General features: G+C 35.6%; 3 protein-coding genes across 3 annotated transcripts; 2 read left to right on the forward strand and 1 right to left on the reverse strand.

The window, feature by feature from the left end:
• The first annotated feature begins 15,751 nt into the window (after nt 1-15,751).
• On the forward strand, nt 15,752-19,841 carry LOC139902602 (type I inositol polyphosphate 5-phosphatase 4-like). The gene is made up of 10 exons (XM_071885208.1): nt 15,752-15,781; nt 15,878-15,962; nt 16,957-17,028; nt 17,323-17,410; nt 17,488-17,592; nt 17,836-18,445; nt 18,542-18,735; nt 19,159-19,267; nt 19,375-19,523; nt 19,601-19,841. Exons 1-10 carry the CDS (start codon nt 15,752-15,754, stop codon nt 19,839-19,841), a joined length of 1,683 nt encoding a protein of 560 aa, XP_071741309.1.
• Nucleotides 19,842-20,500: 659 nt separating this feature from the next.
• Nucleotides 20,501-27,246, reverse strand: LOC139899304 (vicilin Cor a 11.0101). Its single transcript, XM_071882131.1, has 6 exons — nt 26,923-27,246; nt 23,788-24,142; nt 22,449-22,624; nt 21,904-21,987; nt 21,540-21,812; nt 20,501-21,085 (listed from the first exon to the last, which is right to left on the reverse strand). The coding sequence occupies exons 1-6, from the start codon at nt 27,244-27,246 to the stop codon at nt 20,648-20,650; spliced, it is 1,650 nt and encodes a 549-aa protein (XP_071738232.1). The 3' UTR covers nt 20,501-20,647.
• Nucleotides 27,247-33,599: 6,353 nt separating this feature from the next.
• On the forward strand, nt 33,600-34,685 carry LOC139902603 (uncharacterized mitochondrial protein AtMg00810-like). The gene has a single exon (XM_071885209.1). It carries the CDS (start codon nt 33,600-33,602, stop codon nt 34,683-34,685), a length of 1,086 nt encoding a protein of 361 aa, XP_071741310.1.
• The last annotated feature ends 37,404 nt before the right edge of the window (nt 34,686-72,089 follow it).

The raw sequence follows: 72,089 nt of genomic DNA on the forward strand, positions 1-72,089 counted from the left end.
AGTGAATTCTACTTTGATTTTATGTTTGTTTTTGTCTGTCAATATGATTGTTGGCTAGGCTTTTTAATGTTCCACTAGACTAATAACCAAAGTATTGGATGTATTTTATTGATTAATATTCTTTGCATGATAGTACTTGAAGTTTGAATAAAAGAACCAATCTTACTGATGTTTAATCACTTGTGTTCAATTGGTTGATGTATTTGTTTAATTTAAAGAACTCTCGTTAATTTAATTCATTGATTTACAATTAGTTTGTCTTAATTTATTGTGTGCTAAACCGGATCAAAGGGTAAATTGAACTCAATATTTAGATGATATAGGCGTAAATAATTTGCGAACGCTTGCACGATAGTTATTTGAACTTTAATCTAGTTAAATTACTTGGACACGAACGAAAAGGTCTTAGGTGAAAGGGAACCCTACACCATGTAATTTTGTTTGATTGTTAGCTAAAGAGAACTCTTGGTGAACCGTTTGAGTGATTTACAATCTTAGTCATTTAGTTAGGTCTTAACTACAAAACATCTGACACAGAGGGTGAAAGGTATAGATGAGCATTCTTGTTTGAATTTGATTCAAAGGTCTAGATGAACATTCTTGTTTGAATTTGATTCACACCCTATCTTATTTGTTTTCTTTTGTTTAATTTTCATAAAACTAAAAAGCTAAAAATATTGTTTTTTAATTTAAGTCTCTCCATGATTATCATTAAATAACAAAAAATACTTATATGTTATTTCCTTTATTTCATTTTAATTGTTTAGTTAATTATAAATAGTTTATAATCTTGATTTGCTGATACCTGTCCTTGGAACAATACTTGGAATTACCAAATTCTATATTGCTGTACGATCGGGTACACTACCCGTTAGTGTGTAATAGTCAATTAAATGGGTACTTTTCCAATTATAAATTATATACACGATTTGACACATCAAGTTTTTGGCGCCACTGCTGGAAAAAATTGTGTGCCAAATTAAGATTGTTAGTTATTTGTAATTTATTTGAGTCTTTTGTTTTAGGTAGTTTTTGTTATTAGTTTTTAATCTGTTTTGTGTCGGTGCTTTTAACTGTTTTGTTAAATGTGTTTTTACATGATTACATATATTGTATGCCACATACTCGTTCTTCTTATTCTCCGACTGTCACACCGTATTCAGAGCCAGAAAGACAGTTTCGAAATGTGAACACCGAACAATTAGTCACAGTGGATACTTCTTCATCTAGTAGTACGGCTAATCCATTGGATGGTTCATCTGAGATTATTGTACCACCTACTCCTTTGGATAGTTCTTCTGAGCCTGTTGTAGAACCTACTCCTGAAATCGCTGAACAACAACCTACTATGGTTGCCAAGATGAAGTCCACTCGAACGGGCTAAGGCAATGTCATCACTCAACAGAGTTTGAGATTAATGAGCCTATTCTCCAAGTGATAAGCAGTAAGTGTCAGTTTGATGGAGATCCGGGTAAGGATGATAACGAGCAAATTCACATCTTTCAGGAAATATGTGGTTTGTTCAATTTGAAGGATGTTCATGAATAGGTTGTGTACCAAATTCTATAATGTTGCACGACTGGGTACACTGCCCGTTAGTGTGTAATAGTCCATTAAATTGGTACTTTTTCAATTATAAATTATAAATAGAAAAATGCAATTATTGAACGAAAGGCCCAATGTGAAATGTTCTCGGTCGTCCTCGGATTGTGTGTCCAGCTCCGAGAATAATAAGGCTTAATCTTGGCGGAAGTAACATCATGGAAAGGAAGGCGCCGGATAATGCGGTGAAGTTCTTAGGCACCTACCACCGCTCGATTAACACTACTTTACTTATCATCAGTTAATTTTATATTGTGACTCTATTCGGTGGGTTTTGGACGATTTAATTTGTAAAAGATCTGAAAAAATTAAAAATCACGTGTGATATCTTAATAATTACGGTTATCATCGCAACCTTCACAAATTAGGGTTTCTCTCGATTGTTTCACACATCAGCATGAGTAGAAGTTCAAACTTATTTAGTTATGCTAATGTGTGAAACAATTGAGAGAAACCCTAATTTGTGAAGGTTGTGATGATAACTAAATGGGAAAAAGGGAGTAGATGGGTCAAGGATAATTTGATAAATGTAGACGCTTTCTTTGCATCCGATTGGCTATCAGTTAAAAAATTAGAAAACTATTAAAAAAATTGGTAAAAAGATGAATTCATTAGTAACCATTTATTGGGTTTAGAATATAGAGTTGTAATCTCTTGAATCCAATAATTTGCTTGAAATCCAACAGACCAATCAGAGCGCGACATGTGGCGCGACAATCACATGTGATTGAAAAAAAAAATTAAAAAAAAATAAATTTTATTTTTTTTGAATATTTTGAAAAAAAAAATTTGAAATTTTTTTTTTTTTAAATTTAGCATTTCAAATCCAATCACATGTGATTGTAAAACCCAATCACATGTGATTGTAAAACACAATCACATGTGATTCTGCATGTCAAATCCAATCACATGTGATTGAAAAAAAGATTCAATTTTTTTTTTAAAAAAAAATTTCAACCGAAAATAGACATTAATTCAGTGATTTGATCAAATTTGTTAGCATTTCATGATCATATCTTCAAAATTTCAGACTTTAATTCAGTGATTTGATCAAGTTTTGATCAAAAACTTGGTGTTTCAAGGTTTTAGCACAAACTTACTGAAATTCGTCATTTTACTAAAAAAAAAAAAAATTCAATCACATGTGATTGGATTTGACATGCAGAATCACATGTGATTAGGTTTTACAATCACATGTGAATGGCATGCAGAATCACATGTGATTTACTGCATGTCAAATCAAATGATTTACAGCATGTCAAATCAAATCACATGTGATTGAAAAACAAAGACTTTTTTGTGCCGTTGGTCCCTCCATTATACACCAAATAGTGAATAGCGTCCCTTTCGTTTTTTTTCTGCTTACAGCATGTAACAGACTGAAACCCGGGCTAGTTGTAAGTGGACTATTTTGCTCCTAGGGTTTGTGCTTAGTCTTAAATGCTTTTATTTTAATTATTTTATTAGTATTTTATTAGTATTTTATTATATTTGTGTTGTGTCCAGTTTGTGACAAGGGTCCCAGAACAGGTTTGTTTATTTTATTTGGACCTCATTTGGGTTACCAAATCCTGTGCAAATGATATCAGATAACTGGTAAATACCCGTGTGTGATGGAGTATTGTGTTTAACACAAATATATAAACTTTGACCTGCTCATTTTGTGATGTTTCCAGAAAATTCATTCTTCACTCCCGTACCTAACTTCAACCTCTTCAAAAACCCTAATCCTTAAACATTGATCTTGAGCTCAAATTGGTGTTAGAATCATGTTTGTTATCGTTTACTGAGTCTATCAAGGTAAGTAACAGGTGTTTTTATGTTTAATTCATTGTTAAATTCATGGTTTTGTATGAGTTTTGTAAAAAGCTTGAATTTGTATCAAAACAAGTGATTTAAGTGTTGTTATGGTCAAATTGTTGTGGGTTTTGAGTCTATAACAAGTAGTGAACAAGTTGTGGTAGATTTTGGTGTTTATTTGAGGATTTCATCGTGAAGTCCGTAGCCTTTGTTTAGTTTCTGAGGAAGATGAAAACAGTCGGCCGACAGTCGACCGACTGAGGGTGAACCGACCGATTGTTGAGTGAACCGACGACTGAGATTTACCTTCGGCCTATTGATGTAATACCAAGTGAATCGACCAACTGGTAATGTCAGTCGACCGGTTGTGTCGACAGTCGACCAACTGTGTGTCCAGGGCAGAATGTTTTATCAAAGTGCCTTTTTCTAGCCGTTATGCTGCCCATTTATATTTTGGTGTTCAGGATGTAAATTTTGAAAGTGCATAAGTTTTAAGCATGAAAATTTTAGCGGACGCATCTTTTTACTAATTTGCTATAATTCGCTGTCAGTGTGTCTAATCTTGATGGGAACACTATTCTAACTTGGTTTTTGCTGTTCTCAGGAGATAAGGACAAGGAGGAAGCTCAGAAATAATAACTGAGCAGTTGCTGGTAATTGGTGAGTGGGTCTATCTACGGATAGAGTTTAAGTAGCATATCATGCTACTGTGGTTGACTCTTTTACCATGCATAGTGTAGGAATTGCTATGATAGAATAATATCGTTTGCCTGATGTTGCATGTGAATTGTGTGTACACTGTGTGAATGGCACCAGTCGGGCCTAGGGAGACTGGGGACTCGAGATCGTGCCTAGGAGAGGTTAGAGTCCGTATGAGGTCAACCGTGCCTAGGGGAGGTTGGGTCCATAGGCTACTAATTGTGGAGTATAGTGTGAACGATGCACCCCCTGCATCTGGATAACTATACTGTGAATTGAGTAGCAGGGACTATCGGTAGACTCAGGCCCGATCAGCTAAGAGTCGTGTGCTCGTACAAGCCGTCGATCCTCGTATTGTCTTATTATATGCTAGTTGGTAGTTAGCAAGTGTTGTTGTTAGTATATAGCTTGTGTGTGGCTTAAGCTATATCTGTTAGATAGATTCCATTCACTTAGCGGTGCGCTAATCCCCCACATGTTTCCCCCTTTGCAGGTTTAGGTATTGCTAGTCGGGATGGGTATTGATGCAGAAGACATGTTTGACAACCCTACTCTGATGTGGACTTTTGTTTAAATAATGTTTTGTAATAACGTAACACTGTTGTGTAAGCTTAAACTTAATTATACGGTTTAATGTAATGACGTGACTTATATTGTGTTTATTATTAAAGTCTTTCGCTGTGTATTAAAAAATGGCCGGTGTTACAAGTTGGTATCAGAGCATAGTTTGGCAGCAAATACGTGCGCGTACTTTGTTCCCAAGCCCTGAGGCAAGTCAAACATGTATGTGGGAGTGGGGGCTAAGTGAAAATAGGATATACGTGTGTTAGTTGTGATTGAATTAACTCTTATCCACTAAGCTTTTGTGTGAGCTGTTTTGTAGCACAGGTATGGCTGATAGAAACGCAACTGGCCCATCCAACCCCGGAACATTTAGAGCACCAGAAGAGGGTGTTGAGTCAGATGATGATCAGAATAGTTACATCCTTCAGTTAGAAAGTAAGCTAAAAAAGGCTGAAGACAAAAATAATGAGCTTGAATTAGCGAGGCATTCTGGAAATGATGATACACCACCTGGATTCCCAACTGCGCAATCCCAAACGATACCTAATGTGCACCAGAACCAGTATCAGAATCAAATACCTAACCAATACTATATGCCACCGCAAAACACTTTTACTTACCAAAATCCCATGATGATGAACCCATACCAAATGCAAATGTTCCAACAACCTTACATGCAACCACCCAAAAGATGTACTTATAAGAACTTCCGTGATTGCAAACCCTCTGAGTTTTCTGGAAGTACTGATCCGACTGTAACTCTTAATTGGTTGCGAGAAATTGAAAGGGTATTTGAAGCGTGTCAGTGTGAACCTGAGCTGAAAGTAACATATGCTAGTCGACTGTTGAAAGGTAGGGCTATGATTTGGTGGGATTCCTTGATTTCCAGTATACCGAAAGAACAAGTGAGTATGATCACATGGGAGCAGTTTCATGGGAAGGTGTGTGAACAGTATTGTAATCCGTTTGATATGAACCGAATCAAGACTGAGTTTCTTGAAATGAAGATGACACCTCAAATGACGATCGACGAGGTAGTAGAAAAGTATATGGATAAACTGAGGTTTGTACAACAGTGGGTGCCAGACGAAGCGTCTCGTATACAGCATTTTGTTAATATCATTTTGCCAGAGTACCGAACTTTTGTTAGAACAGCTACGTCGTTGTCTCAAGCTGTTGTGATGGCTAAGATGGTAGAAAGTGATGTTCAGTCCGCCAGAAACAGAATGTTTGGTAATGTGCTACAACAAGGTGGGCAAGTATCTGGTCAATCAGGATCTAAATCCAAGAAGTCTAGTGGGTTTAAATCGAAGGGTAAAAGTGGTCAGAGTAGTTCTGGGTCTGGATCAGGTAAAGGGAATTGGTGTCACACGTGTCGATCTTCTCATAGTGGTCAGTGTTCTGAGGCTACAAGAAGATGCTTAAAGTGTGGTGTTGTTGGGCATGAGTTTTCAGCATGCCCGTATCCAAACAGTGTGTGTTGGAGTTATCACAAACCAGGGCATCGTATGGTTAGTTGTTCGTCGAAGAGTGGTAGTTCCGGGGCAGGGTCAGGGGCGCGTTCGGCATCAGCAGGAGGGTCAACTGCTCGAGTGGGCAGAAGAGGAAGAACCCTCCAACAGCAGAGGCTAGAGCTTTTCAGATGTTGGTTGAGAATGCCGTGGCAACTGACAAAGTGATCACCGATATGTTTTTAATCAACTCAATACCTGCTCGCGTATTGTTTGATTGTGGTGCCAATAGGTGTTTTATCCCTAGATTTCTGTGCTAAGTTGAAATTACCAGTTACTGTGTTACCCAAGCCGGTTAGTGTAGAAGTAGCCGATGGTAAGACCACACCCGTCACAACATATGTGTCTGGGGTTTGTATAGAGATCGAAGGGAAGTCTTTTCCGGTGACTTGTTTAGTGTTACCTATTCCTAGCTTTGATGTAGTATTAGAAATGGATTGGCTGAGCTCACTTAGGGCTAATATTAAGTGCGATAGAAAAATGATTACCTTTCATTCGACCGATGGAACCCGTGTTGTGGCCCGGGGGGAGCGGGGCGGGTATAATTTTTCGTTGATAACCATGATGAAAGCGAAAAAGTCGATGGCAAAGGGTTGTGATTCGTTTCTTGCATATGTCACTGATGTGAAGAAAGAAAAGAGAACAGTGGGCGATATTTCAGTAGTATCAGAATTTCCCGAAGTGTTCCCAGATGAGTTACCAGGTCTGCCGCCGGTAAGGAAAATCGAATATAAGATTGAGTTGGTTCCTGGAACAACTCCAGTTGAAAAAGCTCCATACCGATTAGCGCCGTCTGAAATTCGTGAAATGATGTCACAAATTCAAGAGTTATTAGATCGTGGGTTTATCCGACCGAGTTCTTCACCGTGGGGTGCTCCGGTATTGTTTGTTAAAAAGAAAGATGGGTCAATGCGTATGTGTATTGATTATCGTGAATTGAACAAAAGAACAGTGAAAAATAAGTATCCATTACCTCGAATAGACGATTTGTTCGATCAGTTACAGGGTGCTTCATTCTTTTCCAAGATAGATTTACGATCCGGGTATCATCAGGTTCGTGTTGCTGAATCAGATATACCAAAAACAGCGTTCAGAACTAGGTATGGTCATTATGAATTTCTTGTCATGCCGTTTGGGTTGACGAATGCGCCAGCAGTCTTCATGGATTTAATGAATAGAGTGTGTCGTCCGTTCTTAGATAAGTTTGTGATTGTATTCATAGATGATATACTTGTGTATTCAAAGACAGAGAGTGAACATGCTAAACACCTGAGATAGGTTTTGAACTTGTTGAAACGTGAGCAACTATATGCAAAATTTTCAAAGTGTGAATTTTAGTTACGTGAAGTGCAGTTTTTGGGTCATGTGATTTGTGCTGAAGGTATAAAAGTTGATCCGACAAAGATAGAAGCGGTAATGAATTGGAATTCTCCGAAGACTCCAACTGAGATTAAGAGTGTTCTGGGATTGGCTGGTTATTATCGCAGGTTTATCAAAGATTTTTCTAAAATAGCAGGTCCGTTAACTAAGTTGACTCGTAAAGATGTAGCTTTTCGATGGACTGATGAACAGGAAAAAGCTTTTCAGATTTTGAAATAGTTATTGTGTCATGCGCCAGTGTTAGCTTTACCAGAAGGTTCAGACGACTTCGTGGTATACTGTGATGCATCATTTACTGGGTTGGGTTGTGTGTTAATGCAGAGAGATAAAGTAATCGCCTACGCCTCGTGACAGTTGAAAGTTCATGAGAAGAATTATCCAGTGCATGATCTTGAAATGGCTGCAGTAGTGTTTGCTTTGAAACTGTGGAGACACTATTTGTATGGAACCCATTGTGTTATTTGTACAGATCATAAGAGTTTGCAATATATCTTCTCACAGAAAGAATTGAATATGAGTCAGAGACGGTGGCAAGAGTTGATCAAAGATTATGATTGTGAAATTAAATATCATCCGGGTAAGGCAAATGTTGTTGCAGATGCGCTAAGTCGTAAAAGATTAAGTGAAAATGTGAAATTCCTTCGTTTGAATATAACTTCAGATCTGATCAACAGCTTAAGAACCGTTCAGGCCTGTGCTTTGGAGGACGAACATATTAAATCTGAACAAATGATCAAACGAAAAGTGGACTTAATTGATGACTCACGTGGACTAAAGACTTTAAACAATCGTGTTTGGGTGCCTAATCTTGGAGATTTAAGGGATTTAATTATGACAGAAGCTCACAAATCCAGATTGACAGTACATCCGGGTAGTAATAAGATGTATCATGTGTATTGGTGGCCTACAATGAAAATAGATATCGCTCTATATGTCGAAAAGTGTCATATTTGTGCTCAAGTGAAGGCAGAACATCAGAAACCTTATGGTTCATTACGTCAGTTACAGATTCCAGAGTGGAAGTGGGAACATATAACGATGGATTTTGTAACAAAATTACCTCGAACTCAGAAAAGACATTATATGATTTGGGTAATAGTGGATCATCTAACTAAAAGTGCTCATTTTCTTGCTACTCGTGAAATAGCTTCATTAAGTGAGTTAGCTGAATTGTATGTGAAAGAAATAGTTAGTCGACATGGTGTGCCGTTATCGATTGTTTCAGACAGGGATTCTAGATTTGTGTCGAAGTTCTAGAATAGTCTTCAACAGAATCTGGGTACACGTGTGAATTTAAGTACAGCTTATCATCCTCAGACAGACGGTCAGAGTGAAAGAACGATACAGAATTTAGAGGATATGTTAAGGGCTTGTGTGTTAGAATACGGTGGTTCGTGGGATAAACATTTGCCGTTGGTCGAATTCGCGTATAATAATTCATATCATTCGAGTATAGGAATGCCGCCCTATGAAATGTTGTACGGTCATCATTGCAGAACTCTGACTTGTTGGTTAGAAGCCGAGGAGAAACAGTTTGCAGGTCCCGAAATTGTTCAAATGATAGCCGAAAAAGTTGCAATTGCGCGAGAAAAGTTGAAAGCCGCTAGAGATAGACAGAAAATGTATGCTGATCCGCGTAGACGTCCGGTAACCTTTAGTGTGGGTGAACGAGTGTCTTTAAAAGTTTCACCGTGGAAAGGGGTTATCAGGTTCGGTAAACGTGGTAAGTTAGCACCGAGATTTATTGGTCCGTTTCCGATCAGTGAAGTGTTAAATGATCAGACTGTGGTGTTAGATCTTCTGCCAGAATTAGCCGGTATTCATAATACATTCAACGTATGTTATCTTCGTAAGTGTAAAGTCGACGATGAAACACAACTTCTTCCTATAGAAGATTTAAGGGTCGATTTGAATAAGAAATTGGTGGAAGAGTCGGTCCGTGTAGTGGACCGAAAGGTGACTAAGTTGAGAAATAAAGAGATACCGATGGTGTTGATCGAGTGGAAACACAGTTTGGGTTCTAATCTTACGTGGGAAACGAAAGAGTTGATGAGAAACCGCTACCCTCATTTGTTTGACCAAGACCAGATTTCGAGGACGGAATCTCCTTAAGGGGGGGTGGATTTGTAACAGACTGAAACCCGAGCTAGTTGTAAGTTGACTATTTTACCCCTAGGGTTTGTGCTTAGTCTTAAGTGCTTTTATTTTAATTATTTTATTAGTATTTTATTATATTTGTGTTGTGTCCAGTTTGTGACAAGGGTCCCAGAACAGGTTTGTTTATTTTATTTGGACCTCGTTTGGGTTACCAAATCCTGTGCAAAAGATATCAGATAATCGGTAAATACCCGTGTGTGATGGGGTATTGTGTTTAACACAAATATATAAGCTTTGACCTGCTCATTTTGTGATGTTTCCAGAAAATTCATTCTTCACTCCCGTACCTAACTTCCACCTCTTCAAAAACCCTAATCCTTAAATATTGATCTTGAGCTCAAATTGGTGTTAGAATCGTGTTTGTTATCGTTTACTGAGTCTATCAAGGTAAGTAACACGTGTTTTTGTGTTTAATTCATTGTTAAATTCATGGTTTTGTGTGAGTTTTGTAAAAAGCTTGAATTTGTGTCAAAACAAGTGATTTAAGTGTTGTTATGGTCAAATTGTTGTGGGTTTTGAGTCTATAACAAGTACTGAATAAGTTGTGGTCGATTTTGGTGTTTAAAACGAGCTCTAGATCGAGATTTGAGGATTTCATCGTGAAGTCCGTAGCCTTTGTTCAGTTTCTGAGGAAGATGAACACAGTCGGCCGACTGTCGGTCGACAGTCGACCGACTGAGATTTACCTTCGGCCGATTGATGTAATACCAAGTGAATCGACCTACTGGTAATGTCAGTCGACCGGTTGTGTCGACAGTCGACCGGTTGTGTCGACAGTCGACCGACTGTCAGTGTCAGTCGACCGACTGTGTGTCCAGGGAATAATGTTTTACCAAAGTGCCTTTTTCTAGCCGTTATGCTGCCCATTTATATTTTGGTGTTCAGGATGTAAATTTTGTTTGAAAGTGCATAAGTGTTAAGCATGAAAATTTTAGCGGACGCATCTTTTTACTAATTTGCTATAATTCGCTGTCAGTGTGTCTAATCTTGATGGGAACACTATTCTAACTTGGTTTTTGCTGTTCTCAGGAGATAAGGACAAGGAGGAAGCTCAGAAATAATAACTGAGCAGTTGCTGGTAATTGGTGAGTGGGTCTATCTACGGATAGAGTTTAAGTAGCATATCATGCTACTGTGGTTGACTCTTTTACCATGCATAGTGTATGAATTGCTATGATAGAATAATATCGTTTGCCTGATATTGTATGTGAATTGTGTGTACACTGTGTGAATGGCACCAGTCGGGCCTAGGGAGACTGGGGACTCGAGATCGTGCCTAGGAGAGGTTAGAGTCTGTATGTGGTCAACCGTGGCTAGGGGAGGTTGGGTCCATAGGCTACTAATTGTGGAGTATAGTGTGAACGATGCACCCCCTGCATCTGGATAACTATACTGTGAACTGAGTAGCAGGGACTATTGGTAGACTCAGGCCCGATCAACTGAGAGTCGTGTGCTCGTACAAGCCGCCGATCCTCGTATTATTTTATTGTATGCTAGTTGGTAGTTAGCAAGTGTTGTTGTTAGTATATAGCTTGTGTGTGGCTTAAGCTATATCTGTTAGATAGATTCCATTCACTTATTGGTGCGCTAATCCCCCACATGTTTCCCCCTTTGCAGGTCTAGGTATTGCTAGTCGGGATGGGTATTGATGCAGAAGACATGTTTGACAACCCTACTCTGATGTGGACTTTTGTTTAAATAATGTTTTGTAATAACGTAACACTGTTGTGTAAGCTTAAACTTAATTATACGGTTTAATGTAATGACGTGACTTATATTGTGTTTATTATTAAAGTCTTCCGCTGTGTATTAAAAAAAAAAAAAAAATTGGCCGGTGTTACACAGCATCCCTCCATTATCACATTTAAGCATACCGAGTCCCTCCGTCAACTTTCCGTTAAAAAAGTTCGTTAAGTCTTGACATGCGCATTGCATGTGAGGGTAAATTCGTCTTTTAATATTCATCATTAAAAAAATATCATGTACAGATTCACATTTCATAATCATTTCCCATCACCTTCAAACTTCATCTTTTTTTTTCTATAAAAAATCCCCATAATTTCCAGCACCCAATTTTATCAAAGCCAAAACCAAAAAAAAAAAAAAAAAATAACAAAAAACATAGCATTTAGATTAATCCTTAATTTCATCGAAACTTTTTTAAATCATCAGAAATCATCCTCATCAAAAAAGTATTTCTTCAAATACCTTTGTTTTACAACTTCATAAAATCAACTATATGCTCATCTTCATCATCATCATCTAAACATCAACTATACCGAATACCTTTGATTTACATATTCAGAACTTATCTTCATCATCGTTCTTCATCCTCATCTACAAGCTCAAATTAGGGGTTTTCTATTCTGAAGATTAAACTTCAAACTAAACTTAGATTCGTGTTCCTGATTGAAAACCTAACCTTCTTCAACAAACCAATTCCGTCAAATCAAGTCTAGATTTGCTGTTCTTCATTCTGTCAACAAAAGTCAACAGGATGAGTCCTTAGATCATTTCAGCGGTTTTCAGATCAAACAACTTCCAGATTCGTATTCCTTATCACCCGTTTGAACTATTTGACTCTTAAAACTGAATTAAAAACATTTTTTAGTTGGTGAATTTTGATATCTAAAGTTTTTGAGCTAGAAGTTGATTTTTAAATTCGGATCATATAGTTGTTTTTAAGTTCTGAAATCGATCAAAGAGTGTTAAGCTATTAATTTTAAACATCTTTCATGTAGAAATTATCAACTAAAAACATCTAGATCTTGAGTTTAAATTTTTGTGCTCCTAAACTTTGTAACTACTGTTCGTCATATTCTGAATATGAATTAGAAATCTAGTTGTTAAAAAGAAAATTAGCATTCACTGGATAGGTTTAAGTATTATAATTCAGTTGTGTGCTTCGGTATAAAAGTCAAGAAAACGCAAAACTTTGAATTTTTACTTTTGAGGTTAGTGGTAACTGTGAATAAATCTGTGCTTCAATTCAAATTGAGTGTTCATATAAAAGTCGACTTAAAATGTTGGGTTGTTTTTCTGTTTAGATTTGAAATTAAATGATGGTTTTTTTTTTTTTTTTTTTTTTTTTTGAAATGGAATGATGGGTTGATTAATTTAGATTTATGATATTTTAGTAAAAAAATGAATCTGCAAAGGTGTTCATTTTTAGCAAAGAAGATGAAGATGAGGGACGAAAAGACGAATTTGCCCTCACATGTAAGTCAAATGACAAGGGATAACGGACTTTTTAACGGAAAGTTGACGGAGGGACTCGGTATGCTTAAATGTGATAATGGAGGGATGATGTAAGCAGAAAAAAACCGAAAGGGACGCTGTTCACTATTTGGTGTATAATGGAGGGACCAACGGCACAAAAAAATCAAAAAAAAAATTTAAAATTTTTTTTTTTTCAAAAAAAATAATTTTCGGAAAAATATAATTCGAAAAAAAATTAAATTTTTTTTCAATCACATGTGATTATCGTACCACGTGTCGCACTCTGATTGGTCCCTTTGATCTAAACTTAAAAGTTAGTTTCATTTAAATATTCCTCTATATATGGGAAATTTGTTACATCTAAAAACTAATTTTATGATAAGTGAAAGTATTGAATATTGCACATGCTAATCCTAAATGTTATACAAAAAAGGAATCTGTGCCACATTAGTTGATGATTGCATAAAATAATAATAAATATAAATAATAAAATACATTTAAAGTACAATTGTCTAAATGCCAAATTGGAAATCAAAAAATGATTTTAATAGTGGTTTTGTTATCCTGAGACAACTAAGATATAATAGAACATGCATTATTGCATTAACTTCAATATAATGCTAGTGTAACCTTCACTTGGGTAGTAGAGGAGTAGTGGGTTGCATGAGAGTTTATGTTGTAGGATTCCCATTTCTTTAGAGCTTATAAAAAAGCAACATGCATTTGAAAAAGCAGAGAGAATCAATAAGCATAATAGAATACTTAGTTTATGTATTTTAGACAGATTTTAGGCAACTTTGTACTTTAAAAGATATACTTCGAAGAGTTGGAAGCATTTTTAGGGGGACAAAACACATTCTGCCACATATACCATGATTACACTTTCAAAACTATCCATTAGCTTAATCCAAAATTCAACTTTGATCTTACCTAGCTAGCTTAGATAAAACAAAAGGATAGTACATCACAAACATTGATCAACAACACAAACTTCTAAGAGATTTTGGTGCTTGTGGCTCGACTAGGAGCAGTGGCGAATGTACATACAGACTAGTTTTTATTTTTACAAAATGCAACTTAAATTGTACAAAACACCACTAAATTTAAAGATATAACCCTATATGTTTTTGTAGTGAATATTTTTCTGAAAGTCAAACAGCCATTAATTTGGAAAAAAATTACAAATTACAACTCAAATTGTATATGATCCATTTGAATTTTAATTCTAGAATTACCACTGACTAGGTGCCCCGTAGTGAGTCCCGATAGTCGTAACAAGTCATTAAGTTAACGTTATAAGACTCTAACCAAGTCTGTAAGTTAATCCAAAAAGACTCTTTCAACAGCCAAGAAATTTGAAATCTAGCCTAGTATAATATTCGGTATTATTCACAAAATGTATTGTTTTCACTAATAATGGGATACGGATTATTTATTATGTTAAGTTTGACTACTTTAACCATTAAAAGGAAGCAAGAACTTCCATGTACTGCATTGAACACAAGTTATCATGTTGGGTTGGGACCATTATATATGCATTGGTTTTGGTTCTATATAGACAAGTTTCTTGAACAAATGGTGAGTGGTATGCAAATGCATTAACTATTGCACTCTTTAATTAGAAGGTGAGCTTTAAGGAAATAGTACCCTGAAATTTCTCAAAACATTAACACTCATTCTTCTTGCATAAACTTTAGAAAGAAATCAAGTTTCTATAAATTGGACCCTTTAAGATTGGCATGCAATGCTCACAACCCAATAGAATCCACTTGATGTTGCAAACTTAACTTCCCAATAACCATTGCAAGTCCTAATACATCCATCTCAAAAGCATAATCTTGAAATCGTGAATCTATTAAATCGCTCATTTAATTTAATAACTCTTTAAACAAAGAACATGTTATGTATTTGGAAACCAATATTATATAGTCCAAATTTTATGCCATACCACTAAAGCCTTTACATATGTAGTTGGGAACCAAGCTAAATATAGTATAAGTACTTTTCTAACATATACCGAGTACAAGTTTTAACTTTACCCTTTTCAAAATTTATACGGTTATACTTACTGTTATAGTTTTATAACTAATCAGTGGTCCAAAAGATCCAAACCAATCTAATATAGTAGTAAAAACAACTCATATGATTCTTTTTTAAAGGCAAACGTACAAGCTCAACACGATTTTCTAAATGAATATATACATAATGTCAACATCATGACTTGAACCGGTATGAATTAGGTGATAAAATCTTATTTCTATAATATCAAGAAGAAAAAAAAACAAAAAGTTAATAAAATCTCTCTCTACATTGTCCATGTTGCCCTTACAAAATTCTCTGTTCCCTTTTGTAGCTGCCCATGATTATATAACATTCACTTGAACTTTCTCTTTAGTTTTTGCCACCATTTTTCCTCTGTTCCCTGCAACAAAACTAATAGGTGTAAAAAACAAAAATTACATAAAAAGAGGCTGCAACACTCAAGAAAACCCAATTGGCTTCTCTATGATTTGACTCTCTGTTTGCATTTTACCAACCAAAATGCAGAAAAACTGCCACTTTCTTCTGCTATTTATAACTTCAACTCAACACAAAACTATACTTTCATATTCCATTTGTGGGCATTCATAAAAATCCAATCTTTTTAGTCTCCTTCATCTTTTCAGTTCAGTACATTTGAGATTATTAGTACCCAATTAATAAAATTTACAAAGATCCATTTTTTATGGAATGTTTAACTTTTACACTTTAACAGTTTAACCCATTGTTTATTTTGTAATCTAACTAGTGGGTTTTTATGTTTATGAGATTTTGGTACAATGAGAGATGAAATCTGCAAGAAAAGCAAGGTTCTTGTTATTAGTCTTTTTTTCATCAAGATTGTATTTTTATTAATTAAATGTATGAAAATCAAAGAGTTTGACTTTATGTTGATGATGGTGAAGGTTTTATGGCCTAAAACACTGAAGAAATGGTTTAATGTTAAGAACAAAGCTCAAGACTTTCATGCAGATGATTTCAGTTATGGAGGTAAGTTTCTTTAAAATGTCTAAAGATGGGTTCCAATCATTTGTAAAATTCTATGTATGTTTTTTGTTTTATAAAATCATGTGGGAATCAATGACTTGCTATTTGCTTTAATTTTGCATCAATCACTGTAGCCCTCTGAATATTGGAATCTCAATGGCATTATTCACTTTACCTTTATGTTGCTCAAAATCTGCTCTTTATCTTCTGGTTTTTATTTTTATTTTTTTTATTTTTTGCAGCTTAAGGTTTAATCATTGTAAATTTGTAGTTATTACTATTGTTATTATTTACGTAGTATTAATTATTAATTGTTATTATTATTATTATTATCATTATTACTATTATTATTATTATTATTATTATTATTATTATTATTATTATTATTATTATTATTATTATTATTATTATTATTATTATTATTATTATTATTATTATTATATTATTTTTATTATTATTATTATTATTATTATTATTATTATTATTATTATTATTATTATATTATTATTATTATTATTATTATTATTATTATTATTATTATTATTATTATTATTATTATTATTATTATTATTATTATTATTATTATTATTATTATTATTATTATTATTATTATTATTATTATTATTATTATTATCACCACCACCATTACAAAGTACTATTATTATTATTATTATTATTATTATTATTATTATTATTATTATTATTATTATTATTATTATTATTATTATTATTACTATTATATACTTATATAATAATATAATTATTACTATTAAATAATTAAATAAATTATTATAGATTATTATTGATATATTATGATTATTATTCTATAAAAAAATTCTTTCACTCATTAATTCTTTTGTTGGGGTTGTTGAAAACTTGAAGTTGTGGTGAAATTAAGGGTTTTTTTTTTTTTTTTTTATAAGACAGTAAAACTAAATGTACAATGACAACTCCCATAACATAATAATAACCATCTGTCTGATAATTTTGTTTTTAGGAAGTTATGAAGGATGGTGGAGCAAATTATCAGATAAAGAAAGATGCAATATCAAGAAAAGCAGAAAAAAAGGTGCAGTTTCACTATTTTAGGCAATATAAGTATTTATTGCTTTTGTACGATTGGACCACTGATCAACATAAAACCGTTTCAGTTTTTACATGATTGATATTGAAAATGATGTCAATGAAAGAACATGAAGGAGAAACACAAGTTTTAAGGCCAAATATTACTTACATTTTAGACTCTTTTTCAAGCATACAGAACAAATTTGTGACAATATTGACCCATTTAGTTATGGCTCAACGCGACCCATTTTGATCCGTACAAATATTATCATGCTTAATCCTCTTGTGGGTTACACAGAAAGTTTAAGCAAGAGGACAATGGATTCTGTTTGGACAAAAAAGATAGATCCTGATCTTGCCCAAGTTAAGGACGTAAATAATTACAGGTTTGATCGAACCTAATTTGATTCCGAGACTATTTATGGTTCAATATATGCATCATTGCTTTAAAAATTGAATATAGGATATTTGTAGCTACATGGAATGTTGGTGGAAAATCTCCAACAAAAGAATTGAATCTACTAGATTGGTTACACACTTCACCTGCTGCTGACATTTATGTTCTTGGGTGAGTATCCTTAATAATTTGAAAACATATAAAGTAGAAGTTTTACTTATCGTTGACTATTTGGCTGGATATGGGTTGCGTTTTTCTCAAACGGGTCAAATAAAAAATGTAACTTTATTGTGTTTCCAGGTCGACCCAACCCAACCTGACCCGTTTTGACCCATAAACGTACCTAAATAGTTATTTGTAAAACAAGATTCAGGATCTTGATTTTTGATTTTCTGATCCCTTCTTGAGACATAGGTTCCAAGAAATTGTCCCATTAAATGCCGGAAATGTACTTGGAACAGAAGATAATGGCCCAGCTAAAAAGTGGTTAGCTCTCATTCGAGAAGCACTAAATAGTCTACCGGGAACACATGAGGGTTTCCAAGATCCATCACACATTGAACCCGATCCACTCGTCGAATTGGAACAAGATTCTGAAAAATCAACAAATCGAAAATTGTCATCTTTTTTCCAAGGTGGTCCCTTCAAATCACTAAGTCAAAGCATGAGGTTGACCAAGAGTGATCTGAAATTACCACATCCTGAACTCGGTTATAGATACAGTGTATGTGATCGGGCAATGTATGGGACCCGACCCAGCGACTTTGATCAGGGTCTCGGGTCATCTGATGAAGAAAACGGGCCAGATGATTCTCCAAACTTTCATCAAATACCGTATTCTGCATTTATATCAACTGAAGAAATGGATAAGCACGTTGAGAATTCAAAGTATTGTTTGGTTGCTAGCAAGCAAATGGTGGGAATATATATTACGATTTGGGTGAAAAGCGATCTTAGAGACAACGTTCGTAACATGAAAGTGTCGTGTGTGGGTCGAGGATTAATGGGTTATCTTGGAAACAAGGTAAAGTTAATTACTGCTTCCAGTTTGGTAAATTTTGTTCGGGTTTCAAATTTTAACAGTTGCAGATTGACCCGTTTATTATTGAACCTTTAACAGGGTTCAATATCGATTAGCATATCGTTGCACCAAACGAGCTTTTGCTTTATATGTAGTCACTTGACGTCGGGACAAAAGGAAGGGGACGAGATTAGAAGAAACTGCGACGTGATGGAAATTATGAGAAAAACTCGGTTTCCACGGGCTCGAAAAGCAGGAGATGAAAACTCGCCTCAAACGATACTTGACCATGAGTAAGACACTCAAAGTTCTGACCTTTTTGACATACTTTTAAACGGGTCGATTTTGTTTATTTTAATCCTCAAACGGGTCAAATTGGAAATAATGTATTCTATCCCAAATCTATGATGGTTAACGTATTATGTTTCTAACTTGACCCGTTTTGACTGGTTTTGACCATCAGTAAGACAATCAAGTTCAGACCTTTTTGACATATACTTATAAATGGGTGGATTTGGTTTATTTTATCTCAAATGGGTCAGATTGGAAATAGTGTATTGTATGCCAAATCTATAATGGTTAACATATTATGGTTCTATCTTGACCCGTTTTGACTTGTTACAACTCGCCCATCTTGCCACTTCCACTGCTCATTACCGAAATTATTTTTCACAATTTCTTGTTATCTTAAGTTTTTTCCTTTTGCATGATTGTAGTCGAATTATATGGCTTGGTGACTTAAACTACCGAATTTCCCTTTCGTATCGATCTGCCAAGGCCTTAGTTGAGATGCGTAACTGGAGAGCTTTGTTGGAAAATGACCAGGCAAGTCTTGATATCTCAACTTACATTACCCAATTTATACAAATTTCGTTAAAAATTCAAACTTTAACATCTATTTGCGTTTAACGTTTAATCTTTTATGATTACAGCTTCGAATAGAGTATACGCAGGGACGAGTTTTCGAAGGATGGAATGAAGGAAACATTTATTTCCCTCCAACTTATAAATATTCGAATAATTCAGATGAATATGCAGGATATGATATGCATCCTAGAGAAAAACGAAGAACGCCGGCATGGTAAGTTTTAAAATTCGACCATTTTGAGATTGATTTACATTTTTTCATATCTTTTATATGATAAGTTTGTTATGAAGGTGCGATCGGATCTTGTGGTATGGTAACGGACTTCATCAAATGTCATATGTTCGAGGAGAGTCTAGATTTTCAGATCATAGACCCGTGTACAGCGTATTTTTAGCAGAAGTTGAGTCTATAACGCGTATAAGTTTCAAGAAAAACATAAGTTATTCATCTAGGATCGAGGTCGAAGAATTGTTGCCATTTTCGCGTAGATACAGAAGTCTTGATTTTAACAGATTACACTATTTTGATTGATGCTCACAGCTCCATAGTTGTCTTCTTGTGTATTTATAGTATACAAGAAAATATAAAATAATTTAATTTTCTTCATGGGTTTTTGCAGAAGAAAGAACATAATTACTAATTAAACGTGAATCTGAAAACTGAAACGCGAATCTGAAAACTGAAACGCGAATTTGAAAAGCTAACACGAATCTGAAAACTGAAACACGAACTGAGAACTACAAACTGAAACGTGAAACTAAGAACTGGAAACTGAAAATTAGTCTCGACCCAACCCGTTCGACATAATTAAATGTGAATCTAAAAATCAAAATGTGAATCTTAAAAGTTAAACGCGAATCTGAAAACTGAAAATGAGTCTAGACCCAACCCTCAAAATTTAAGATGGAAAGTGTCTCGCCCCAATTAGACCTGATCATAACCAACCCGAACAGGGTATTAACCCAACTCGTACGACCTATTTAAGCTAACCCATTTCGACTCATGACTATTTTCGATCCAAACTCATTTGATCATCGACCCCACCCAACTCAACCCGACCCGTTAACCAGGTGTAACAAATTGTTATGAAACAAGTTAACAAACATCTTTATACCTTCGCTTTATCCATAACAATGCATTGCATAACGTAATAAACTGTTTCACAAAGCATACTACATGAAAATTTTGAAAAACAGAGCAACTTACATTGCAAACATGATGCATAACAAATCAAACCCAAGGTAAACAGCCGTTTTATTTATTTAACCATTGTTAGCATCCGTAATTACAACGTTAACCCTCTTATAACAAACATCTCATACTGATCCACCTTTCAGTTAAGCGGAAGCTCGGCCGCTACTCATCGGACCCTTAAAGAAAAACCTCTGGTTCTGCCTCTGGATCACCCGTTGCACTTCCCTAGCCGGAAGACCAAAAGTCAACTCAATCGCCTCGTCTTCCCATTGACTTATCACGTTATCCCTTCCCGCAAGTGGGAACCACTCATTTTCATTCGTATTTAGCCCGAAACCGATTACCTCCAAATCTTGGTTGTTGGAGGCTTCAATTACAATTGGATGACCCGCCGGGATTACAACCACGGTCCCACGTCGTAGATCCGAGGTTACTTGTGTGTATCCTTGAGTAAAACCGCTATCACTACTGCTAGTTTGTTCCGTTAAGTGAGGACATGCCATTTCGAACTGGCCTTCACCGTTCACCACCACTAGAGCCACGGTTGCCTTAGTGTTGTAAATCGGCCCCGCCATTGATCCCTATAAATCGATAATGAAATAAACGGGTAAACAGATAAGGAATTTTCTGTTTAGGCTAAAACGAAGATATGTAAATAAGTAAACGGGTAAACATATAAGGTTTTCTCTATTCAAGCTAAAACAGATTTAAGTAAATAAGTAAACGGGTAAATGAATAAGGTTTTTTCAGGCTAAGAAAAAGATAAGTAAATAAGTAAACGGGTAAACAGATAAAGTTTTCTCTAGATTAAAACACGAACTAGTAAAACACGCTACCCTAAAACATGATAATCAAATAATCGATATGCAAATGCAATAACAATTTCAACGCCCAAAATACAATTAAAGACGAAAGAATACAATACCTGAGTTATGTTAAAATGAGAAATAAAACATGATAATCAAATAATCGATATGCAAATGCAATAACAATTTCAACGCCCAAAATACAATTAAAGACGAAAGAATACAATACCTGAGTTATGTTAAAATGAGAAAAGCCAACATTCATCTCTCGAAGCTCGGGTAAATCATTGGAATCAACCTCGTGGAGCACTCCGTTTTCGTTCGCAACAGAAGGTCTATTCCTGTAGATGTTGAACGGACCCTGTTTACGTTCTCCAAAAGGCCAAATTCGACCTTCATCTCTACCACTCATTGATCTAATCTGCTCTTCAGTAGCTTTCTTAAATATACCTTGTTCTTGTTGTTGTCCACTGAACAACCTCTCCAGTGATTCCTGATCAACCTACAACAATTCAACTTCCATTTAACACACATGTGTATGGTATATATATATATTCACAGTTATAGTGTGAGAATATAAAATCGAGACTTACATTAAACGCGGCCTCAAGAACCTCAGTACTAAACGCGTCGAAGAACGATGTTTCTATGTTGTCAACTCCAACACTGTAAAATTTCTGAAACCATAGACAATTTAGCTAACTATCACATCATCTATTCTCTAAAATTTGCGATAATGGACATAAATACAGGGGCGAAATATTTGAGGGCGGGGGCACCCGCCCCCGTCGATTTTCAATTTTTAGTGTAAAAATTTTGAATTTTTCAATTTTGCTCCTAATGAATTTTTTTTTTTTTTTCCAAAGTCTACATATTTTGCTCCTAAACCTTCATATTTTGCTGAAAAACCTCCCCATTTTTCCGAAAGCACCATATATTTGCCCCAAAACTTCAATATTTTGCCCAAAAAAAGTGGCTACGCTTTTAAAAAAAAATTTCGCCCCAGTAAAAAAAAAAAAATTCTGCTTCGGCCACTACATAAAAACCACCATTTTTCTGTTTTATGTAACTACTTAATTGTTCTATCCTAGGAATTAAATTAAACTTGTAATAAATTGTAGGCTACTTAGTATTTTACTTGAAGATCGCCGGGAACAGAGACCGAATGTAGAATCTCAGTCAAAACAAGTCTTTCAGTGTTGTGTCTGTTGATCAGATACGCCATGAAACCTGCTGGAATTCGTAAAATATCTCCACGTCTTATGTTATGGCTTTCTCTTGAATTCAAGTTCACAAAAGTTAGAGTTCCCTCTCCTGTTAAAATCAACCCAAAAAAATCATTACTTGATATGAAAAAAGTTAATATTACTGTTATAAAATAAATATACACGGTGGCGAAGCTTGAACGGAATTTTTAAGGTGTCAAAATTGTCTAATCTAAAAAATGTACTTAGCTTTATACTGATATCGTCTGTAAAACATATTTTCGATGATGATATTGATCCTAATACATCATCTTAGTTGATCATCTAACTTGATTTCATGAACTTATAATACTTAATTTAAAAAATAATAATAAGTGAAAATGCTCGAGACAAAATAGATAAAGTTTCATCATTACAGTCATATTTCTTATATACGAACTTCAATTTGATTAATTCAAAAACCTAAGCGTATGTAAGTAAAAGGACTACAAATTCACTATCAAAAGAAATTTTAAGGTGACCCTACCCTCTATCAAAACCCGCGCTTTTTTCGAACGGAAGTATCAGCATCACTCAGAGGGGACTTAACCACCTTCGAGATCATATTTCACCAACATACACGTCAGGAGAAAACCTAATTCACTACGATGTTGGTGATACCATCGAAGGTTCGGAACCCCCATACCTTTCCAAATCGTAATGATGTTGACGGTACCATCAAGGGTTGAAAACTCCCTACTTGGAGTAAGAATCGAACTTGAGCTAGCAGTACTCCAAATTGGACCCCCACTCAATACCTCTCAAGCCAAAACTTTCGGTGGTTATCAAAACCCGCTCTTGCATACACAAATTTTTGGTACAGGCAACAATTGTGCAATTTGAGTTATCGGATAAGTATCCTCTCCGGTAATTTTTTTTTTAATTGGTCATGTTATAGAGTTTGTGAGTTAGAAAATAGGGGTTATATTTATTTATTTATTTAGTTCTTAAAATTATCTACTCATAAAAAGTAACTTTATCAATCAAACTTACAGGGGAGAATCTTAACCTTGATTTATCATGGAAACTAGATACATATAACATCATTTGGGCAATTTCATTTATATAAATTTCACATTTTCATGGAAACTAGCAAAGAAAGACTGACCTTTGTAATCTTTTCTGTTTCCTGTTCTAACTTCTTGCTAGAGAGGTTTTTTAATAAAATAACTGATGTTCCAACAAAAAAAAAAAAAAAAAAAAAAAAAAAAATGAAAGAAAGAAAATGGGTACCATTTACGACGAAGATAAGCGCGTCAGCATCATAATGATGGGGTACAACGAACGTTTGAGGTTCGGCTTCAAGGAACACTACACGGTATTTTTCGATACCTTTGAAAAGGTCTTTTGATCGATCAGTGAACTTTTGAAGAATCCTAACGTTACCAAGTTCGGTTTCTAGTCGAGTCGTGAAATGTTGTTCTTGGAAAACGTACGGATTGTTTGATCCTTGATCCGATTTTTTGGATTTCTGTTTATGGTGCTTGTTGTGGCTGCCACTACCTTTACGTTGTTGTCCTTGTTCTTGAAGTTTCTTTTCCATGCATTGCTGGAAACATTCTGGACGCCGTTGTTCTCCTTCACTACCCTGTTTATTTGAATTTTATAAAAGACAAACGTATTATTATCACATTTATAGATAGATCAACTTAATTATAGATAGATCAAACTTAATTAGTACACCATACCAAACACATAGTTAACACATATAATGTTCCTAAAGAGGGCTTATAGTCTAGTTGTAAATTTAAATGAAAAGCCCTTACAATACTCGAGATTCAAGTCTCCCAGTTTGATATCACCCAGAGAACTAAATCACACACGCAGGGGACGCAGGAGCGGAACATTTAAGGGACCAAAGGGGGTATCCGGCCCCCTCGATTTCGGGAAAAAAAAATTACACTAAAAAAAAAAAAAAAAAACGAAAAAATAAGGTTTTTTTTAGTGTTTACCCCCCTTCGATTAGTTTCGCCCCCTCCCGAGTCGGGGTCAAGTTCCGCCACTGCACACACGCAATCTCAAATTCAAAGGAATATCATTGTGTGCAATGTTGCCATCCCAGAATCGAACTCCCAACATTTAATAAAGAGGTATGGACCATTACTACTGGACCAACAACACAAGAATCGCATAAATTCAATTTTAATTTTAAATTAAGTTTCAATAATGTTTTGAAATTTTAATTTGATTTCGGTTCGATTTCCACTCTCAGATTTCTAAATCAAACAAACAAATATCACAAGCTAATATCAAAACTTATAGTCAAATTCAGTTTTTAGAATAATATTGATTAAAATTTTGTTAACAACTGTCGTTAACGGCCTTTATATTATATTATTGTACAATTTTATAACCAATTATTAAAAAGTAATTGAAAACCATTATGTACAATGATTTAATTGATTTAATGCATGTTAACACATTTTTAAGGCTATCCTCAACAAAGTTCTTTTGATTAATATATAAAAAAAAAAAAAAAATTAGTTTTCAGTTTTAAGTTTAACCCATAACAAATCAAATCCAAATTAAGATTTCATATTGATTTCGATTTTTGTTTTAGATTGATTTTTGAATTGCTCCATGTATTTTAAAACTGACTTGAATTGTTAGTGCATAAACGTAAGGTCGTCGTTCATTTGCACTTAGTACGAAATCGAAGTTATCATATCATAGTCCATTCGTACGGATATGAGTTATATCCATACGGATAGAGTGCTGCTGCAGGTAGGGATGGCAATGGCCACCTGATCCGATGAATATCCACCCGATCCACCCGCTTCATGATGGATATGGATGAACCTAAATAGATATGGATACGGATATGGATGAACCTAAATGGAAATGGATATGGACATGGATGAAAAGTTTCATCCATGGATATATCCAAGGTTGCAGAAATCGGTTCTCGGGGAGTTCTCGGCAGGGTCTCCAAAACGAGAACTCGGGGAGAACTCGGGGAGTTATCGGCGGTTGACTTTCGTTCACTTTTGAGATTTTATCGAGTTTTTCCGAGATTTGACCGATTTTACCGAGATTTGACCGATTCTATCGAGATTTGACCCATTTTTTCGAGATTTGACCGATTTTTCCGAGATTTGACCGATTTTTGGTCTTTGACCGATTTCAAAACGAGTTCTCGCCAGGAATGAAATTCCGAGTTCTCGCCGAGTTTTCCCCATTTTTGCAACTATGGATATATCCATTACCACCCGAAATACATATACAAATATATAAATATAGATATATGCTTACATATTTACTATTACAAATTCATTTATCATTAGATTTACATTTTGATTTCAACCCTATAATGAAATAACTGTAATATATTACAATAAAACACGTATATCGAACAAAATAAACTTACAATTTCATATTTAATTTTTCATAATCTACGTTTTATAGTAAATTTAACAAATTTTGTTATATCTTCGACAAATATTACATATTTTTATGTATAGATTTTAATTATGTCATTTAATATTTATATTTGCTATAGTACGTTTATATTAAAATCGCATACTAGAAAATATTATAACATGTTGTTAATATCCATTGGATATCCATTAACCCGCTTAATCCACTGAATATGGATATGGATGTGGATGGATGATCTGAAACTAAATGGATATGGATATGGATATGGATATGGATAAGAAAAACTAAATGGATATGGATGTGGATACGGCATAACCCGATCCATATCCGATCCATTGCCATCCCTAGCTGCAGGGATAAGTTATATTCGTACGGATGAAGGACGCATACGTACGGATACAGATAAGTTATATCCGTATGATTGAAGGACGCATACGTACGGATACATATGTAGACTCTATAAATAGGTGATTTCAGGTTCATTGTCAAGGTTACGAACCCTAACACCCCTTAGCCGATTCCAGTCGTTCATTAGCAAACCCTAATCGATTCTTAATCGTTCCAAGTCAGTTCTTAAGGTAAATCGATCAATTAATCAAGTGTTTTGGACTTAAAAACACTATATCGAAGATTCCGCATTCGATAGAGTGCTGTTGCAGGAATAAGTTATATTTGTACGGATGAAGGACACATACGTACGGATACATCTACAGACTTTATAAATAGGTGATTTTTGGTTCATTGTCAAAGTTACGAACCCTAACACCTCTTAACCGATTACAGTCGTTCATTAGCAAACCCTAATCATTTCCTGATCGTTCCAAGTCAGTTCTTAAGGTACAACGATCAATTAATCAAGTGTTTTGGACTAAAAACACTATATCGAGGATTTCGCACTAGATATAGCACCATACGATTGTTTTTAAACGATCCTACACGAATAAATCGAAAAAACTAGAAACGTAATACTTGTAAACTAGTTCACATTACCTGACAGCTTTGGTGGCAGTCTTGCACCATCTTTTGCAATTCTTGTTCTTGTTCAGCAAAGACGATGTTATATCCACCTCCACTGCCACGTGGTTCTTGACCACCTTGTCTCTCCTTTCTTTGCTTTTCTTGAAAATACTTTTCGCATTTTTGCCTACACCCTTGTTTCTCTGCTTCTTCTACACTTCCAATATCCTCACACTTGGTCCTACATATCCTAATTTCCGGTTCCCTTTCACTCTTCGCAACACTCAAGTTAGCCGAAATAAGAACCACACCAACAAACAACAAAAACACCACACAAATCTTCCCTTTAACTCCCATTTTTGTTTCTTAATTTGTCTTATCTGAAGTACTAATTATCGGTCGATTGAACATATATATAGCAACGAGAATTAGGAATTATGCAAATACGTGTATGAGATCATGAGATGAAGTGTCGACTTGAGAGATGGATTGTATGCATGCATGGTTCATGCGTTATAACAAGTGTTGAAGTGGAATCATACGTGTCAAAATGATAATGCCAACGAGGATTGGAATGGAAAGTGATTTTGTAGTTTTGTGTAGATACATGACTATGAATGGTGTCCACGTGAGAACACGAAGGTTAACACGTGGCTTGTACGGATAGAAATTTAGGAAAAAGACAAATTGATGTATGCAGCGAATGGTGTGAAATTGTGAATGTGCATTAGGAACTGGGAATTAGATTTTGTCTTTTTTCCTGAATTTTGGATTATTCTTTATTTTAATTATTCATTTTCATTTTTCTTTATTAAATTGTATAAATAAAGAAATAGAAATACAAATTTAGAGTGACGTAGCTACCTCGATAACCTTCTACAACTTCAGCCACCTGCAATGTAAGCGGGTGAGATAGCACAAGGTTGTGGTAACGTGTCACTACAAGAAATTCGTTCTTTTGCCACGAAATCATTTGTGGCGACAAAAATTTCGCCACAAACAACCCGCTAAACGACAAAAAAAACCTACTTTTTGACTTGTTGAGTCAAACTTAACTTTTGTGGCGACATGTCGCCAAAAAAGTCGCCGCAAATTTAATTTTACATTTCTTTTCCATTTTTCTTAATAAAAACCTGGTCAAAGGTTGAGTTTTTTTAATTGTGGCGACATGTCGCCACTAAAAGTTGTCGCAATTGTATATTTTTTATTTTTATTTCATTTAATTTTTTTCTAAACAACTCGAATGCATCATTTATTTTCATGAGATCACCCGATTGTTCTCTCACTTTGTCTGAAAAGTGAAATAAAGAGACCAAAACGTCTTTAGGGTTTCTACACATGTAAATTATGCGACAACCGGAATCAATAATGGATCGAGGCAAAGAAGTGTAAGGAGTATGAGTACCAAAAATGCGTGGCGAATGTGTATCATTATAAGTAGGTGCACTTTCATAAAATTCGGTTTCAATAAAAGGACAACATTTATGAGGGTTAGATACACGTAATGGGTGAGTTGCAAGACAGTTGTATTTGTACCTACTTCGGTTAACCGTAGAAAACACAATCGCCTTCAGCCATGTTGTTCCGGATTTAGGCAATGTGGCTACGTAGACATCATTTGGTCGAGCGATAAAAGTTTCGTGCAAAGCGAACAAAGTTTCAATGGAGAGTTTGTGTTGTGAAAGATACCAAAAGCCTTGATACATGTATAGGCACTACAAGAAATTCGTTCTTTTGCCACGAAATCATTTGTGGCGGCAAAAATTTCGCCACAAACAACCCGCTAAACGACAAAAAAAACCTACTTTTTGACTTGTTGAGTCAAACTTAACTTTTGTGACGACATGTCGCCAAAAAAGTCGCCGCAAATTTAATTTTACATTTCTTTTCCATTTTTCTTAATAAAAACCTGGTCAAAGGTTGAGTTTTTTTAATTGTGGCGACATGTCGCCACTAAAAGTTGTCGCAATTGTATATTTTTTATTTTTATTTCATTTAATTTTTTTCTCTCCAAATTGCAAAAATTATTAAGTGGAGGGAAAATTTCCCGCCATACCTATTGTGACGACTTGTCGCCACTAATGTTGCCGCAAAAGTTGCCACAAATTTAATTTTACATCTCCTTTCGTGCCAATAAAGTACAGATTTAGTGACTCATTTATTTATTTTATTTTATTGTTTAATTTAATTATAAGGTAAATGAAAAGTTCTTAACTGGGCCCTCTTTATTTTCACTCAATATTTTGGAGTACAATTTAGCGGGAATTTTCCCTCTGCATTTCATTAAATGATTTATATCTCTTAAACCTTTTCCTTTCACCATCCAATATTTTCTAATTCCCTTCCAACCTTTTTATCATTTTAGTACTCTTTCACGCTTTCTCACTTTGGTCCATATTCCTTACAATTCACGCACTAATCACCGACGTTGTTCTCAGGTTCGTTTTCTATTCTTCTTTAATCTTGCAATTGATATCTATTTTATGATTCTTGTTGTTGGTTGTAAAGTATGTATAAAAAGTTAGGGTTTTTTTTGGCTTTTTTGTTTCTCACTTTGATTGTGACGAATTTTTTCAATTATCTGTGTTTCTTTGGTTTGTATGATGATAATTTGTTTATTTACATTATGTATCTTATTATTAGGTTATTTATTTATTTACAAAGATACATGAACACGAAAAATTTACAAAATCACTTTAAGCTTTATGTATGATGTAATTTTCTTAAAATGTGATAAATTTGTATGTTTGTGTTTAAGTAGCTAAGCTACGGTTGTACTAGAATGTAAATTAATAACAAGCAATATAAACTCAAGTGCTAAAAAAATCAAACTGAAATATTATATGAACATAATATATAATTTGTATAAAAGTATAACGAACAAATTGGGTATTAATGTAATTAGGAGTTTGATACACTAGCAAGTAGCAACACTAATAAATGAAAAATAACAAAAGTGTACGTGTATAAACGGATGAGTTGCATGTGTCAAAGTGATTTGATTTGGGAAATTGTTGAAAACGCTCTTGTAGAAGATTTAAGAGACGTTTGGATTCCTAAAAAGGTGTACGCCTGTGATTTTTTAAGATGGCTAAGAGTATATAAAATTAAATTTATCCCTCAAATACTACAAAAATTACACAGATAGCCCCAAATTTTGAGGAGGCGACAGCCCTCCTTTGCCTCTATGAACATAATATATAATATGTTTAAACTCCGGATTTGTATGAATTGTATGAAATTAATTCTTGAACTAGTTTTATAACTAGAGTCTTGAATTTTCTACCTCACGATTTTTATGCATCTATGTTTTTATCTTAAATAAATTATGTTTAGTACTTTTGGCTCTGAATTTGAATTACTATTATCAAATCAAATTGCTTGACTTTTTCATTTAAGTGAGTCGTATATTGATATTTGTATGAGGTACATCCAACTTTTTAGGCAAGGAATTGGTAAAAATCAAAATTTGATGCTACTGCTTGTTTTGGGTGAACTTTGCTACTGTTGATTTTTTTTGAGTTGGGTTGTAAAATCTTAGTACTAATTATGATGAGTTATAATATGATTTGTGTTTGTACATTAATATGATATTTTTTTATGTTAATTTGAACATAATTTGTATATGTACAGTAACATGATTTAGATATGTACATGTATATTTTTTGTTAGTTGTAAATTTATAAATCCATATATGCAGTAAATGACGTTAGATAAGAGTTGGACTACTTTAGTTGACCGCACTACTACTGAATTTTGGAATGGTCTTAATGCATTTATAGAGAGTTGTAAAGCGTTTGCGAATTCAGCTAATAAATGTAGATGTCCATGCAAGGATTGTGACAACCTTGTATTCCAAACACTCGATACAATGAAACGTCACATACAAATGCATGGGTTTACCCCGATTTTATAAGACTTGGAAGTATCACGGTGAACAAGTTGTTTTGCCACCGCAAACCGAACGTTTTGTACGTATACCTCCAGCGGTAGACCAATTACATGATCTTATCACCGATCTTCGTGATGTGCCAATGGACACCACACACATATCGAATGAGAATGAGCCAACGACCACAAAATCGTTATGAACATGTAAGTTGATAACTATATATATATATATATATATATATATATATATATATATATATATATATATATATATATATATATATATATATATATATATATATATATATATATAGGCTGACTCTCGTTTTTATTTACATATTAACTAATTTGATTTATTTACAGCGTGATAAATCAACCAATGTCTTTGAAAATCCAATGAAGACGTATTATCGAGTAAACCGTTATAAAAATGGGGAATGGCGTCAAACAGAGTATGGAGAAAAATATGTAAGTAATTAGTTATACTTGATAACATTATATATATATATATATATATATATATATATATATATATATATATATATATATATATATATATATATATATATATATATATATATATATATATATATATGTACATTTTATGTATATATATATTTTTTATGAAAAGCAAACAGTTTATTATTATTAATTATAAACAAAAGAATACATACACATACAAACCTATCACATGAATGAGGTGGGATTATGCACAGACCCATAACCCATTTTCAAGTTACATGACCCATATTCACTAGGCTGTATATACAAGTAACAGGAGCAAAACCTCTGTGCGTGTGTATATATGTATGTGTTACAGATTTTATATATAATATCAATTATTTTTTTGTCGTAATTATGCAGCTTTCAATGCAAGAACTTCAGAAAGAGAAGCCCAATCTGAGTGAGATAGAGATTATGGCGGAGGTTTTGGGCGAAACACGTGGTTGGAGGAGAGGTATTGGGATGAGAATACCCTCATCGTCTACATCCACGACCTCCACAGCCCAAATGAGCAAACGATATTATACTTTGGACGAGGTTGAGGCTTTACGGGCCGAGGATCAGAAGAAGATAATGGAGAAAATGGAAAAGATATTCCAAAAGAAGATGAATGAACAAATGGTGCACTACCATGAGAATTACACCTCGAAACTCTATGACGCGGTAGGTAAAGGGAAAGAGGCCTACGTATATGATGCAGTAGGTAAAGGGAAAGAGCCCTACATATATGTTGATGCCGAGGACGAGGAAAACTGTGGTAATAGTGATGAAGATGATGGATATGGTGATGGTAGCGATGGTGCATCGGGATCTTTGGCTTGACTTTGGTGTTTAGATTTTAGTATCTAATTCGTATGTTAAACATATGATATTTTGAACAATTGGGTATGTATTTCGTATGTTAAACATATGATATTTTGAACAATTGGGTATGTAGTTCGTATGTTAAACGATTGTAATTTGTGTTATCGGAAACGTTTAGTTTGTAGTAGATTTGTTTCTTTGATTTGTTAGAAAACAAGCAATAACAGGTTTTGTATCTGGGAAGAAAACCCGGCATTTCCGGGTGGGAAGCAGGAAAAACCAAAGCAGGTTATGCAGATTTTTTCTATTTGTGGCGACATATCGCCAAACTGAATCGCCACAAATGATAATTTCTGAATTTAAAAATAAATTTAATAAATATTTTTTACCACCAATTTGTCGCCACAAATATGTGGCCGCTAATAACATATGACGTCAGATGACGTCATAATTGAGTTAATTTTTCTTTTTTATTTGAAACCAAATTGTCGCCACAATTTGTCGCTGCAAACCATATTTTAGAATTTCTTTTACCTTTTCTTTAAACGGTTGTGGGCCCCACGTGTGTCGCCACAAAAGAGGCCGCAAAATATCTAAAGTGACGGATCTATTGCGGCAACATTTTTGTGACGTATTTGTTGCCGCAAAAGAGGATATTGTGGCGACATGTGGTCTAATGTGGCGAAAAGTTGTCGCCGTATTAGACTAGAATTGTTGTAGTGTGTATCAACAATTCTTGGAGTGAATTGTTGTGATATGCATATCTTATCAAACTTTTATTTCGGCTTCGACTCGAGTTTGATAGGTTGGCAGCCCATAGCCAAATCATAATTACCCTATTTAAATAGAGGGCGTAAATCCTACGTATAAAAAGATCTTTTCAAATTCGGCCTCGTCGCCTGACGATCGGTCTCTAACCACCATTTAACATCTCCATCTCGATTAGGGTTATTCACGATAATTGTTGGATCGTTTTCAGGTCCACCAACATGTACAACATATAAGCTCATGAGTTCCTCTTTTCTCTAAAACTAATTGGTGATAGAGAGAGGTTCCCCTAAGCTTATATACAAGCATTTATTTCTTTCTCATTCCTATATGGGACACACTCGAACCGATTAGCTCCAACAATCACCCTCCTAATCGGTTTGTTCATGCACTCGTATCATATAATGTGGCTTTTTACCCCGGACCCGTTCATTTACATCTCGACTTTTCCCAGACACCCGACCTCTTCCCCTGGTCACGTCCACAGTCACCCTGATATGAACCGCCGCTGCCACAATGATTACACTCGTGCCACCCGCTCTGATACCACTTGTTGGAACCACATGTCCTTAAATAAGAACTCACCAATATTAAGAACTCACCAATACAGAAAGTTTTTTGTGTTCCATATTGTTCTATTTTATTACACTTTGTATTGCTACTTAGTTTTTTGTGTTCCATATTGTTCTATTTTATTACACTTTGTATTGCTACTTGTGAGTTTTGAGTGTTAACGGATAATAATGGTTCCAGCTAGCATGAGTTGTAGAATAGGTGGCATATCATTTATATTGAATGTAGTATATTTTCCATATTTGATAAGCATTGTACTTGTATATATATTCTATTCTAATGAACCATTATTACTGGAACCAGCCTCATCTCCAGCCTCATCTCCAGCATTACTTCAGAAGATCATTACTTCTTTACATAAGGAGTTTGCGATGACTGACCTTGGCCCGTTGAATTATTTCCTAGGCATCTTCGTCACTCGTACAAGTTCCGGGATATTTCTCTCTCAGAAAAAGTACGCTACTGAAATTCTTGAGCGTGCAGACATGGTTAGTTGTAAGCCTTGCAGAACACCTGTTGAAACAGGTGCCAAGCTCACTGCTAACGGTCCCCCCGTTCCTGACCCGGCTCTTTATCGTAGTCTTGCAGGTGCTCTTCAGTATCTTACATTTACGCGCCCAGATATCGCATATGCAGTGCAACAGATTTGTTTATTCATGCATGATCCTCGAGTGCCTCATTTGTCTGCTCTCAAGAGGATTATTCGATATGTTCAGGGTACTCTTGACCTTGGTCTTCAGCTGTTTGCTTCCTCCACTACCTCTCTGGTTGCATATTCTGATGCTGATTGGGCAGGATGCCCCACCACTCGCCACTCGACATCCGGATATTGTGTGTTTCTTGGCAACAACCTGTTATCCTGGTCATCTAAACGTCAGCCCACTCCTTCAAGGTCCAGTGCAGAGGCTGAATATCGTGGTGTTGCCAATGCTGTTGCAGAAACATGTTGGATTCGTAACCTACTTCGGGAGCTTCATTGTCCACTATTTTCAGCTACACTTGTTTACTGTGATAATGTCAGTTCTGTCTACATGTCATCGAACCCGGTCCAACATCAGCGAACCAAGCATATTGAGATTGATATACACTTTGTTCGGGATCTTGTTGCTCAAGGCCAAGTCCGTGTTCTTCATGTGCCATCTCGTTATCAGTATGCAGATATCTTCACCAAAGGTCTCCCTACCGCTTTATTTGATGAGTTTCGCTCCAGTTTGAGTGTTCGTTCTACTCCCGCTCCAACTGCGGGGGGATGTTAACGGATAATAATGGTTCCAGCTAGCATGAGTTGTAGAATAGGTGGCATATCATTTATATTGAATGTAGTATATTTGATAAGCATTGTACTTGTATATATATTCTATTCTAATGAATGAAAGAGCAAGGAAAATTATACATTTTCATTGAGGACCTGTGTTCCAACAATAATCAGATCAAAGAGTTTAAACTATTGATTCTAAAAAACCTCTCCTAAGTGTATATTCACCTCCGATGGAAAGGTGTTTGATCAGTGAGGACCCGACCAATAATTGTAAATTTTAAATTTTTTCGATGAAATATAGAAGTCTGGAATTAACATACAACTATTGACAGAATTTAGATCGTTTGTTGTTATATTCACTAGATAGATAGTCATAGTCTAAAAAATTCCTAAATATGAAGCCGGATAGCCGATAAACAGGAATATATAATATGTGAGTTATAGTTAATTCATTATTCATTTTCATAACAATAATAGACAGTGACAATCTGAGAACACAGTAGATGCATTAAAATATATTTATAAAAGTAAAACAAAAGGAGTTCTATAAACAGTTGATAAATTTAAATAATTATGCCAAAGTAAAGAGTAGAACCTATGCCAATTTCAACTAATAGACCCAAGCATTGTCCCCAAAACACTAGCCCGAATCAACATTTATGTAACTACTTCTTAAAGTTATTATATATTTGTATTCTTATCATGTGTAGTTAGGTTGATCTTTATTTGTGTATGCTGGTTCATTTTGCACTATAATGAGGTATGAATATTGCATATGGGTTTGGTAGAAGAAGCTACACATTTGGGTTCATTTTCTACTGATTCATTTGGTCTTTGCCCAAAATCAAAGAAAATAAATGTAACGCGTACTATTTAAAAAATATATATTTACATTTGATTTGATAAATGAAAAATAATAAAATGTTTCCTTCTCAAAATAACAATATACATATATACGTAGACTGAAACTTTTACTTAATTAACATCTGTCTTCATTGAAAACCTATTTTGGTACAAGAAGTTCGCCCTGAGTTGAACGTCTAGTTGTATCTATTTCATTTTCTTATGTTGCAGGTTTGGCTGTATCTTGTTCTTTAGCTGAATCCGGTTCATGATCCGGTTGTGGTAAAGCTGGCTTTGAATCATCAGCATCTTGCTGCATTAAACGTCTTGCTGTTATTTGTGGTTCGAGCCCCTGCATTAAACGTCTAGCTGCATTGAACAATATGAAATTGAATCAATAAAATAGTTCAAAACATCAAAATGAATAACTAAATTATTTAAAAACATCTCGACTAAATATCCACATGTAATTGAAGAAATAAAAAAAAGTACCCTCACGTGCTAAACATGTTACTGTTAGAAAAGAAAATAAGCAACTAAATAACTGAATTACCTTTTAAGGAAACTTGACTTTGGATCAGAGAAAAGTAATTCTCATCATTTTCATGAATGGGAGATTACATGTCAACTTAGGCAACGGATACAATGGCATCCACAATAAACAAGGCATACTCAAAATAGAGATGATTCTCTTTTGTTTACATTTCATGAAAGGCTCCATGCTAAATTTAGAAGTAGCTGTTACCACTTGTTTGTGTAAATAGTTTACCATCTCATGTAAAAAAATATACAAGTAATTCACAATGTAGTCCTTAGAGATTCTTTTGTATTCTCTTTCATCTTTTTTGTTTTCTCTTTTTATCTTTTTGTTATTCATCAATTCAGATCACTTAATTATCAATTCATAATCAATAAACAATCAAATATATTCCGCATATCAATTGTTAACAGTTACAACAACTTAAAATGGACCAAACTTAACCGTAAATAAAATAAACCTTTACAAACCTGAATGTCCTTTGACGCATTCTTTTTCACACTTCAACGTGCAAAATGAACCAGCATTGCCTTCATCAACGCAAGTCTTCTCACAATCGTCATAGCATTTATGATCTTTATCTTGGGCGTCGTTGATAGGTGTGATTACCAAAATCACAACGAACACAAAAAGTGTTGCAACAATATTCCTAGTCGCCATTATCTGTTTCCCGATTTGAGAATTACAATTGGTTTTAAACTGAAATAATTTGAAAAACTAATATTTTTTGTACGTGTCCGACAACTTTGATCCTTCTTAAAATTTCATTACGATGTCATCCAGTTTGCGAGATTAGGATGTGTGTGTATTTATAGATTCTTGGATTTGATTAATCTTGTGATAGCCCTAAACACATGGAAGATTCAATGGTTTTGTTTGTAGGATTTATTTTGATGACCACAATACTAATGATTGATATTTAAGCAAGTATTATTGATAATTAAAACCACTAGAACGGTTAGTACTTTTTTATTTTATTTTTAGTGTATATAAGGTAAAATAAATAATGTACTTATTTTTGTGCGGTCACATGTATCTAACTAAATGATACATGATACGTTTAGTTAATATTCATTATGTTTCAATTTTATAGGTGGTAGCATAACTTTTATTTATAACTTTGACAGTAAATAACTATTTTGTATTATATAATAATTGATAAAAGCTATACCGTATAAAATTTAGTTTATTCATATAAATTTCATCATATATTATACAACACAAAAAAAATATTTAAAGTCAAATTAAAAAAAAAAAAAAAAAACTTCAAACCAAGACTATTAAATTCAGACGGAAGAAGTATATGTTAAATTTCTTTCTTTTTTCGTCATCTGAGAAGGGAGATGGGCACAGAATATGCACGAGTAGTGTTGGGTATGTGCGTTGTCTTTCAAAAAAATATGCATGAGTAGTGGTACTTTTTTTGGGAACAAAACATACACACACTATTTTTGTTTATGACGGAACTTGAACTCACAAACTCAAACTCGATTAATGCCATTAATACATGTTAACAAATTTATTTGAAAATTATTGTTGTAGAAACAAAAGGGTGCTAATGGATCCACAAGTTGCCCACCATCAAGTGCACCTGCTCGCCTCGGATCAGGTTTCTTTGTTTGTGGTTATTAGTCTCGTTTTTTGTCTCCTTGAGCTAGGACATTGGTTACTTGTATTCTTGCTAGTTCTTTTATTTTTCGAGAAAAGAGCTCGTTTATATAGTTTTCGTTTTTTTCGTTAAAAATCAAATGTTGTGCAAGTAAACCATTCATGAATAATTATTAGTTATAAAAGGACGAAAATACCTTCACAAGGTTGGACTTAACGAAAATATATGACGATCGTTAATAAAATGGGTATATGTGCTAAAAATTAAAACAAAGAGGATTAAGAATGAAAAACAAAGTTTTGGGGCAAAGAATACAATTTTAAACAAATCACAAGATCTATTCATGTAAATATGTTATTAATATATTTTAAACTTGAAAAAAAGGTCCTCCTACAGAATCATCTTTCACATTTCACATGCAATATGTTTCTCTATCGCAACCAGAAACATGTTTGGAATCCTCTACCAATAACTTTGCCTTTCATTACCTAATTTTCTCATAGCTTATTTGAATTTTTTTAATCAATACTGTAATTTTATTAATCAATGACATATAATTATAACGGAATTAAAAAAATTAATGTGCCCTCTTCTTCACACCCATTTCGTCTCCATTTTCTTGATGAATTAGCGAGCAACTTTGGATCAACTCTTGCTTTTTAAGGTAATTTTGCTTCTTTTTAATTAATTATTAATCATGATTACCTATTTGACCAAAAAATGTGACTTTTTAAGTCCTTACTCATTTTTGTTAATTTGAGAACATGGCTCTTGATTTCGATTCTAAGAATATTGAAATTGTGTTTTTGTTATTTAATTTGTTGTTAGGGCTGTTAATTTTTATTTAATTGTCGTGTCGTGATGATCTATGATTGTATTTGTACTTTATAGACTTGTGATTACATATAGTGGTATGAGTGGCGTGGTGGTTTTAGATCTTGTTAAGTTGTTGTACTTACAACAACTGAGTGGTGTATAAGGGAGTGAGATGTAGACAATACTTCTTTTATCCGAGAATAAAAACAAGTTATTTCTCCACCCAGAGTTAAACACTTTCAAAAGTAGAAAATGTCATCCATCTCTCTATTCGACGGATAAAGAGATTGCTTCCGAGTGGACCTCCGACCAATTAGTAGGAAATGTTTTAAAAAAAAAAAATAGTAAAATAAAATTAAAATAAAATTAAAATAAAATTGAGATGTACGTTTATATGTATGTTTATAAAATTAAAAGGAAATCTGTTAAGTAGTTGTTAGTGCATATTTGTTAATGCATATATGTACGTTTATTTCAGTCATTTGGACTTGAACAATTTGTAATAGACTTTTGGATGTTTGCTTATGTTTACATTATCTTAATTGTCGTATATAAATGTTTAAATATGATTGTTGATTGTTTAGATAATGAGATCGTTAATGTTTAATCTAAAGTTAAACTGACTTGTCTATCTGTCGACAGACTGTATGTCGCACGATAGAAGCACTCTGTCAGTCGACATAGTTAAGTCGGTGTAATACTTGTCAGGTTTGACTAATTGACGACAGTAGGAGTCTGTCGGGCGACAGACAAAGTCTGTCTACCGACAGGCACCTGACAATGATAAACAAGGGTTATGGGTTTCATTGAATGATTACACACATTGCACAAACCCTAGCCATGTATTGTCTATGATTTTTGTTCTTAATCATACCCAACACGAATAACAACTCTATTTATCGTTCTAATCTCTTGTAGGTTTGATATATCAATCCTGAAAGTTAACGTTTATTCGGTTAAGCCTTTGTCTAATGGATTCTGCATCTAGATTTAGGTATGACGTTTGTTCTAACGTTCATTAGCACCAACCGTTTTTGTAATGATTTTAGTATAACTTGATGAATGTTTTTTTATGAATAATTTGGCCAGTGAATTAGCTTGTACATTTGTAACATCCCGTTTTTCCCGTACGTATTGAAAGGAACATACTTAATCGTTTGTACGTTTGTAACTTGTCGTTTAGGCGTAATTGTGTGGATATATATATATATATATATATATATATATATATATATATATATATATATATATATATATATATATATATATATATATATATATATATATATATATATGTACTTGTTAATGTGTGCGTATATAAGTTTGTATATGACTTTGGTTAGCGTTAAGTCTTGTGTGGCTTAGATACGATGTTTAGACGTATGTCGGAAGCATGAACAAATTGTAAGTCGCGTAAAATGATTTTTGGCTTAAGTGTTGTAGAAGTGTTCAGGCAAAGGCAAATGTCGCGCCGCGACAATCTGGGCCGCGACGCGACATATAGGGCAAACCAAGATCAGAAAGGGACTTAAGAAGGGTCGATTTTCCTTTGTTACGTCGCGCCGCGACGAATTGGCCGCGCCGCGGCAGTCCTGCTGGACAGAATCCGGTTCTAGCTCAAATTAAATGACTTCAAGGGGCAAATTAGTAATTTGGCGTATGAATCTGATGGGAGCATTAAATCCCAACCACACACCCATTTCATTTAATTTCTTTTCCCTTTTCTTTCTATTTTCTCTCCCAAAACTCAACACCCATTTAGATTTAAAGTGAGATTTGAGAGTGAAGGATTGAGGGTTGATCTTTGGAGCAAGAATTAAAGTTGTTCCTCTTGTTTCTAGCTACGCGTTGATAGTCTCGGTAAGTTCCAACTCTATGTTTTAAGTTTTAATTGATTAATGGCTAGGGTTTTGGTTACTAGAGACTTGTATGACCCATTTGAGGGTAAAATGGGCGAATTTGGGTTATGTTGTTGTTATGGAACCCTAATAACCATAATCTAGGGTTTGGTTTAATGAAATGGAGTTTGTAGGTGCTAATGGTATTGTCAAGCATTAAAAACTTGTTAAAATGTTGTTGAAATGGTAAATAGGTCATGTTTGACAAGTTTGGTAGTGAAAGTGTTAAATGGATCCAAAATGGGCTAGTTGACCTAGTTTGGGCGAAATGGGTAAAAATTACCCTAAGTTTGTGTTAATTGAGGTTAGTAGACTTTAATGCACTAGCTTTAGTGGTTAAAGTCGGGTCTTGGCCATTTAAGGGCGGTATTGGTGTGGTTGAGTCATTTAATGCGAATTGGGTCATTAAATGCTCAAGTAAGTGTAATGTGGTTAATTCCACTAGTTGGTGTATTAAATGTGCACTTAATGATTTAGGTACATTGCATTAAAGCTCGGACGTACATAATCATCATCCTTGTGACAAGGTGAGTGGAATAAGTATACATGTACGTATATGATGTGTTTACTTGTAGAAATGGATATGTGTTGTCCAAGTTAGTGATACATGCGTTGTACGCTAACGGTTTTAAGAACGGATATATGTTGTCCAATTTAGTGTTATATGTGTTGTACACTAATTATTTATGAATGGATATGTGTTGTCCGAATTAGTGTTATATTTGTTGTACACTAACGACTTTATAAACGGATATGTGTTGTCCAAGGGTTAGTGATATATGTGTTGTGCACTAACGGTTGTTATGAACACCAATGGGAAATTAGAGTACCATTCCTTTTACGGTTGGTTAATCATGGTTTTATGAATTGTGCATTAGCATACTTAAATATGTACTATATGCTTTTGTTATTGCTAGCCCAATGTGAATTGCGGTTATTGGTATATGCATAATGTTTTGCATGGTTGTCGAATCGCTAGCTTGTGTACGGTGTTCTGTAAGTGTTTGCAAGTAGATATATTATATATGTGTATGTATAATTATTGCATTCACTAAGCATTAGCTTACCCCTCTCGTTGTTTATCTTTTTAGATGCAGGTGTGGACAAGGGCAAGGGGGTTATTGGGCACTAGGTGTCCTTGTTGATGTTATGATGAAGCTTTTGGAAGTTGACCTACGTTTTGGGTAGTTTACTCCCAAACCATGCTCAAGGGGTCGTTTGGATTATAAACTATCATTTGTAGTTGGTCAACCTTGTATCACATTCGTTAATGGCCTTTGTGCCTTTTTGTAAACATTAAATTCGTTGTATGTTTTAATGAAGCGTGTGGAATGGTTTACATATTTAATTGGCGCGTAAATGTGTATCATTTTAAAAAAAAAAAATTTATCGTACGGAGTACGGGTTGGGTTGTTTCAAGTGGTATCAGAGCATGGTCTAAGGGATTTAGGCGACTTGAGATAGGTGCCTAGACTTAGACTTTATTGTGTATGCGCTTTTATGCGGGAATTGTTAGTACTTTGTTTTATGTGAACTAACCTCGTACTAATTGAATTGTGTTGTGTAACGACCATGGATTTTCCAACGTTTATTTATTAATAATTGCTATTATTAATACTTGTGATAAAACGAATGTATGTTATTACATTTACATATTGCCATAATTGTCCGTACTTGACTTTAATTGCCCGAAACGTCTTTGTGACACTCGAGACTTACACGAATAATATTTTTAGATATTATTTACATTCATGATTAGTTTTATTAATCATTTTAATTAACTATGGTTATGGTTATTAGTTAGTTACTTGGGCTTTTAATTGGATTAACTTGTTAATTACATACATACTTGGGCTTTTATTTGAACTTGGGCCATAATTAGTATTAGTGGACTTTAGAAGCCCACCCTACACTTTAATGGACTTATTTAGCCCACTCATTCATGTAAGTATCCATTTAGTTATAACTAGTTAGTTTAAGAAGACTTGGAATCTAGTTGGCACATAATCCCCATGAAATCAACTCTAATATCCAACTTTTATGAGCTTTACCATGCATGGACTAGTGAACTTTTTTCTTCCCCCTCCCCCACTCCTAAAACCGCCGGCCTTCACTAGTGTAGAGGAGAGTTTTATTTTTTTTTTACTACTTCACTTACTTGTAATCTCACACACATACTTCATTTCAAACTTACATCTTACTTTCCTCTCATATTTTTCTCTCATCTTTTCTTTACTTGTAAGTACTAAGAACATCTTCTTCTTCCCTTTTTCTTTTGGCTAAAACCAAATTCAAACACCCACAATGTAACGACCCGTCAAAATCGCTATTGACGCGGCACGTTAATCATTGATTCCACAGTGAGGTTTTGACCTCTATATGATACGTTTTGATAAAATATTGCATTCATTAAAATAAGTGACTTTCTAAACATAGAAAGTTATAAACATGTGGGCGAGTGCTTAGGTATAAGCAAAACCCCGAAATACATAAGTCTTTAATTTACAGGTTGACATCACAGTCCAATTATTTATTACACAACGCAGTTTTATTTTGAATGCAATAAACTTTGTACAAAGCATGAGAGACTCCATGCAGGCAACAAGCACATCACAGCGGAAGCATTCTAAGGACCTGAGAATAAAACATGCTAAAAAGTCAACACGAATGTTGGTGAGTTATAGGTTTAATTGCTCGAGTCATAAACATATATAAAGATAGACCACAAGATTTCATCAAAAGTTTATCAATAGATTCTACGTAACAGAGCACCCTGGTAACTAAACTTAACGCTATAGTGATAATTACCCCATTCGTTTTAATACGCGCAAACCAACGTGTCTTAAACTCAAATAACATACGTCCGTTAAAAAGGCTAGCGCTCTAGCTCGGACGGGGATGTCAAGCCCTATGGATCCATATACAATTATTCGCGCCCACCAGTCCATATCCTATGTACTGGCAGCTACTAGTTACCAAAGCTAAGGGATTTTCGGTTTAACTCAGTGTAGAATTTTGTATGTACTTGTGTCTTATTGCGTTTAAAATAAATTGCATGTATTCTCAGCCCAAAAATATTTAAAGTATTTAAAAAGGGAGACTATAACTCACAGTTCAATATTGCGATTCAATATTGTAGGCAAATTGCGTAGACGTAATGATGGTAGACGACTGTATGGTTGGTCTTGGATTCAAGAACAATACCCCGAACAATACCCAAAATTTCCTTATTTTAAAACGGTTTGAAACCCGAATTAAAAATACCCTCGAATATACTTTATTATTATTAAACTTAAAATTAAAATTATAATTATAATTATAATTATAAAATAACGTACATATATATTTATGAAATATTTCGTCGAGCAAAACTGACCTTTTATAGTACTTTTCGATTTACTGTAGCTCATGCGATCGCATGAGTTTTCAGTGTTTTTGCCATGCGATCGCATGGCCGCCTTTTCCGTTTTTGTTTGCTAGTTCGTCGACATCAAATAGTGTTACTGTAGCAAATAGTGTTTACTGTAGCAAATAGTGGTTTACTGTAGCAAATAGTATTTCACTGTAGCAAATAGTGTTTACTGTAGCAAATAGTGTTTAATGTAGCAAATCACTGTAGCAAACTCGTTTTTCACTGTAGCACTGTAGCAAAATACGGTTTCACTGTAGCAAATAGTGTTTTACTGTAGCAAATTGTGTTTTACTGTAGCAAAGTAATTTTTACTGTAGGAAAGTCGTTTTTTACTTGTACATATATATATGCATACATATAATTGTTCATGAATCGTCGAGAGTAGTCAAAGGTAATTGTATATATGTAACAGTTCTAAAATTTTGAGACTCAATCTAACAGACTTTGTTTAACGTGTTAAAATAATAAATCGTATAGAGAATTGGTTTAAATAAGTCAAAAATTTTCGGGTCATCACAGTACCTCCCCGTTAAAGAAAATTTCGTCCCGAAATTTTGAGTAGTACCTGTTTCATGAGCGATATCAGTGAACAAATGTGGATACTTTTGCTTCATCTGATCTTCACGTTCCCAAGTAAACTCGGGTCCTCGTCTTGCGTTCCAACGAACCCTAACTATCGGTATTTTGCTTTGTTTTAATTGTTTGACCTCACGGTCCATGATTTCAACAGGTTCTTCGATAAAATGGAGTTTATCATTGATTCGTATTTCGTCAAGAGGAATTACGACATCCTCTTCAGCTAAACATTTCTTCAAATTTGACACGTGAAATGTGTCATGAACACTACTAAGTTCTTGCGGTAGATTTAATCGATAAGCAACTGCTCCAATTCTTTCGGTGATTTCAAATGGTCCTACGTACCTAGGACTTAGCTTTCCTCGTTTACCGAATCGCACAACACCTTTCCAGGGTGACACTTTCAACATGACTTTGTCGCCCACTTGAAATTCTAGCGGTTTTCTTCTTACATCAGCATAACTCTTTTGGCGACTCATGGCCGTTTTCAATCGCTGTTGTATTTGAATGATCTTTTCGGTGGTTTCATGAATAATTTCTGGTCCAGTAAGTTGTCTTTCTCCTACTTCACTCCAACAGATAGGAGATCTGCACTTTCTACCGTAAAGTGCTTCAAATGGCGCTGCGTTGATGCTCGTATGATAGCTGTTATTGTATGAAAATTCTGCCAACGGTAAGTGTCGATCCCAACTGGTTCCAAAGTCAATCACGCATGCCCGTAACATGTCTTCCAATGTTTGTATTGTTCTTTCACTTTGACCATCTGTCTGTGGGTGATAAGCGGTGCTCATATCTAATCGAGTTCCCAATGCTTTTTGTAATGATTGCCAAAAACGTGATGTGAATCGGGTGTCGCGATCAGATATGATGGAGATGGGTACACCATGCCTGGAAACTACTTCCTTCAAATATAGGCGTGCTAATTTCTCCATACTGTCTGTCCCCTTTATTGGTAGGAAGTGAGCTGATTTAGTTAGACGATCAACTATCACCCAAATAGTATCATGACTACTTGCAGTCCTTGGCAATTTCGTAATGAAATCCATGGTTATTCTTTCCCATTTCCACTGCGGAATTTCTGGTTGTTGCAGTAATCCTGACGGCTTTTGGTGCTCAGCTTTGACCTTTGCACACGTTAAACATTTGCTTACATAAGTAGCAATTTCTGTTTTCATATTAGGCCACCAATAAAACTTCTTGAGATCGTGGTACATTTTTCTGTTTCCTGGGTGAATTGAGTACCTCGTTTTGTGTGCTTCATCCAGTACTAGTTGCCTTAGGTTACCATGTTTTGGTACCCATATCCTACCAGTAAAATACAGGGTTCCATCGGCTTTTTCTTCAAGTTGTTTTTCTAACCCTTTGCTTATTTCGCCTTTTTCGTTTTCTTCTTTTAAAGCCTCTAACTGTGCTGCTTGAATTTGCTTTGTGAGATCAGTACGAATTGTAATATTCAAAGCTCGGACCCTAAGAGGTTTTACTCTTTCTTTTCGACTTAGGGCATCAGCTACAACATTAGCTTTTCCGGGGTGGTAACGGATTTCACAATCGTAATCGTTTAACAACTCTACCCAGCGACGTTGCCTCATATTGAGTTGTTTTTGATCAAAAATATGCTGAAGACTCTTATGGTCGGTGTACACTGTACACTTGGTGCCATATAGATAGTGTCTCCATATTTTGAGTGCAAAAACTACTGCTCCAAGTTCCAAATCGTGCGTCGTATAGTTCTTTTCATGAATTTTTAGTTGTCGTGAGGCATATGCGATAACTTTTGTGCGTTGCATTAATACACATCCTAAACCTTGGCGTGAAGCATCACAATAGATCACGAAATCATCATTTCCTTCCGGTAATGACAAAATGGGTGCAGACGTTAACTTCTTCTTTAATAACCGGAATGAGGATTCCTGTTCTGTGGACCAATCATACTTCTTTCCCTTTTGAGTCAATGCAGTTAAGGGTTTGGCGATTCTAGAGAAATCTTGAATGAATCTTCGGTAGTAACCAGCAAGACCTAAGAATTGGCGGATTTGTGTTGGAGTCTTCGGTGTTTCCCATTTACTAATGGCTTCGATCTTGGCGGGGTCAACTTTAATTCCATGTTTACTGACAACATGGCCCAAAAATTGTACTTCTTGTAACCAGAAATCACACTTCGAAAATTTTGCGTACAATTCTTCTTTCTTGAGTATCTCTAGTACCAGTCTTAAGTGTTGCTCATGTTCTTCCTTGTTCTTCGAGTAAATCAATATGTCGTCGATAAAAACAATGACAAATTTGTCTAAATACGGTCTACAGATGCGATTCATTAGATCCATGAATACTGCTGGAGCATTAGTTAATCCAAAAGGCATGACTAGAAACTCATAGTGACCGTAACGGGTTCTGAACGCGGTTTTAGGAACATCTTCTTCCTTCACTCTCAGTTGATGATATCCGGAGCGTAGATCAATCTTAGAATAAACACTTGATCCTTGCAATTGATCAAACAAATCATCAATCCTCGGTAATGGGTACCGATTCTTGATCGTTAATTTATTTAATTCTCGGTAATCTATGCACATTCTCATAGATCCATCCTTCTTCTTGACGAACAGAATAGGAGCACCCCAAGGTGAAAAACTAGGACGAATAAATCCACGGTCCAATAATTCTTGCAACTGGTCTTGTAATTCTTGCATTTCTGAAGGTGCAAGTCTATATGGAGATCGGGCTACAGGTGCAGCTCCTGGTATGAGATCAATCTGGAATTCTACACATCTGTGTGGAGGTAGCCCCGGTAATTCTTCTGGAAATACTCCGGAATATTCTCTTACAACCGGCATGTCATCAATGCTTATTTCTTCAGTATCGATCTTCTTTACGTGTGCCAGAATAGCATAACAACCTTTTCTTATAAGTTTCTGGGCCTTCATACAGCTGATAAAGTTCAGTTTTGAGTTGTTCTTCTCCCCATAAATCATTAATGACGTTTCATCCTTACGAGGGATGCGGATTGCTTTCTCAGTGCAAACAACTTCCGCTCTTGTTTTGGACATCCAGTCCATGCCAACGATTACATCAAAACTTCCTAATTCTGCGGGTATCAAATCAATTTTGAAGGTTTCACCAGCGAGATTCATTTCGCAACCATGGCAAATTTTATCGGCTTTTATCAGTTTACCATTAGCTAATTCAATAGTATATTTATCGTCTAGAGGTAATGATGCACATTTTAGTTTAAAACTAAAGTCTTTACACATATAACTTCTATCAGCACCCGTATCAAACATAATAGAAGCTAGTTGATTATTAACGGTAAACGTACCCGTGACAAGATTAGGATCCTCACGTGCTTTACTGGCACTAACATTAAATGCCCTCCCACGTGCGGGTTCTTTGTTCTTCTCCTTATCAGGGCATTGATTTATAAAGTGACCAGACTTCCCGCATCCAAAACATTTCTTGACATCGGTCAGTTTTGTCTTTACTTCAGAAACGGTGGCATAACAATCTTTCGCCACATGTCCTTTCTTGTTGCACTTATCACAGACCACTTGGCAATAGCCTGCATGATGTGTGTAACACCTTTTGCAGAACGGATGAGGTCCCTTATAGTTTGGACTTGCAGTTGCCCCATCTTGTTTACCTTTAAAAGTTTCTTGTTTCTTCAGGTGAGTACTTTTGCCCTTATAGTCTTCCCATTTCCTCTTTCCTTCAGTTGTCTTGACTTCGGTAATTGGTGCCTTAATCGAACTCTCTGTGATCTGGTCCATGAGTTGGTGTGCCATTGTCATGGCTTCCTGCATCGTATTTGGTTTGGACGATGTAACATTTCCTTTGATATTGATCGATAAACCGTCAATATACATTTCTATCTTTCGTTTCTCGTTTGGCACCAATTCGGGACACAACAAGGCTAGTTCCATGAAACGCTTTTCATAGTTATTGAGATTCGCGCCGATAACCTTCAGATTACGTAACTCAGATTCCATTTTTCTGATCTCGTTTCGAGGACAGTACTCCTCGATTAGCATCTTTTTCAGTTCTTCCCAAGAGATATCATATGCCGTATCTATTCCTTCTGCTTTAGCATAATTGTTCCACCAAGTAAGTGCACCGTCTTGCAACGTACACGAAGCATACTTTGACTTGTCTCCGTTCGCACAATTACTGATTTTGAAAACGGACTCCATCTTTTCAAACCATCGGGTTAGACCGACTGGTCCCTCGGTTCCACTAAACGTCTGTGGTTTGCATCCTTGAAAAGTTTTGTATGAGCATCCGTTTCGTGAATTTGTGTTTACGGCTGCTGCTTTGGCTGCTGCTTCGGATGTTGCTTTTGCTGCTTCAGTTGCAGCAATTCTTTCATTCACACGTTTCTCGACTAGTTGCTCAAACTCAGCATCCGACATTTGAGACATGTTTCTTCAATAAACACAACAGATATAATTTAATCATATAGAATATTATAGGTAAAATGAGTTGTCAATAGTTAATCGTAGCATATTAATAATATGAACCGATTATTATAAAAGCCTTTTCTTCTTATTAGCATTTTATAATTATTTCTAGGGTATTACCTACCCGTTAAGTTCATACATAATAGCTAGTACAAGGAATTAACTACTAAAATCCTAATAATATTCCACTATGAAAAATTTTAGCGAGTTACTACATTATTATGTAATAATAATAGTAAGAAGTAGTAATAATACAAATAATCATTCCATGCATTTATTATTAATAAACCAAAATAATACAATACCATACAATACTGATATTTTACATATGCTTATTTTACATAACAAGATAGAGTAGCACACATAAGTAATAAAATAGCGCATGGAAGATTTATGGTTGCGAGGTCGTTCATTCAGAACTATCAGAAACTTCTTCCCATTTGGTTCTCTCTGCCAATTGTTTGTGTGCACATGGTTCGACAGACATTCTGGCAGTGTATTTTATTTTTAGTTGGGGTTTTGAGGTACCCGTTACCTCAGTGGGTTTAATACAATAAGGGTGGTTACGGATCGAATGGTCCTGTTCCTTTTTTATAATTAAGGACTTTTTATTATTGTGGTTGTTTTTATTATCTATAGCAAGTTGGAATTTCTCCTTAGTGATCTCTTTTATTTCATTAGCGAAATCCTCCTCCTTACTGATCTCGTCTGATGACGAACTGTCTGAGTCATGTGTAGGAGAATATGATGACGAACTGCAAGAATATGTACCGGTGGTCATGAACCGAAATCTGCCAGGCGTAATCGGCACAACCCGCCCGTCGGCGGTATATCTGGACCAATGTCCATATTTGTTTAGAAATGGACGATCCTCGTTTACTCCAGGGATCATGGGTCCATGCCAACGATACTGTGGCTCCGGAAAACTAGAGTTGGGTAGAGCTGGAACCTCCTCTGGGTTTACCGGGAGTTGAGATTCCCCGGCTAACACAATTTCTTCTTTAATAGGTATTGGAACGCCCTTTTCAGTTGTGGATAGAATAGATTCAGTGTCCGATTCCGAGTCGTACAAAATGATAGGATTAGAGGAAGTCATCTATCACATAATTGAAACAACAATTACGTTAGCATATAAATATATCACATATAATGTTTTTGACCAAATAATAAGCAAAAATCAGTGACAACAGATATGGTCATAGTCCAGACTCACTAATGCATCCTAACAATTACCAGTTAAACACACTAATGTAATTTCTGGTTCCCTATGACCTCAAGCTCTGATACCAACTGTAACGACCCGTCAAAATCGCTATTGACGCGGCACGTTAATCATTGATTCCACAGTGAGGTTTTGACCTCTATATGATACGTTTTGATAAAATATTGCATTCATTAAAATAAGTGACTTTCTAAACATAGAAAGTTATAAACATGTGGGCGAGTGCTTAGGTATAAGCAAAACCCCGAAATACATAAGTCTTTAATTTACAGGTTGACATCACAGTCCAGTTATTTATTACACAACGCAGTTTTATTTTGAATGCAATAAACTTTGTACAAAGCATGAGAGACTCCATGCAGGCAACAAGCACATCACAGCGGAAGCATTCTAAGGACCTGAGAATAAAACATGCTAAAAAGTCAACACGAATGTTGGTGAGTTATAGGTTTAATTGCTCGAGTCATAAACATATATAAAGATAGACCACAAGATTTCATCAAAAGTTTATCAATAGATTCTACGTAACAGAGCACCCTGGTAACTAAACTTAACGCTATAGTGATAATTACCCCATTCGTTTTAATACGCGCAAACCAACGTGTCTTAAACTCAAATAACATACGTCCGTTAAAAAGGCTAGCGCTCTAGCTCGGACGGGGATGTCAAGCCCTATGGATCCATATACAATTATTCGCGCCCACCAGTCCATATCCTATGTACTGGCAGCTACTAGTTACCAAAGCTAAGGGATTTTCGGTTTAACTCAGTGTAGAATTTTGTATGTACTTGTGTCTTATTGCGTTTAAAATAAATTGCATGTATTCTCAGCCCAAAAATATTTAAAGTATTTAAAAAGGGAGACTATAACTCACAGTTCAATATTGCGATTCAATATTGTAGGCAAATTGCGTAGACGTAATGATGGTAGACGACTGTATGGTTGGTCTTGGATTCAAGAACAATACCCCGAACAATACCCAAAATTTCCTTATTTTAAAACGGTTTGAAACCCGAATTAAAAATACCCTCGAATATACTTTATTATTATTAAACTTAAAATTAAAATTATAATTATAATTATAATTATAAAATAACGTACATATATATTTATGAAATATTTCGTCGAGCAAAACTGACCTTTTATAGTACTTTTCGATTTACTGTAGCTCATGCGATCGCATGAGTTTTCAGTGTTTTTGCCATGCGATCGCATGGCCGCCTTTTCCGTTTTTGTTTGCTAGTTCGTCGACATCAAATAGTGTTACTGTAGCAAATAGTGTTTACTGTAGCAAATAGTGGTTTACTGTAGCAAATAGTATTTCACTGTAGCAAATAGTGTTTACTGTAGCAAATAGTGTTTAATGTAGCAAATCACTGTAGCAAACTCGTTTTTCACTGTAGCACTGTAGCAAAATACGGTTTCACTGTAGCAAATAGTGTTTTACTGTAGCAAATTGTGTTTTACTGTAGCAAAGTAATTTTTACTGTAGGAAAGTCGTTTTTTACTTGTACATATATATATGCATACATATAATTGTTCATGAATCGTCGAGAGTAGTCAAAGGTAATTGTATATATGTAACAGTTCTAAAATTTTGAGACTCAATCTAACAGACTTTGTTTAACGTGTTAAAATAATAAATCGTATAGAGAATTGGTTTAAATAAGTCAAAAATTTTCGGGTCATCACACACAATCATCATCATCTTTTGTTACTTGTAGTTTGATTACTTGTTGTTGTTAGTTTGTTACATGTAATTGTTAGTTGTTCTTCACTAGTTACAAGATCAAACTTACTAGTTTGATTCTTCATAATATCTTGTATTTATCAAGAACACAAGAACATAAACTTACTAGTTTATGATTCTACTTTTATTGTTTCAAAAATTGTAAGTTCATGTGTTGAAATCATACTTGTAGTTCTTGAAGTAAACTTAAAGTTTACTTTACTTAAAGATCAAACTTTGGTTGAATCTTTAAAAGAATGAACAACCATGAACCTTTTACTTGTTTATTTAGTTTTACTTGCACTTTAATTTTATGATTTTGGTTGTTGTTGGTCAAGTACTACAAGTTAGTCTTGATCTCATATCTCTTGGAACTTAAAGTTAACTTAAAAGTTCAAGAACATGTAAATAAGTTTTCTTTAAATATAACTTTGTATACTTATGCTTGATCTAGACTTTTGAGTCTTGGATCTTCAAGATCTAACTAAGAACTATGTTCTACATCTTAAGATCTTGATTAGTTAGTTTACTTTCAAGTTTGTAACTTATTATTAGTTTTAAAGTTCATGTATGTGTTAGATCTAAGACTTTGATGTAACTTTGGTTCATCAAAACACTTACAACTCTTAAGTGAAGTTGTGCTACATGTCTTGGACTTGCACAAGGGTTATGATGGTCAAAACTTGGTAAATATGATGTAAACACATCAATGAGTTGTACACTTGAAGCTATAGGCATCAAGGATGAGAACCATGATGAACATCAAACACCAAACCCACCGGAACCCATTATTTTTCTGCTTACTGTTCTCTGCCTACTGTTCTGCTGTTTCTCTAACATACCAGTAGACCTGGGCTGTAGTGATTATAATTTTCAAATATATCTTTTCGAGTAGATAACTTTTCATATAGGACTCGTCTTAATCCGAGTTACGGTTTAGGATTTATGGCCCTCCGATCGTCACTAGGTCCTTTTAACGTTGTGCAGAAATTTCTGACCTACTCGCACTTAGACCATCGCCACGGTCAAACGAAGACGAGTTTGCTTCTGTAAATTTTACCACACTTAAAGGACTCATATACGGAGCCACAGCCACTGGTCTCACCTTAATTCAGTAAGGGTAGAGGCCGTGGTGACTGACTGAAGTCAGCCTTTGTTTTAAAACTACTTTCATAAACGAAACTTACTTTACGCCTTTGTTTGATGATGAATGATGATGACCCTTAAGACCTTATTTACATACTTTTAAACCTATTAAGACGATTCACTGACTTAGTACTATTTTCCTTAGGTTGAGGACCTTCGGACCGATTACTTGCACACCTTTTCCGAACCGACTTTACGACTACATTATCATTGTGAGTTATAGCATTCCCTTTTTACTTTAACTTATTTTGGGAACTAATAATACATGCGGATTTTATGTTTTACATACTAGGCACGAGTACTTAAACTTTATATATGTGTGGGTTATACATGAAATGTCCCGTTCTTATTGATTAAAAACGTTCCATATTAATTGATTTCGTTGCGAGGTTTTGACCTCTATATGAGACGTTTTTCAAAGACTGCATTCATTTTTAAAACAAACCATAACCTTTATTTCATAAATAAAGGTTTAAAAAGCTTTACGTAGATTATCAAATAATGATAATCTAAAATATCCTGTTTACACACGACCATTACATAATGGTTTACAATACAAATATGTTACATCGAAATCATTTTCTTGAATGCAGTTTTTACACAGTATCATACAAACATGGACTCCAAATCTTGTCCTTATTTTAGTATGCAACAGCGGAAGCTCTTAGTATTCACCTGAGAATAAACATGCTTTAAACGTCAACAAAAATGTTGGTGAGTTATAGGTTTAACCTATATATATCAAATCGTAACAATAGACCACAAGATTTCATATTTCAATACACATCCCATACATAGAGATAAAAATCATTCATATAGTGAACACCTAGTAACCGACATTAACAAGATGCATATATAAGAATATCCCCATCATTCCGGGACACCCTTCGGATATGATATAAATTTCGAAGTACTAAAGCATCCGGTACTTTGGATGGGGTTTGTTAGGCCCAATAGATCTATCTTTAGGATTCGCGTCAATTAGGGTGTCTGTTCCCTAATTCTTAGATTACCAGACTTAATAAAAAGGGGAATATTCGATTTCGATAATTCAACCATAGAATGTAGTTTCACGTACTTGTGTCTATTTTGTAAATCATTTATAAAACCTGCATGTATTCTCATCCCAAAAATATTAGATTTTAAAAGTGGGACTATAACTCACTTTCACAGATTTTTACTTCGTCGGGAAGTAAGACTTGGCCACTGGTTGATTCACGAACCTATAACAATATATACATATATATCAAAGTATGTTCAAAATATATTTATAACACTTTTAATATATTTTGATGTTTTAAGTTTATTAAGTCAACTGTCCTCGTTAGTAACCTACAACTAGTTGTCCACGGTTAGATGTACAGAAATAAATCGATAAATATTATCTTGAATCAATCCACGACCCAGTGTATACGTATCTCAGTATTGATCACAACTCAAACTATATATATTTTGGAATCAACCTCAACCCTGTATAGCTAACTCCAACATTCACATATAGAGTGTCTATGGTTGTTCCGAAATATATATAGATGTGTCGACATGATAGGTCGAAACATTGTGTACATGTCTATGGTATCTCAAGATTACATAATATACAATACAAGTTGATTAAGTTATGGTTGGAATAGATTTGTTACCAATTTTCACGTAGCTAAAATGAGAAAAATTATCCAATCTTGTTTTATCCATAACTTCTTCATTTTAAATCCGTTTTGAGTGAATCAAATTGCTATGGTTTCATATTGAACTCTATTTTATGAATATAAACAGAAAAAGTATAGGTTTATAGTCGGAAAAATAAGTTACAAGTCGTTTTTGTAAAGGTAGTCACTTCAGTCGAAAGAACGACGTCTAGATGACCATTTTAGAAAACATACTTCCACTTTGAGTTTAACCATAATTTTTGGATATAGTTTCATGTTCATAATAAAAATCATTTTCTCAGAATAACAACTTTTAAATCAAAGTTTATTATAGTTTTTAATTAACTAACCCAAAACAGCCCGCGGTGTTACTACGACGGCGTAAATCCGGTTTTACGGTGTTTTTCGTGTTTCCAGGTTTTAAATCATTAAGTTAGCATATCATATAGATATAGAACATGTGTTTAGTTGATTTTAAAAGTCAAGTTAGAAGGATTAACTTTTGTTTGCGAACAAGTTTAGAATTAACTAAACTATGTTCTAGTGATTACAAGTTTAAACCTTCGAATAAGATAGCTTTATATGTATGAATCGAATGATGTTATGAACATCATTTCTACCTTAAGTTCCTTGGATAAACCTACTGGAAAAGAGAAAAATGGATTTAGCTTCAACGGATCCTTGGATGGCTCGAAGTTCTTGAAGCAGAATCATGACACGAAAACAAGTTCAAGTAAGATCATCACTTGAAATAAGATTGTTATAGTTATAGAAATTGAACCAAAGTTTGAATATGATTATTACCTTGTATTAGAATGATAACCTACTATAAGAAACAAAGATTTCTTGAGGTTGGATGATCACCTTACAAGATTGGAAGTGAGCTAGCAAACTTGAAAGTATTCTTGATTTTATGAAACTAGAACTTTTGGAATTTATGAAGAACACTTAGAACTTGAGAGAGATCAATTAGATGAAGAAAATTGAAGAATTAAAGTGTTTGTAGGTGTTTTTGGTCGTTGGTGTATGGATTAGATATAAAGGATATGTAATTTTGTTTTCATGTAAATAAGTCATGAATGATTACTCATATTTTTGTAATTTTATGAGATATTTCATGCTAGTTGCCAAATGATGGTTCCCACATGTGTTAGGTGACTCACATGGGCTGCTAAGAGCTGATCATTGGAGTGTATATACCAATAGTACATACATCTAAAAGCTGTGTATTGTACGAGTACGAATACGGGTGCATACGAGTAGAATTGTTGATGAAACTGAACGAGGATGTAATTGTAAGCATTTTTGTTAAGTAGAAGTATTTTGATAAGTGTATTGAAGTCTTTCAAAAGTGTATAAATACATATTAAAACACTACATGTATATACATTTTAACTGATTCGTTAAGTCATCGTTAGTCGTTACATGTAAATGTTGTTTTGAAACCTTTAGGTTAACGATCTTATTGAATGTTGTTAACCCATTGTTTATTATAAAAAATGAGATGTTAAATTATTATATTATCATGATATTATGATATATAATATATCTTAGTATGATGTATATACAGTTAAATGTCGTTACAACGATAATCGTTACATATATGTCTCGTTTCGAAATCATTAACTTAGTAGTCTTATTTTTACATATGTATTTCATTGTTAATACACTTAATAATATATTTACTTATAATTTAACATAATTAACCAAGTGTATCAATATCTTAATATGATTCATATGTACCTAGTAAGACGTTGTTATAACGATAATCGTTATATATATCGTTTTCGAGTTTCTTAAATTAATAATCTCATTTTTATGTATATAACTCATTATTAAAATACCTAATGAGATACATACTTATAATAAAAACATGTTAACTATATATATAACCATATATATGTCATTGTATAGTTTTTACAAGTTTTAACGTTCGCGAATCACCGGTCAACTTGGGTGGTCAATTGTCTATATGAAACATATTTCAATTAATCAAGTCTTAACAAGTTTGATTGCTTAACATGTTGGAAACATTTAATCATGTAAATATCAATCTCAATTAATATATATAAACATGGAAAAGTTCGGGTCACTACAGTACCTACCCGTTAAATAAATTTCGTCCCGAAATTTTAAGCTGTTGAAGGTGTTGACGAATCTTCTGGAAATAGATGTGGGTATTTCTTCTTCATCTGATCTTCACGCTCCCAGGTGAACTCGGGTCCTCTACGAGCATTCCATCGAACCTTAACAATTGGTATTTTGTTTTGCTTAAGTCTTTTAACCTCACGATCCATTATTTCGACGGGTTCTTCGATGAATTGGAGTTTTTCGTTGATTTGGATTTCATCTAACGGAATAGTGAGATCTTATTTAGCAAAACATTTCTTCAAATTCGAGACGTGGAAAGTATTATGTACAGCCGCGAGTTGTTGAGGTAACTCAAGTCGGTAAGCTACTGGTCCGACACGATCAATAATCTTGAATGGTCCAATATACCTTGGATTTAATTTCCCTCGTTTACCAAATCGAACAACGCCTTTCCAAGGTGCAACTTTAAGCATGACCATCTCTCCAATTTCAAATTCTATATCTTTTCTTTTAATGTCAGCGTAGCTCTTTTGTCGACTTTGGGCGGTTTTCAACCGTTGTTGAATTTGGATGATCTTCTCGGTAGTTTCTTGTATAATCTCCGGACCCGTAATCTGTCTATCCCCCACTTCACTCCAACAAATCGGAGACCTGCACTTTCTACCATAAAGTGCTTCAAACGGCGCCATCTCAATGCTTGAATGGTAGCTGTTGTTGTAGGAAAATTCTGCTAATGGTAGATGTCGATCCCAACTGTTTCCGAAATCAGTTTGTGGATGATAGGCAGTACTCATGTCTAGACGAGTTCCTAATGCTTGCTGTAATGTCTGCCAGAATCTTGAAATAAATCTGCCATCCCTATCAGAGATAATAGAGATTGGTATTCCATGTCTGGAGACGACTTCCTTCAAATACAGTCGTGCTAACTTCTCCATCTTGTCATCTTCTCTTATTGGCAGGAAGTGTGCTGATTTGGTGAGACGATCAACTATTACCCAAATAGTATCAAAACCACTTGCAGTCCTTGGCAATTTAGTGATGAAATCCATGGTAATCTTTTCCCATTTCCATTCCGGGATTTCTGGTTGTTGAAGTAGACCTGATGGTTTTTGATGCTCAGCTTTGACCTTAGAACACGTCAAACATTCTCCTACGTATTTAGCAACATCGGCTTTCATACCCGGCCACCAAAAATGTTTCTTGAGATCCTTGTACATCTTCCCCGTTCCAGGATGTATTGAGTATCTGGTTTTATGAGCTTCTCTAAGTACCATTTCTCTCATATCTCCAAATTTTGGTACCCAAATTCTTTCAGCCCTATACCGGGTTCCGTCTTCTCGAATATTAAGATGCTTCTCCGATCCTTTGGGTATTTCATCCTTTAAATTTCCCTCTTTTAAAACTCCTTGTTGCGCCTCCTTTATTTGAGTAGTAAGGTTATTATGAATCATTATATTCATAGATTTTACTCGAATGGGTTCTCTGTCCTTCCTGCTCAAGGCATCGGCTACCACATTTGCCTTCCCCGGGTGGTAACGAATCTCAAAGTCGTAATCATTCAATAATTCAATCCACCTACGCTGCCTCATATTCAGTTGTTTCTGATTAAATATGTGTTGAAGACTTTTCTGGTCGGTATATATAATACTTTTGACCCCATATAAGTAGTGCCTCCAAGTCTTTAATGCAAAAACAACCGCGCCTAATTCCAAATCATGCGTCGTATAATTTTGTTCGTGAATCTTCAATTGTCTAGACGCATAAGCAATCACCTTCGTTCTTTGCATTAATACACAACCGAGACCTTGCTTTGATGCATCACAATAAATCACAAAATCATCATTCCCTTCAGGCAATGACAATATAGGTGCCGTAGTTAGCTTTTTCTTCAATAACTGAAACGCTTTCTCTTGTTCATCATTCCATTCAAATTTCTTCCCTTTATGCGTTAATGCAGTCAAGGGTTTTGCTATTCTGGAAAAGTCTTGGATGAACCTTCTGTAGTAACCAGCTAGTCCTAAAAACTGGCGTATGTATTTTGGAGTTTTCGGGGTTTCCCACTTTTCAACAGTTTCTATCTTTGCCGGATCCACCTTAATACCTTCTTTGTTCACTATGTGACCGAGGAATTGAACTTCTTCCAACCAAAATGCACACTTTGAAAACTTAGCGTACAATTCTTCCTTCCTCAATACTTCTAACACCTTTCTCAAATGTTCACCGTGTTCTTGGTCATTCTTTGAGTAAATAAGTATGTCATCAATGAAAACAATGACAAACTTGTCAAGGTATGGTCCACACACTCGGTTCATAAGGTCCATGAACACGGCTGATGCATTAGTTAAACCAAACGGCATGACCATAAACTCGTAATGACTGTAACGTGTTCTGAAAGCAGTCTTTGGAATATCATCTTCTTTCACCAGCATTTGATGATACCCGGAACGTAAGTCAATCTTTGAATAAACAGACGAGCCTTGTAGTTGATCAAATAAGTCGTCGATTCTCGGTAGTGGGTAGCGGTTCTTGATGGTAAGTTTGTTCAACTCTCGGTAGTCGATACACAACCTGAATGTACCATCTTTCTTCTTGACAAACAAAACAGGAGCTCTCCACGGTGATGTGCTTGGTCGAATGAAACCACGCTCTAAAAGTTCTTGTAATTGGCTTTGCAGTTCTTTCATCTCGCTGGGTGCGAGTCTGTAAGGAGCACGAGCTATTGGTGCAGCTCCTGGTACAAGATCTATTTTAAATTCTACGGATCGATGTGGGGGTAATCCCGGTAATTCTTTCGGAAATACATCGGGAAATTCTTTTGCAACGGGAACATCATTGATGCTCTTTTCTTCAGTTTGTACTTTCTCGACGTGTGCTAGAACAGCATAGCAACCTTTTCTTATTAGTTTTTGTGCCTTCAAATTACTAATAAGATGTAGCTTCGTGTTGCCCTTTTCTCCGTACACCATTAAGGGTTTTTCTTTTTCTCGTATAATGCGAATTGCATTTTTGTAACAAACGATCTCTGCTTTCACTTCTTTCAACCAGTCCATACCGATTATCACATCAAAACTCCCTAACTCTACTGGTATCAAATCAATCTTAAATGTTTCGCTAACCAGTTTAATTTCTCGATTCCGACATATATTATCTGCTGAAATTAATTTACCATTTGCTAATTCGAGTAAAAATTTACTATCCAAAGGCGTCAATGGACAACTTAATTTAGCACAAAAATCTCTACTCATATAGCTTCTATCCGCACCCGAATCAAATAAAACGTAAGCAGATTTATTGTCAATAAGAAACGTACCCGTAACAAGCTCCGGGTCTTCTTGTGCCTCTGCCGCATTAATATTGAAAACTCTTCCGCGGCCTTGTCCATTCGTGTTCTCCTGGTTCGGGCAATTTCTAATAATGTGGCCCGGTTTTCCACATTTATAACAAACTACATTGGCATAACTTGCTCCGACACTACTTGCTCCGCCATTACTCGTTCCGACACCATTTGTTCCTTTCGTTCTATTAACCCCTGGTCCGTAGACCTCACACTTCGCCGCGCTATGACCATTTCTTTTACACTTGTTGCAAAATTTGGTGCAGAACCCCGAGTGATTCTTTTCACACCTTTGGCATAGCTGGTTCTGATTGTTGTTGTTGTTGCGGTTATTATTGTTGTTGGGATGATTGTTGTAGTTGCTGTTGTTGTTGTTGTTGTTATTGTTGTTGTTGGGCCGTTTGTTGTAGTTGCGATTGATGTTGCGATTGTTGGGATAATTGTTGCGATTATTGTTGTAATTGCTGTTGTTGTTGTATTGGTGATTCTTATCACCGTTTTCCTCCCACTTTCTTTTGACTTGCTTCACATTGGCCTCTTCAGCAGTCTGTTCTTTAATTCTTTCTTCAATCTGGTTCACTAGTTTGTGAGCCATTCTACATGCCTGTTGTATAGAGTCGGGCTCGTGTGAACTTATATCTTCTTGGATTCTTTCCGGTAATCCTTTCACAAACGCGTCGATCTTCTCTTCCTCATCTTCGAATGCTCCCGGACACAATAGGCATAATTCTGTGAATCGTCTTTCGTACGTGGTAATATCAAATCCTTGGGTTCGTAACCCTCTAAGTTCTGTCTTGAGCTTATTGACCTCGGTTCTGGGACGGTACTTCTCGTTCATCAAGTGCTTGAATGCTGACCACGGTAGTGCGTACGCATCGTCTTGTCCCACTTGCTCTAGATAGGTATTCCACCATGTTAACGCAGAACCTGTGAAGGTATGCGTAGCGTACTTCACTTTGTCCTCTTCAGTACACTTACTTATGGCAAACACCGATTCGACCTTCTCGGTCCACCGTTTCAATCCGATCGGTCCTTCGGTTCCATCAAATTCCAAAGGTTTGCAGGCAGTGAATTCTTTGTAGGTGCATCCTACACGATTTCCTGTAGTGCTAGATCCAAGGTTATTGTTGGTATGTAGCGCAGCCTGTACTGCGGCTATGTTTGAAGCTAGAAAAGTACGGAATTCCTCCTCATTCATATTCACGGTGTGTCGAGTAGTCGGTGCCATTTCCTTCAAAATAGTCAAATGGAACAAGTTAATCATACCGAATATTAAGAGTAGTTAATAGTATTTCGTAGCATAATATGAACTCATTTATAAAAGCTTTTTCTTCATATTAGCATTTTATAAGTTTAAATTCGGGTAGTACCTACCCGTTAAGTTCATACTTAGTAGCTAATATACAATTCAACTACTACAATTCTATATGAAAAACTGATTATAATAATATTTCGCGTTCAAACTTTTATACAATATTTTACAAACTTACAATACCGCTTATTTTACATAAAGCATGAAATATAGCACATAATAACTTTGATACAAGATAGTTGTGAAGATAATTCTAGCTAGTACACAAGTCGTTCAGCAAAGGCAATAAAGACACGTAATTCATACGTCTAGAAACAAGTCATGCATTCTGGTTTTACTAGGATTACTTCCCATCCTTGGTCTTGTGGAACATAACCGTTATGGCCGTTGATAAGACAGCGTGTTGTAACGTCGTCAAAGGGACGAGGGTTACGTAATGTCCAACAGTCCCGTAACAATCTAAAAACCTCATTTCTTACCCCAATTACCGACTTCGTCACTTGTGGAAACGTTTTGTTTAATAGTTGTCGCCCGATGTTCTTGTTCTCACTTTGGTGAGAAGCGAACATTACTAATCCGTAAGCATAACATGCTTCTTTATGTTGCATGTTAGCCGCTTTTTCTAAATCACGAAGTCCAATATTCGGATATATTGAGTCAAAATAATTTCTTAACCCGTTGCGTAAAATAGCATTTGGGTTCCCCGCAATATATGCGTCAAAGTAAACACATCGTAACTTATGGGTTTCCCAATGTGATATCCCCCATCTTTCAAACGAAAGTCTCTTATAAATCAAGACATTCTTGGAACGTTCTTCGAATGTCTTACAAACTGATCTCGCCTTAAATAGTTGTGCCGAGGAATTCTGGCCGACTCTAGACAAGATTTCATCAATCATGTCTCCGGGTAGGTCTCTTAAAATATTGGGTTGTCTATCCATTTTGTGTTTTTTAAACTGTAAAATAGACAAGAGTTAGATTCATAAAAAAAATACTTATTAATACAAGCAATTTTTACATATATCATAAAGCATAAGCACACTATATTACATATATTACACCACACGAATACAACTATCTTATTCCGACTCGCTCGTTTCTTCTTCTTCGGTTTTGGTTCGTTTTGCCAAGTTTCTAGGGATATATGATGTTCCCCTAATACGAGCCGTCGTTTTCCACATTGGTTTAGAAAAACCTGGTGGTTTAGAGGTTCCCGGGTCATTGTTACAACTTAAGGACTTCGGGGGTTGACGATACATATAAAGTTCATCGGGGTTGGAATTAGATTTCTCTATTTTTATGCCCTTTCCCTTATTATTTTCTTTTGCCTTTTTAAATTCAGTTGGAGTAATTTCTATAACATCATCGGAATTCTCGTCGGAATCCGATTCATCGGAGAATTGGTAATCCTCCCAATATTTTGCTTCCTTGGCGGAAACACCATTGACCATAATTAACCTTGGTCGGTTGGTTGAGGATTTTCTTTTACTTAACCTTTTTATTATTTCCCCCACCGGTTCTATTTCTTCATCCGGTTCCGATTCTTCTTCCGGTTCCGATTCTTCTTCCGGTTCCGACTCTTCTTCCGGTTCCTCTTCGGGAACTTGTGATTCAGTCCATGAATCATTCCAATTTACATTTGACTCTTCATTATTATTAGGTGAGTCAATGGGACTTGTTCTAGAGGTAGACATCTATCACATAATATCAAACGCGTTAAGAGATTAATATATCACATAATATTCACATGTTAAAAATATAAAGTTTCCAACAAAATTTGTTAAGCAATCATTTTTCAAGTAAACACGGTCGAAGTCCAGACTCACTAATGCATCCTAACAAACTCGATAAGACACACTAATGCAAAATTCTGGTTCTCTAAGACCAACGCTCGGATACCAACTGAAATGTCCCGTTCTTATTGATTAAAAACGTTCCATATTAATTGATTTCGTTGCGAGGTTTTGACCTCTATATGAGACGTTTTTCAAAGACTGCATTCATTTTTAAAACAAACCATAACCTTTATTTCATAAATAAAGGTTTAAAAAGCTTTACGTAGATTATCAAATAATGATAATCTAAAATATCCTGTTTACACACGACCATTACATAATGGTTTACAATACAAATATGTTACATCGAAATCATTTTCTTGAATGCAGTTTTTACACAGTATCATACAAACATGGACTCCAAATCTTGTCCTTATTTTAGTATGCAACAGCGGAAGCTCTTAGTATTCACCTGAGAATAAACATGCTTTAAACGTCAACAAAAATGTTGGTGAGTTATAGGTTTAACCTATATATATCAAATCGTAACAATAGACCACAAGATTTCATATTTCAATACACATCCCATACATAGAGATAAAAATCATTCATATAGTGAACACCTGGTAACCGACATTAACAAGATGCATATATAAGAATATCCCCATCATTCCGGGACACCCTTCGGATATGATATAAATTTCGAAGTACTAAAGCATCCGGTACTTTGGATGGGGTTTGTTAGGCCCAATAGATCTATCTTTAGGATTCGCGTCAATTAGGGTGTCTGTTCCCTAATTCTTAGATTACCAGACTTAATAAAAAGGGGAATATTCGATTTCGATAATTCAACCATAGAATGTAGTTTCACGTACTTGTGTCTATTTTGTAAATCATTTATAAAACCTGCATGTATTCTCATCCCAAAAATATTAGATTTTAAAAGTGGGACTATAACTCACTTTCACAGATTTTTACTTCGTCGGGAAGTAAGACTTGGCCACTGGTTGATTCATGAACCTATAACAATATATACATATATATCAAAGTATGTTCAAAATATATTTATAACACTTTTAATATATTTTGATGTTTTAAGTTTATTAAGTCAACTGTCCTCGTTAGTAACCTACAACTAGTTGTCCACAGTTAGATGTACAGAAATAAATCGATAAATATTATCTTGAATTAATCCACGACCCAGTGTATACGTATCTCAGTATTGATCACAACTCAAACTATATATATTTTGGAATCAACCTCAACCCTGTATAGCTAACTCCAACATTCACATATAGAGTGTCTATGGTTGTTCCGAAATATATATAGATGTGTCGACATGATAGGTCGAAACATTGTATACATGTCTATGGTATCTCAAGATTACATAATATACAATACAAGTTGATTAAGTTATGGTTGGAATAGATTTGTTACCAATTTTCACGTAGCTAAAATGAGAAAAATTATCCAATCTTGTTTTATCCATAACTTCTTCATTTTAAATCCGTTTTGAGTGAATCAAATTGCTATGGTTTCATATTGAACTCTATTTTATGAATATAAACAGAAAAAGTATAGGTTTATAGTCGGAAAAATAAGTTACAAGTCGTTTTTGTAAAGGTAGTCACTTCAGTCGAAAGAACGACGTCTAGATGACCATTTTAGAAAACATACTTCCACTTTGAGTTTAACCATAATTTTTGGATATAGTTTCATGTTCATAATAAAAATCATTTTCTCAGAATAACAACTTTTAAATCAAAGTTTATCATAGTTTTTAATTAACTAACCCAAAACAGCCCGCGGTGTTACTACGACGGCGTAAATCCGGTTTTACGGTGTTTTTCGTGTTTCCAGGTTTTAAATCATTAAGTTAGCATATCATATAGATATAGAACATGTGTTTAGTTGATTTTAAAAGTCAATTTAGAAGGATTAACTTTTGTTTGCGAACAAGTTTAGAATTAACTAAACTATGTTCTAGTGATTACAAGTTTAAACCTTCGAATAAGATAGCTTTATATGTATGAATCGAATGATGTTATGAACATCATTTCTACCTTAAGTTCCTTGGATAAACCTACTGGAAAAGAGAAAAATGGATTTAGCTTCAACGGATCCTTGGATGGCTCGAAGTTCTTGAAGCAGAATCATGACACGAAAACAAGTTCAAGTAAGATCATCACTTGAAATAAGATTGTTATAGTTATAGAAATTGAACCAAAGTTTGAATATGATTATTACCTTGTATTAAAATGATAACCTACTATAAGAAACAAAGATTTCTTGAGGTTGGATGATCACCTTACAAGATTGGAAGTGAGCTAGCAAACTTGAAAGTATTCTTGATTTTATGAAACTAGAACTTTTGGAATTTATGAAGAACACTTAGAACTTGAAGATAGAACTTGAGAGAGATCAATTAGATGAAGAAAATTGAAGAATGAAAGTGTTTGTAGGTGTTTTTGGTCGTTGGTGTATGGATTAGATATAAAGGATATGTAATTTTGTTTTCATGTAAATAAGTCATGAATGATTACTCATATTTTTGTAATTTTATGAGATATTTCATGCTAGTTGCCAAATGATGGTTCCCACATGTGTTAGGTGACTCACATGGGCTGCTAAGAGCTGATCATTGGAGTGTATATACCAATAGTACATACATCTAAAAGCTGTGTATTGTACGAGTACGAATACGGGTGCATACGAGTAGAATTGTTGATGAAACTGAACGAGGATGTAATTGTAAGCATTTTTGTTAAGTAGAAGTATTTTGATAAGTGTATTGAAGTCTTTCAAAAGTGTATAAATACATATCAAAACACTACATGTATATACATTTTAACTGATTCGTTAAGTCATCGTTAGTCGTTACATGTAAATGTTGTTTTGAAACCTTTAGGTTAACGATCTTGTTGAATGTTGTTAACCCATTGTTTATTATAAAAAATGAGATGTTAAATTATTATATTATCATGATATTATGATATATAATATATCTTAGTATGATGTATATACAGTTAAATGTCGTTAACAACGATAATCGTTACATATATGTCTCGTTTCGAAATCATTAACTTAGTAGTCTTATTTTTACATATGTATTTCATTGTTAATACACTTAATAATATATTTACTTATCATTTAACATAATTAACCAAGTGTATCAATATCTTAATATGATTCATATGTACCTAGTAAGACGTTGCTATAACGATAATCGTTATATATATCGTTTTCGAGTTTCTTAAATTAATAGTCTCATTTTTATGTATATAACTCATTGTTAAAATACCTAATGAGATACATACTTATAATAAAAACATGTTAACTATATATATAACCATATATATGTCATTGTATAGTTTTTACAAGTTTTAACGTTCGCGAATCACCGGTCAACTTGGGTGGTCAATTGTCTATATGAAACATATTTCAATTAATCAAGTCTTAACAAGTTTGATTGCTTAACATGTTGGAAACATTTAATCATGTAAATATCAATCTCAATTAATATATATAAACATGGAAAAGTTCGGGTCACTACAATACAACGGCATAAACATTCCCTTTAGCTCGGTAACGTTTAATCATTGGTTTTTGAACCGTGAACGCGAATCTTAGATATGGATCCATAGGGTTTGACATCCCCACTCGGGCTAGTAGCGCTAGCATTTAACGAGTGTTTAATACTTCGTAGACATACGCACTTGCCAAGTGTACTTTCAGGGGGTATAAACGTTAAGTTAGTTACCAAGTGCCCACGGTTAACATATACTTTATCATACTGTTTTGAAATGCTCTTTGTGGCACTGAAATCTCGTGGCCTACCTTACATTACTGTTATACTTAAACTATAGCTCACCAACCTTTGTGTTGACGTTTTAAAGTATGTTTTTCTCAGGTGCTTGAGGTTAGCTTCCACTGTGTACTAGTCGTGCTGTAGACACCCGCTGCTTAGAGTTGTCATCGCATGAACTACTTTACCTTGCATTCAAACTTTAGTACTTTTGAACTATGACTTGTAGCGACCATTGTGGTCACATACACTTATTATTTGCTTCTACTTAGTGAAGCATGCTTTTGGATTGTAAAACATTCGATGTTGGTTTAGACATCACTTTATTAATGAATGCAAACTCTTTTTGAAAACGCATATAGTACTTAACCTTGTAATGATCCTGTTGTTGATGATTCGTACACGATGGTTTTGTACGGGGCATCACATTTGGTATCAGAGCATTGGTTGTAGGGAATTAGGTTGCATTAGTGAGTCTAAGACCGACCCGAGTAGGATTCACTAATAGGACTAATCTACAACTTGCTAGTTTACGTGTTTCTGCTGAACTTACTGCATGCTGCTGCTTACTTTCACTGCTATATGCCATATGTTACTACATAATTTCACTACTGTATGATATCATTTGCTTTCGATTGCATGCTACTTCTGTACGATTCGTTATTATTGCCATGCTACTTATTGTTATACATGATTTAAACTGTTGGCCTAATACGTGCTTGCTTTATGACTTACTGACATTGAAAATTTATTTTTCCTTGTTCAGATGTCGGATGTACCACCTGCTAGCATTTTGGGCAGTTTAGACTCTTCAGCTACTCCACCTACCACCGTTGCCGATCCACCGATCCTGATACGCACGAGTGACCCCGGCGCTTCATCTTCCGAGACTAGCAGCCAGCCGCCTGCACCAGTAGCTACTTCTGATGGACACGTGGGCCCTACGGAGATTCCAGCTCCGTCTGCCCCTGGACCCTCGGAGTCACAGCCCCGCATCGGTGGAGTTGTGATCCCCGCGGAGTTCGGGGAAGGGCCATTCCGTAACCATATGCGCATGCCGTGCCGACGCGCTCCAGATGGACGTTTAGTGCCGATTCCGCCATTTAGACACAGAGAGATGTTGGCCGCCTTCGGACTGCCAGTTCAGCCACCCGTGTCACCACCACATGATTTGGATGACTCATCATCCGCCGATTCTTCATCCGATGATTCTTCATCAGACTCCAGTGACGATGAGGACACTGCTGATATACCTATTCAGGCACCCTCCACCCCGCCGAAGAAGCGGTACCGTCCTGATGGCACCGTCATTCCAGGGGTGAATGGAGGTCATGCTTTCACTGACGCTTTTGGTCGGCGTCGGAGGGTTACTGCCCGTAAGCGGCTTGTGCCGTACCCTGCCGACCCACTCATACGTAAGGCACCTCGTTACCTGCTGACTATTTCTGAAGCCGGGACATCTGAACCCCGTTTCGTGCGGTCTGCACCACCCGCCCCACCAGCACCATCCGCTCCACTGGTCCCACCTGCACCACCAGCACCGCCCGCCCCACCAGCTCCCACTGTCGAGGAATTGACAAGGGAGGTGGGAATCCTCCGAGCTCGGGTTACTGAGCTCGAGGAGCAGTTGGCTCAGGTTTTAGACATCCTACACCCACCTTCACCGTAGGAATTTTGTATTTAGATTTCATTATGTAATCTAGTTGTAGCTTCTTGTATTATTTATGTATTGTACGAACTTATTCAGATGTATGAAACTTATTATTATTAATGGAACTTTGCGTTATTTAATTCTTGCACGATGTTCTATTTACATTTTTGTATGATGATTCTGTGGTATTTGTACCTAGATGCGTTATTTAATAACATGTGATGTTTTGATTCCATGTTGGTTACTATATACTGTATTATTACTACTTGCATGCTGGATTTTGACTTGAGTCAAAATGTTTGTATAGAACACCATGGCTAACGGTCGATCCACACCTACTGCTGCTCAAATTGAAGAGATGATCCAAGAATGCGTAGCTGCAGCCCTAGCAGAAAGAAATCTCCAAGCTCCACCGCCAGCACCACCAGTTATCCCACCCGTTCGAAATTGGTGAACTTACAAGGAATTCCAGAGCTGCAAACCACATAACTTCAGTGGAACCGAGGGACCGGTTGGTCTCACCAGATGGTTCGAGAAACTTGAATCAGTATTCCGAGTTAGCAACTGTTCAGAGGACAATAAGACCAAGTTTGCTTCGTGCACGCTATATGACGGCGCGCTAACGTGGTGGAACATGTTAGCTCAAGTGAAAGGCATTGATGAGGCGTATGCTACGCCATGGGAGGAATTCAAAGCTGCTATGATTGATGAGTATTGTCCGAGAACCAAAATCCAGAAGATGGAGATGGAATTCATGCAGTTAAAGGCCGTTGGGAACGACCTTGACGGTTACAACAGGATATTCTTGGAACTAGCTCTTATGTTTCCGACAATGGTCACCCCGGAATTCAAGCGTATGGAGAGATACCTTTGGGGACTCCCTAAGTCCATCAAAGGAAATGTCACATCATCCAAACCACCGAATGTTCCCGAAGCAATGTGCATGGCGCATACCCTCATGAATCAGATTCTCATTGATGAGTCGGAGAAGGCTAAGTTTGAAGCTGGTAGTAGCGAAAAGAGAAAGTGGGATAATAACAACAACAACAACAACAACAACAACAACCACAATAACAGGGGGAGAACCTATGACCAGACCCCCGCCAAGAGGCACAACAACGGTGGAAACCCCAACCCCAACAACAACACCAACTCCAACCCGAACTACAAGGGAACCCTACCTCAATGCAAGAGGTGTTACAAACACCACACTGGGTATTGCAATGTTGTCTGCGAGAAGTGCCAACGGTCTGGGCTTGTTGGAAAAGACTGCAAGGTCACCACTTTGAATGGGAAGCCGAACACCAACGGGCCGAGGAAATGTTACGAATGCGGACAGACGGGCCATTTCAGAAATGTGTGCCCAAACAAGCGAAAAGACGGCGGACCACCCCGCGCTAGAGCTTTCAATGTTAATGCAAGGGACGCACGCAAAAACCTCGACTTGGTGACGTGTATATTCAAAATCAACAATCTTTTAGCTTCTGTCTTGTTTGATACTGGTGCGGATAGGAGTTATATATGTAGACATTTTTGCGATAAGATTAATTGGTCGTTAGTCCCGTTAAAAGAGAGTATGCTTGTTAAAGTCGCCAACGGTAAACTTAAGAAGGTTGATCATGTTAGTCGTGGAGCTATTATCAACATAGCTGGTGCAGATTTCGAAATTGATTTGATACCTATCAAACTGGGAAGTTTTGACGTGATCGTCGGTATGGATTGGTTGAGCAAGATAAAGGCCGATATTATTTGTGGAGATAAAGCACTTCGCATACCACAAGGAGATGACGAACCACTAGTTATCTATGGAGAGAGATGTACCTCGAAGTTAAACCTCATTAGTTGCGTGAAAGCGCAAAAGATTATGAAGAAGGGACGTTTTGCTGTCCTAGCACATGTGAAAGCGGTAGAAACTGAGGTGAAGAGCGTGAACGACGTTCGAATTGTGAACAAATTTTCCGATGTATTCCCAGAGGAATTGCCTGGATTGCCGCAGCAGAGAGCAGTAGAGTTTCAGATTGATTTAGTGCCAGGAGCTGCACCTGTAGCTCGCGCACCTTATAGACTCGCACCTTCCGAGATGCAAGAATTACAAAGCCAACTACAAGAACTACTTGATCGAGGATTTATCCAACCAAGTTTCTCGCCTTGGGGCGCACCTGTTCTGTTTGTGAAGAAGAAGGATGGATCCTTCCGTATGTGTATCGACTACCGTGAACTCAACAAATTGACTATCAAGAATCGGTATCCTCTTCCCAGAATTGACGATCTCTTTGATCAACTACAAGGATCGAGTGTCTACTCAAAGATCGATTTGCGATCCGGTTATCACCAGTTGAGGGTGAAGGAAAGTGACGTGATGAAAACTGCATTCAGAACCCGTTATGGTCATTATGAGTTTCTCGTGATGCCATTCGGATTGACCAACGCACCTGCCATGTTTATGGACCTCATGAATCGTGTCTGCAAGCCGTACTTGGATAAGTTTGTTATCATCTTCATAGATGATATCCTCATCTACTCTAAGAGCGAAGAAAAACATGAGCAACACCTCCGACTAGTACTTGAACTCTTGAGACAAGAGCAACTTTACGCCAAATTCTCCAAGTGTGAATTTTGGTTGAAAGAAGTTCAGTTTCTGGGTCATGTTGTGAGCGACCAGGGTATCAAAGTTGATCCCGCCAAGATTGAAGCCATCAGCAAGTGGGAGACCCCCACTACTCCAACGCATATTCGCCAATTCCTAGGTCTCGCCGGTTATTATCGAAGGTTTATCGAAGGTTTCTCTCTGGTTGCGCGTCCTTTGACCGCGCTGACTCACAAGGGCAAGAAGTTCATTTGGGAACCCGCACATGAATCAGCATTCCAAACTTTGAAGAAGAAGTTAACCTCCGCACCTATTCTATCACTTCCCGAAGGCAGTGACGATTTCGTTGTTTATTGTGATGCATCGAAGAGTGGTTTTGGTTGTGTACTGATGCAACGATCAAAATTTATTGCCTATGCCTCCCGCCAATTGAAGATTCACGAGCGGAACTACACTACTCACGATCTTGAACTTGAAGCCGTTGTCTTTGCGCTTAAATTGTGGAGACACTATTTGTATGGAACTAAGAGCACTATCTTCACCGTTCACAAGAGTCTCCAGCACATCTTTGATCAGAAGCAACTGAATATGAGACAGCATCGATGGATCGATACGCTCAACGACTACGATTGTGAACTCCGTTATCACCCTGGCAAGGCCAATGTTGTAGCTGACGCTTTAAGCTGAAAAGAGAGGATGGCACCTCTTCGTGTTAGGGCTCTGAACATCACCATCCATTCGAACCTCAACAGCCAGATCAGAGTAGCCCAAGATGAGGCTCTCAAAGAGGAGAACATATCTCATGAACATCTGAACATACTTGTCTCCCGATTCGAGGTTAGGGAATCTGGACTCCGATGTTATGCCGGAAGAATTTGGGTACCTTTTTATGGAGATCTACGGAACCTGATACTTGATGAAGCACACAAATCGAGATATTCGATTCATCCTGGAGCGGGCAAGATG

This window comes from Rutidosis leptorrhynchoides, chromosome 3, assembly GCF_046630445.1.
Source record: "Rutidosis leptorrhynchoides isolate AG116_Rl617_1_P2 chromosome 3, CSIRO_AGI_Rlap_v1, whole genome shotgun sequence".
NCBI classification, from domain to species: Eukaryota; Viridiplantae; Streptophyta; class Magnoliopsida; order Asterales; family Asteraceae; genus Rutidosis; species Rutidosis leptorrhynchoides.

Excerpts from the sequence above, each read along its gene's own strand:
- LOC139902602 (XM_071885208.1), top strand. The coding sequence starts at position 15,752 with ATGAGAGATGAAATCTGCAAGAAAAGCAAG. Across the intron at positions 17,411-17,487 it reads AAGGACGTAAATAATTACAG|GATATTTGTAGCTACATGGA; the intron begins GTTTGATCGAAC and ends AATTGAATATAG. Across the intron at positions 19,524-19,600 it reads AAACGAAGAACGCCGGCATG|GTGCGATCGGATCTTGTGGT; the intron begins GTAAGTTTTAAA and ends TTTGTTATGAAG.
- LOC139899304 (XM_071882131.1), bottom strand. The coding sequence starts at position 27,246 with ATGGGAGTTAAAGGGAAGATTTGTGTGGTGTTTTTGTTGTTTGTTGGT. Across the intron at positions 24,143-26,922 it reads ACTGCCACCAAAGCTGTCAG|GGTAGTGAAGGAGAACAACG; the intron begins GTAATGTGAACT and ends TCAAATAAACAG. Across the intron at positions 21,086-21,539 it reads CTCATTTTAACATAACTCAG|GGATCAATGGCGGGGCCGAT; the intron begins GTATTGTATTCT and ends ATCGATTTATAG.
- LOC139902603 (XM_071885209.1), top strand. The coding sequence starts at position 33,600 with ATGGTTCCAGCTAGCATGAGTTGTAGAATAGGTGGCATATCATTTATA.